The 71,813-nt window shown below is 45.5% G+C and overlaps 4 protein-coding genes and 1 long non-coding RNA gene across 5 annotated transcripts; all 5 read right to left on the reverse strand.

Annotated features, from left to right (window-relative positions):
- Nucleotides 1-35,876: 35,876 nt before the first annotated feature.
- On the reverse strand, nucleotides 35,877-36,931 carry LOC147983711 (uncharacterized). Its single transcript, XR_015615003.1, has 3 exons — nucleotides 36,751-36,931; nucleotides 36,519-36,609; nucleotides 35,877-36,314 (listed from the first exon to the last, which is right to left on the reverse strand). It is a non-coding gene; the product is annotated as an uncharacterized LOC147983711 (long non-coding RNA).
- Nucleotides 36,932-38,654: 1,723 nt separating this feature from the next.
- On the reverse strand, nucleotides 38,655-40,315 carry LOC147983712 (uncharacterized). Its single transcript, XM_087540837.1, has 3 exons — nucleotides 39,534-40,315; nucleotides 39,355-39,409; nucleotides 38,655-39,278 (listed from the first exon to the last, which is right to left on the reverse strand). Exons 1-3 carry the CDS (start codon nucleotides 40,313-40,315, stop codon nucleotides 38,655-38,657), a joined length of 1,461 nt encoding a protein of 486 aa, XP_087396963.1.
- A 1,963-nt stretch (nucleotides 40,316-42,278) lies between these two features.
- On the reverse strand, nucleotides 42,279-43,967 carry LOC147983713 (uncharacterized). The gene is made up of 3 exons (XM_087540838.1): nucleotides 43,557-43,967; nucleotides 43,100-43,284; nucleotides 42,279-42,987 (listed from the first exon to the last, which is right to left on the reverse strand). Exons 1-3 carry the CDS (start codon nucleotides 43,965-43,967, stop codon nucleotides 42,279-42,281), a joined length of 1,305 nt encoding a protein of 434 aa, XP_087396964.1.
- A 6,745-nt stretch (nucleotides 43,968-50,712) lies between these two features.
- On the reverse strand, nucleotides 50,713-51,495 carry LOC147983714 (uncharacterized). The gene has a single exon (XM_087539585.1). It carries the CDS (start codon nucleotides 51,493-51,495, stop codon nucleotides 50,713-50,715), a length of 783 nt encoding a protein of 260 aa, XP_087395711.1.
- An 11,289-nt stretch (nucleotides 51,496-62,784) lies between these two features.
- On the reverse strand, nucleotides 62,785-64,414 carry LOC125535551 (nicotianamine synthase 9). Its single transcript, XM_048698619.2, has one exon. The coding sequence runs from the start codon at nucleotides 64,269-64,271 to the stop codon at nucleotides 63,249-63,251; it is 1,023 nt and encodes a 340-aa protein (XP_048554576.1). The 5' UTR covers nucleotides 64,272-64,414; the 3' UTR covers nucleotides 62,785-63,248.
- Between the last annotated feature and the right edge of the window lie 7,399 nt (nucleotides 64,415-71,813).

The raw sequence follows: 71,813 nt of genomic DNA on the forward strand, positions 1-71,813 counted from the left end.
ATCCTTCGCTCTTTTAGACTCTTGCTGGTTAACCAGCAAGCCCCTTGCACTCCCAGCGGGTGTCTATGGGTGTTATTCACACAAATCATTTCAGCACACATCAAATTTCCTCAAGAATTATTTTGTTGACTTGTGCCATTTTTTACACAAGTTACGCGATCACTCGACGGCCCTATGCGCCAACTTCATCGCTGCTCGGACTCGGTCACCATACTGGTCCTAGCGCACAACAACACTAACCTTGTCGCTCTGTTGGCTTCAAACACATCCGGCCAACCCCTCTGTCGAATCCTCTTCGTCGATAATATAGACCTCGTCAGGCATGAGACAGATAAGTCCCTTTTATAATTAAACTTCACACGTCACTCTTTTTGCGAGTTTGCCTCTTTTGAGTATCACTCAGAAATTTCTCCTCATCCTTACCCGAGTCCGACTCGATGAATTACAAATTATCCATTCAACACTATATTTCCCATATTCCGGCATGTCCGTTGTTGAAGCCTGTAGTACGCTCGGGAGCTACGCCACACTCGGGGGCTGCAACTCATTTGGAATGACACTCTCCTGAGTGGTCGAGTGCTTCATCACCAGTTAGATCCTTCACTTCAACAAGTGCATTCGACCCACCACTTTGACAAGTTTTATAATTACCCAGACGCTCTGCGCGCCATCTTCATTCCTACTTAGACTCAGTTGTCACGCCGGTCTTGTTGAGTCGCAACCACACTACATCAACCTCGTCGCTACATTAAGTTCGAAAGCATCTGGCTAACTCCTTCGAAGACAATTTCATCCACTTGGCTGGACACGTAGTCCTTCACTCGGCCACCTCACGTATCTTCACTCGGCCGTCCCGTGCGTCGCCACTCAGTTGCGCACGTCTTCACCGCTTGGTCGCTCCGCGCGTCGCCTCTCGGTTGTGCATGCCTTCACCACACGGCCGCCCCGCGCGTCACCCGTTGGCTGGACACATAATCCTCCACTCGGCCACCTCGTGCATCCTCACTCGGCTGTCCCGCACATCGCCACTCGGTTGTGCACGTCTTCACCGCTTGGTCGCTCCGCGCGTCGCCTCTCGGTTGTGCATGCCTTCACCACACGGCCGCCCCGCGCATCACCCGTTGACTGGACACGTAATCCTTCACTCGGCCACCTCATGCATCCTCACTCGGCCGTCCCGCACGTCGCCACTCGGTTGTGCACGTCTTCACCACTTGGCCGCTCCGCGCGTCGCCTCTCGGTTGTGCATGCCTTCGCCATACGGCCGCCCCGCGCGTCACCACTTGGCTGGACACGTAGTCCTTCACTCGGACACCTCGCGCATCCTCACTTGGCCGTCCCGCACGTCGCCACTCGGTTGTGCACGTCTTCACCACTTGGCTGCTCCGCGCGCCGCCTCTCGGTTGTACATGCCTTCGCCACACGGCCGCCCCGCGTGTCACCACTTGGCTGGACACGTAGTCCTTCACTCGGACACCTCGCGCATCCTCACTCGGCCGCCCCGCGCGTCGCCACTCGGTTGTGCACATCTTCACCACTCGGCCACCCCGCGCGTTGCCACTCAGTTGTGCATGTCTTCATCATTCGACCACCTCGCACATCATGACTCGGCCACTCCGCGCGTCGCCACTCGGTTGTGCATGTCTTCACCACTCGACCGCCCCGCGCGTCGTCACTCGGTTGTACACATCATCGCCCCTTAGCCACCTCGCGCGTCACCATCAGTTGGGCATGTCTTTACCTCTACACCCCCAGCACGGGAACGACTAAGTTACTCATATGATCAAACCTCATATCACACTCTGTAGCAAGCTTACCTCTTTCGAGCATCACTCGGGGGCTACGCATAGCCGTTGGCCATGCTGCCCTCAGGGGTTACACCCATTCGATCAACCCATTGACCACATCAGGAATATCTTTCTGACCATACATGCTCGTTCTGCCGAACATCTATAAGGGTAGTACTATCCACTCGGACGATCGCCCAAATCATTTCTTGAAGTCATCTTAAGGACTGCAAAAGGGTGAAAATGGCGGTCCTCTACGGATACACTTGGCCCTTATCCTAGGCTCCAAGGCCTCAGTTTCACAAACTTGGACTCAGAGATGGCATGTGCTAGTGTTCCCCCGGAATAATGAGTGGCGTCTCTCAGGATAGTCAGCCCACACACTAGCCTCGCCACTCGGGTTTCATGGCACGTCCACGTCAGACCACTAGTCTATCTCCTTCGGGAGAAATACGAGTGCCACCAAGTTTTTCCTTGCAGTCAATATACCCCGATCAGTTGGGAAGCACGTCTACTCGGACAAACACCCCTTTCATGCAAAATCTAATGGTTATAAGAAGTATTATTGGAACGATTACTCCCTGGAGTGTCCAGCTTTTTTCTACAGTCGGCAATTTCAAAGCCGAATTCATTCACCGTGCCGAGAGCACAAAGATTCAGCCACTTGACCGAGTTCCAGACTGAATTTATTCCATGCCGAGTGCACGAAGATCAGTTCGACTGACTCAGCTCCAGGCTGAGCTTACTTTCCATGTCAAGCGCCTGAAGATGCATCTGATTGACTCAATTTCAGACTAAAAGATATTTACCGTGTCGACTGCATGGAGGTTTACCAGGAGACTTGAACCCTCTGCCCGACTCATCTAGTCCGACAGAGGCTCGGGGACTACACCCAGTGGGTGCACTCAGCGTGCCCCCACTGGAAGAGAACTCATAAAGAAACATTTTGCTCGATGCAAAACAAGCTCCAGAATTACTCAACCTCAGAGTCAGAGAAGAACTAGTTCGATCAGTACCAGCTAAGAAGATTTTTAGTTCTCTCAGACCCCCGCCGACTGCCCGCAGTCGACGGCGGTCTCGGGGACTACACCCAGTGGGTGCACTCAGTGTGCCCCCACTGGAGTAATCTCCACTCGGTACGGCCTGACCAGTCCGAGTGATGAACAACAACAAAAAAGATAGGCTCTAAGACTCCCACCGACTACCCGCAGTCGACGACAGTCTCAGGGACTACACCCGGTGGGTGCACTCAGCGTGCCCCCACTGGAATGGTATCCACTCGGAACGGTCCGCCCGGTCCGAGTGACGGCCAAACAACAAAAAAAGACACGTTCCAGGCATGAAGAAATTCCAAGTAATCAGTTACTCGATGCAGGACCAGTTCCAAACTCAGCGTGCCCCCACTGGAATGGTATCCACTCGGAATGGTCCACTCGGTCCGAGTGACGGCCAAACAACAAAAAAGACACGTTCCACGCGTGAAGAAATTCCGAGTAATCAGTTACTCGATGCAGGACCAACTCCAAATCACTCCAAAAAATTGCTATAAGGTGAGTTTAACGCTCCTCCGCGGACCCGTTTGAGCTCATTTCACTGGGACACCATGCAGTCCAAAATCCGTCAAGGCAACATGCGGAGATAAGACCGCCGGGTGACTAAAGGGAGTTCATAAGTGCCTCCGTAGCACTCGACTCATCTAAGAATTCACCTCGACTCGACCCGCTCAACCTCGACCGATTCGGGGGCTAATGACGAGGACATGTATTGGGGGTAGGGTAACAGGCCTGACCTAAATACCCTACCCATGGGCACCGTACACTTTGTACTGGGCCCCTAGGCCAGATCGCCGTCCAGATGTACCGCAACTTGAAAGTCACTCGGACGGCATCAACCACACGGAGCACGTCACTCCACTCGATGAACTCATTCCACTCGGCCGTGTAACTCACTCGGATATGCGCAGACCAGCAGTCGACAAGGCACGCGAAACATCATCTTAGTAGTAGGCTGAGTTATGGCATTAACGCCCCCACTTTGTAACATAGGAGGTGAGGGGGTGGCGCACTCTATATAAGCCACCCCCACCGCTAGACTAAGGGGCTCTGGGCTTCCACCTCTCTCTCTTTTGACCATTAGTATCAGGACTACGGGGATCCGTTCTCCTCTCATTGTAATATCTGGATACATACTAAGATAAAACAAAGCCTCTCCGGAGCACGAGACGTAGGGTTGTTATCTCCATCGCGAGAGGCCCGAACTCAATAAAACCACCGTGTCACCCATATGCATCTCGATAGATCATGCTCCTTTATCCTACCCCTCTATTACTGTCGAAATCGTTCCCACGACAGCGACTGAGCGACGCGCGCCGGGTTGGACTGCGTAAGCTCCTGCCTTGTTGAAGGAGGTAGCTAGGTCTGCTCACCAGCCGCGTAAGCAACGTGCAGGAGTTCCCGGGGAGATGGCCCATGACCCCTAGGGGCATAGGTTTAGTCCGGCGTGCTGACCTCTCTATTAAGCCTAGGCCGGGTTGCAGCGTATTGTTTGGCCGAGGCCGGGCATGACCCAGGAAAGTGTGTCCGGCCGGAGTTAATCAAGCGTGGTGGGTAAGTTGGTGCACCCCTGCAGGGAAGAAAACATCTATCGATAGCCTGTCCTACGGTAACGGACACTTGGAGTTGTATCCCGATCGATACCTAGAACTGGATACTTGAGATGAGAAATGGATATGAGACATGGTTATGATAGTATGGCTCTAGGATTGCTTTCTCGCTAGGAGTCGAGAAAGGGTCTCTGGCCGAGGTTGATAACACTCCTACTACTTTACTTTATGCTACTCTACTCCCTCCTGTGGCTGCAAGATGGTGGTTTCCAGAAGATGCTAGTCTTCGATAGGCTAGGCTTTCCCCTTCCCTTCTGGCATTCTGCAGTTTAGTCCACAGATGCAACCCATTTCTTTGATACAAATGCATACTTAGTTTAGATCTGATGTAAGTATTGCGAGTACTTTGGATGAGTACTCACGGTTGCTTTGCTACCTCTTTTCTCCCATACCCGATTGTTGCGACCAGATGACGGATCCCAGGAGCCAGACGACACCACTGATAACTACTGCTACCCCGAGGGTTCCTACTACTACGTGACGGCCGCTGACGACTTGGAGTAGTTAGGAGGCTCCCAGGCAGGAGGCCTTGCCTTTTCGATCGGTGTTGTTTTTGTGCTAGACTTCTTAAGGCAAACTTGTTTAACTCATGTATGTACTCAGATATTGTTGCTTCCGCTGACTCTTGTGTATTCGAGCTTATGTATTCGAGCCCTCGAGGCCCCTGGCTTGTAATATAAAGCTTGTATTATTTCAATTTGTGTCTAGAGTTGTGTTGTGATATTTTCCCGTGAGTCCTTGATCTTGATCGTACACATTTGCGTGTATGATTAGTGTACGATTGAATCAAGGGCATCACACCCGGACCCTGGGCCGCCGAAGTATCACCTTTGTATAGCATCTTCGTCATCCCTTGCACCACTTGTTGGTCGGGGGAGACCCTCCGCGACGACACCTCAAGATTGTCTGCCCTATTGGACGGAGAGGCCGGTGGGGGCATCTCGCTTTCCATCATCTCCGGGAGAAGGTCCCCCGAGGAAGAGGATTGTTGAAGGGGACTCCACGTTGGGCTGCAAAAAACATATATTTTAGGCATCATATGAAAAGAACGGGATATGTTTAGAACAGCCTTGTTCACTTACGATTGGGCCGGAGGCTCGTCCTCGTCATGAGACTGCGCTTCGACGTCCTCCAGGCCAGGGCCGCCTCCCAGAGGCATCTTGCCTCGCTTAGGAGCCTGCTTCTCCTAATCTTCGGAGGCATCCCTCTTCTTCTTGGGAGGGAAAGAGATACTGGCCCCCCTTTACTTTTGTCCTCGGATGAGGGGATTTTTATTCCTCTGGACACAAAGTCTGAGGTCCCTTGGGAATAGAGGCCGTCCTTGGTGCTCTTGTCCTCCGCCTCGTCCTCCTTCTCCGGCATCTGGTTTGGTGCTGGGGCCAGCATCCTTGTTAGCACAGGACTCACTGGACCCTTAGGCAGAGGGGCCGAACACATAATCAATTCCGCCTTCTTTATCCAGCCCTGGAAAAAGATAGCCTGCTCAGTATCTGTAGGATCGAAAGTATGTCTAGAGGGGGGGTGATTAGACTACTTGACCAAATAAGAATCTAGCCTTTTCCCAATTTTAGTTCTTGGCAGATTTTAGCTATCTTAGCACAAGTCAACCAATCTCCACACAATTCAAGCAAGCATGCAAAAGAGTATATGAGCAGCGGAAAGTAAAGCATGCAACTTGCAAGAATGTAAAGGGAAGGGTTTGGAGGATTCAAACGCAATTGGAGACACGGATGTTTTTGTCGTGGTTCCGATAGGTGGTGCTATCGTACATCCACGTTGATGGAGACTTCAACCCACGGAGGGTAACGGTTGCGCGAGTCCACGGAGGGCTCCACCCACGAAGGGTCCACGAAGAAGCAACCTTGTCTATTCCATCACGGTCGTTGCCCACGAAGGACTTGCCTCACTAGCGGTAGATCTTCATGAAGTAGGCGATCTCCTTGCCCTTACAAACTCCGTGATTCAACTCCACAATCTTGTCGGAGGCTCCCAAGTGACACCTAGCCAATCTAGGAGACACCACTCTCCAAGAAGTAACAAACGGTGTGTTGATGATGAACTCCTTGCTCTTGTGCTTCAAATGATAGTCTCCCCAACACTCAACTCTCTCTCACCGGATTTGGATTTGGTGGAAAGAAGATTTGAGTGGAAAGCAACTTGGGGAAGGCTAGAGATCAAGATTCATATGGTTGGAATGGAATATCTTGACCTCAACACAAGTGTAGGTGGTTCTCTCTCAGAAAATGTGTATTGGAAGTGTAGGTATGTTCTGATGGCTCTCTCCACGAATGAAGAGTGGGTGGAGGGGTATATATAGCCTCCACACAAAATCTAATCGTTACACACAATTTGCCAAACTCGGTGGGACCGAATGGTTAAACTCGGTCGAACCGATTCAACAAACCTAGTGACCGTTAGGATTTTCGGTGGGACTGAGATGCAACTCGGTAGGACCGATATGGTTAGGGTTAGGGCATAACGTAATCTCGGTGTGACCGATTACACAAACTCGGTAGGACCGATTTTGGTAATAAGCTAACCAGAGAGTTGGTCAGGTAAACTCGGTGGGAACGATTCGCTCATCTCGGTGAGACCGAAGTGTTACAAAAGGGAAACAGAGAGTTTACATTGCAATCTCAGTGGGACCGATCGCTCATCTCGGTAAGACCGAAACGTTACGAAGGGAAACAGAGAGATTACAATCCCATCTCGGTGAGATCGAGATCCCTATCGGTGAGACCGATTTGCCTAGGGTTTGTGGCAGTGGCTATGACATTTGAAACTCGGTGGCGCCGGATAGAAAGAATCGGTGGGGCCGAGTTTGACTTTTGGTTTAGGTCATATGTGGATGTGGGAAGGTAGTTGAGGATTTTGGAGCATATCACTAAGCATTTTGAGCAAGCAAGCCATTAAGCAACACCTCATCCCTCCTTGATAGTATTGGCATTTCCTATAGACTCAATGTGATCTTGGATCACTAAAAGCAAGAGTGAAAGATATTGTCGCTTTGAGAAGTATGTGAAAAGCAAGAGCTCCCCCTAAATTTGTGCATATCTTAAGATTTGCTTTGGACTGCAAATGCACAATGAGTTACGATCATGGGTTACTCTTCCATGTCACATACATCTTGGTGGAGCGCTCAAAATAATAAAGATTGAATACATGCACTCTTCACCAAGCAAAGTCAATGATCATATAAGGATAAGTAAGATAATATCATCTAACAAGCATAAGTGTAGCTTATGATCAACCACATGATCATCAATGTCTCACAGATTATAGCATAGTATCTCAAGCAATCAAAAGACAAACAAAGTTCAACCACCAAAGCAAGAGAGAATAAAAAGCAACGCTCTCTCTCGAAGCCTATGATCTATACATGTTTCTCCCCCTTTGGCAACAAGTTACCAAAAAGTTCATAGAAAATGCATAGCACTAAAAACGTGTCTCAAGCTTGGTCTTCAGGTGGTGGTGTCCGGATAACTCCAAGAACGAAGGCTTCAGTCGAAGTAGATGGAGCTGCTGGGGTAGGTGCTGGAGCTGGTGGCACCGAAGCTGTAGCTGGTGCAGATGAAGTGGCTCTAGTGTCTGGTACTGGTACTGCAGTTGATCTCTGAGCTCGAGGCACTCTGGCAAATGCATCAGTGGTTGTTCTGCCCTTCCTCTCCTGCATGTCATCCTGTAGCTACTCCACAACAGACTGGATCTCAGTTACCTTCACATCCATGTCATAGAACTTCTGCTCCATGATTTTTTCCAAGCTCTCCTGGTTTTGAGTCAGGGTGTCCAGTCATTTCTCTATCCTTAGAGTGGATGCAATCAAGTAGCCAAGCTGATCTTGCTTGCTTTTTAGAAGATACTGAGATGCCTCCTCCTGGGTTGGCATCTTTGCAGCTTTTTCTGTTTTTTGCCTTCTCTCTCTTGGCTTGTGCTTGTACTGAGGATGGTTCAAATTCATCCATAATCACTTGGTTGTCCTCAAAATCTGGATAGATGACAAAGTGTTCCTTATCCAACAGATATTTTCCTGTGCCCATCTTTGAGTTAATCAACTCCTGAATTTGTGGGGCATATCCACAACTTCTCTTTTGGTCTGCTGCTGTCCTCTTGATAGTCTCAACCATGAGGCTCATGACCTTGAATTTATGTGGCACATCAAATATGTGTAGCAAATTAATTGCATGCCCTCTGATCATGTTGTGGTCACCTGACTTGGGCAAAAGAGTGTGCCTTAGGATCCAGTTGATCGTTGGCAGTCCTGACAGAAGAAAATGGACTGACCCAAACTTGAAAGTCTCAAGAGCTTTGTCTGGGATCTCCTTGTACATCTGTGACATAGAATTGTGATCCATCTTTTTCTTGGCATAAACATCCAAGTCATCTTCACTTTCCTTTAGGGCATTGATCAGATTGGCCCATTCCTCAATAGTTGATTGGTATCTCGTTCCTTCAGACATCCAAACTATTCTGCCATCTGGATAGAAATGTGCTGTGGAGTAGAATTGCATAATGAGCTCATCATTCCAGTTTGTGAGCTTCTGCCCAACAAAGTCTGCAACTCCACATGCACTGAAGCTGTCATACACTCCAGGATAGTGTTCTTCATTCGCCTTCATGTAGGTCCAGTCGACCCACCTCATATCACACACTATAGGCTTCTTGTCCAACAAGATTGTCTCATAGAAATCTGTAGGATCGAAAGTATGTCTAAAGGGGGGGTGATTAGACTACTTGACCAAATAAAAACTTAACCTTTTGCCAATTTTAGTTCTTGGCAGATTTTAGCTATTGTAGGACAAGTCAAGCAATCATCACACAATTCAAGCAAGTATGCAAAGAGTATATTGGCAGCGGAAAGTAAAGCATGCAACTTGCAAGAATGTAAAGGGAAGGGTTTGGAGAATTCAAACGCAATTGGAGACACGGATGTTTTTCCCGTGGTTCGGATAGGTGGTGCTATCCTACATCCACGTTGATGGAGACTTCAACCCACAAAGGGTAATGGTTGCGCGAGTCCACGAAGGGCTCCACCCACAAAGGGTAACGGTTGCGCGAGTCCACGGAGGGCTCCACCCACGAAGGGTCCACGAAGAAGCAACCACCCATAAAGGGTCCACGAAGAAGCAACCTTGTCTATCCCACCATGGCCATCGCCCACACATGACTTGCCTCACTAGCGGTAGATCTTCACGAAGTAGGCGATCTCCTTGCCCTTACAAACTCCTTGGTTCAACTCCACAATCTTGTCGGAGGCTCCCAAGCGACACCTAGCCAATCTAGGAGACACCACTCTCCAAGAAGTAACAAATGGTGTGTAGGTAATGAACTCCTTGCTCTTGTGCTTCAAATGATAGTCTCCCCAACACTCAACTCTCTCTCATAGGATTTGGATTTTGTGGAAAGAAGATTTGAGTGGAAAGCAACTTGGGAAGGATAGAGATCAAGATTCATATGGTAGGAATGGAATGTCTTGATCTCAACACATGAGTAGGTGGTTCTCTCTCAAAACATATGAGTTGGAATTGTGTATGTGTTCTGATGGCTCTCTCCACGAATGAAGAGGAGGTGGAGGGGTATATATAGCCTCCACACAAAATCCAACCGTTACACACAGTTTTCCAATCTCGGTGGGACCGAATCAACAAACTCGGTCGGACCGAAAATGTAAACCTAGTAACCGTTAGAGATTTTCGGTGGGACTGACATGCAACTCGGTAGGACCGATATGGTTAGGGTTTGGGCATAACGTAATCTCGGTGAGACCGATTACACAAACTCGGTGGGACCGAGTTTGGTAATTAGCTAACCAGAGAGTTGGTCAGGCAAACTCGGTGGGACCGATTTGCTCTTTCGGTGAGACCGAAAAGTTACAAAAGGGAAACACTGAATTTACATTGCAATCTCGGTGGGACCGATTCGCTATTTCGGTGAGACCGAAAAGTTACGAAAGGGAAACAGAGAGTTTGCAATCCCATCTCGGTGAGACCGAGATCCCTATCGGTAGAACCGAATTGCTAGGGTTTGGCAGTGGCTTATGACAAGTGAAACTCGGTGGCGCCGGATAGAAAGAATCGGTATGACCGAGTTTGGCTTAGGGTTTAGGTCATATGTGGATATGGGAAAGTAGTTGAGGGTTTTGGAGCATATCACTAAGCACATGAAGCAAGAGGCTCATTAAGCAACACCTCATCCCTCCTTGATAGTATTGGCTTTTCCTAAAGACTCAATGTGATCTTGGATCACTAAAATATAAAATGAAGAGTCTTGAGCTTTTGAGCTTGAGCCAATCCTTTGTCCTTAGCATTTTGAGGGTTCCACTTTCACATCCATGCCATGCCAATCATTGAGCTTTCCTGAAATAATCATCTTGGAATAGCATTAGCTCAATGAGCTATATGTTGTTATGAATTACCAAAACCACCTAGGGATAGTTGCACTTTCAATCTCCCCCTTTTTGGTAATTGATGACAACATATAGATCAAAGCTTCGACAAATGATAATAAGCATGAAATATATCGTCGCTTTGAGAAGTATGTGATAAGTAAGAGCTCCCCCTAAATTTGTGCATATTTAAAATTTGCTTTGGACTGCAAATGCACAAGGAGTTAGAGTCATGGGTTACTCTTCCATGTCACATACATCTTGGTGGAGCGCTTAAAATGATAAGAATGAAATACATGCACTCATCACCAAGAATAGTGAATGATCACATAAGATAGATAAGATAATAACATTAAGCAAACATTATGTGTAGCTTATGATCAAACACATGATCATCAATGTCTCACAAGCATAGTATCTCAAGCACTCAAAAGCAGACAAAGTTCGAAAAACCACCAAATAAAGCAAGAGAGAATAAAAGCAACACTCTTTCTCTCGAAGCCTATGATCTATACATTTTTCTCCCCCTTTGGCAACAAGTTACCAAAAAGTTCCTAGAAAATGCATAGTGCTAGATCGACTCTCAGGCTTGATCTTCAGGTGGTGGTGGAGTCCGGATCACTCCAAGGACGAAGGCTTCCGTAGACGCTGAAGTAGACGCTGGAGTTGGAGCTGAAGTAGATGCTGGAGCTTGTGGAACTGAGGCTGTAGCTGGTGCAGAAGTGGTGGCTCTGGGGTCAGTAACTGGCACTGCAGACGACCTCGGACCTCGTGGCACTCTGGCAAAGGCATCAGTTGTAGTCTTGCCTCTCCTCTCCTGCATGTCATCCTGGAGCTGCTCCACTGCTGTCTGAATCTCTGTCACCTTGACATCCAAGTCATAGAACTTTTGTTCCATGATTCTCTCTAAGCTCGCCTGGTTCTGAGTTAGGGTGGCTAGTCCTTTCTCAATCCGCTGGGTGGATGCAATCAGGTAACCAAGCTGCTCTTGTTTGGTCTTCAAGAAATACTCAGATGCCTCCTCTTGAGTAGGCATCTTGGCAGCTTTCTCCTTCCTTGCCTTCTCCTTCTTTGCTTGTGCTTGGGCAGATGATGGTTCATTCTCAGTCATCACAACTTGATTGTCCTCAAAATCTGGACGGATGGGTAGGTGTTCCTTGTCCAATAAGTATATGCCCGTGCCCATCTTGGAGTTGATGAGCTCCTGAATTTGTGGGGCATATCCACAGCTCCTCTTCTGGTCTGCTACTGTCCTCTTGATTGTTTCCACTATGAGGCTCATCACCTTGAACTTCTGAGGCACATCAAATACATGAAGCAAATTGATTGCATGGCCTCTGATCATCTTGTGATCACCTGACTTGGGCAAGAGAGTGTGCCTCAAAATCCAATTAATAGTTGGCAGCCCTGACAGAAGATAATGCACTGAGCCAAATTTGAAAGTTTCAAGTGCCTCGTTTGGAATTTCCTTGTACATGTTGGACATGGAGTTGTGGTCCATCTTCTTCTTGGCATAGATATCCAAGTCATCTGCTTGCTCCTCTGGGGCATTGATGAGTTGTGCCCACTCAACAACAGTAGATTGGTACCTTGTACCCTCAGACATCCATGTGATCCTACCATCTGGATAGAAGTGTGTTGTGGAGTAGAATTGCATAATGAGCTCCTCGTTCCACTTTGTGAGCTTCTGCCCAACAAAGTCTGCAACCCCACAAGCACTAAAGCTGTCATACACTCCAGGGCAGTGTTCCTCATTTTCCTTCATGTAGGTCCAGTCGACCCATCTCATGTCACAAACAATGGGCTTCTTGTCAAGCAGTACTGTCTCATAGAAATCTTGCTGTTCCTTGGTGTGAAATCTGTAATCCACAGCAGTCCTCCTCCTTGAAGCATATGGATCTGCTTCTCTCCACTTCCTCAGCCCTGAGTCTCTCCTGAGCTTCATGTCCTCAGCCACAGGATGAGCATCGTTGTGGTCTGGGATCTTGGGCTTGAGTTTTCTGAGAACTTGCTCTTCATCTTCTTCTTCAACAACTTCAGGCACTGGGGCCTTGTTCTTCTCAGCAGCAGGTATGCTCCTTGTATTTCTCTTTGGTGCTGTCTTGACCTTTGATGCAGCCTTGGGCTTAGATACAGTAGCCCCTGATTTGATAGCATCACCCATTAGCTTGGGTGCCTTAGGTGCTGGTGCAGCAACCTCTTCTTCCTCTTCCTCTTCCATGATGGAAGCCTTTCCAAGCACTCTGGCTACGGTCTTCTTGACCCTTTCCTTCCTCTTCTTGCTTTCAGCAGCAACTGACTCTTTGGGTGCAGGCTTTTCAGTTGAAGCTCTAGCCTTTGACATAGGCTGCCTGCCTGCTGGCCTTTTGATCTTTAAGCCTGGCTTTATGCCCTGTGCTGGCTCAACTCTCTTTGATGTGGCTTCCTCTTCTGCCACATAGTCTTCATCCTCTGAGTCTGAGGTTCTCTTCCTCCTTTGTTTGGTGGCAGCTTTTGGTAAATTGCTAGGAGTGCTTCTGCTGCCATCATCTGAAGAGCTGGAGGGACTAGTTCCCTCACTCATCTGCACTTGCTCTTCTGACATGTTCTGGCTATCACTCTGGTCTGACATGATGAACAAGCTGACTGCTGACCCTGTGAATAGTTTATAGATGAGGTAGAGTGGATGAGCATCACAAAATGCAGAGATTTTTGCAAAAAGAATGATCCAAAAACTTAGTTTTAGTTTCCCACTGAAATCATCTCGGATCTACCAATTTTTAAACTCGGTGATACCGAAGCAGTTTTGGAACCTAAACTAGTGAACTCGGTTGGACCGAGTCACAGTTCGGTGGCATCGAGACTGCTAGGGTTTCACAGAGTTCCAAAATCGGTCACACCGATAAGTAATTCTCGGTCAGACCGAGTTTTACTTGTGCAATGGCATAAGCCAAATCGGTGGGACCGAGTTTTTCAACTCGGTGGTTCCGAGATGGTTTCGGCGGAAACCTAACCCTAAAATTTTCGAATCAAAACTAATCTATGAACGCATTGACTGGACAGGAGTGTTTCAATCGTGGCAAGAATCATGATGATCATAATGTGCTAAGAATCAGATTGGGGAATAGCACAAAGATCGAGTCCATACCCTAGTTCGGCGGAGACTCGCTACGGCGGCAACGGCGGGGCAGAATTCCCGTTGACGGCGCCGGAGACCAGCAGTAGGAGGCGGCCGGCGACGAGGAAGACGATCCGGAGACCCTGGAGGCAGAGCGGGCTAAGCGCGGGTCGAGGAGGTTCGGAAAGTTTTCCAAAATTTGACCCGTGGGTATATATAGCCCGACCCTGTCGGTGTGACCGAGTGGAACAACTCGGTGGCACCGAGATTCATAACTACAAACAGTTACTGAAACTCGGTGTGACCGAAAGGTTCAAATCGGTTGCATCGAGATTAAAAACCTAGATCGACTTAGTGATCTCGGTATGACCGAAATGGATGAATCGGTCAGACCGAAATGCACAAAGAAGTTTTGGAAGTTTAAGTCTATGACGAATCGGGGACTCCGAGTGCTCCTCACACAGAGTGGTTCGAATCTGACTTGATCAAATTTTGTGATGCAGCATGAATAGAGTTTGAGACGATAAAAGCATAGATAGCTAGAGGAGGTTCTTAGGCACTCTTGTCCATCCACTTGGCAAAAGGAAATAAAACCGAACAATCAAAACAACAAGTGGATGTCCTCGAATGAGTAAAATATGCAACCAGCATGCTCACACAATAAGATGGCAAATGAAATATGTGACAAGGCATGCACAACCAATTCTAGAATCTATCAAGCAATTTGCGATGACAAGGTCATCTATATATGAGTATATTGACTTAGGAGTCAAGTGAGAACACTTGATCATAGGTCATACTCATCGTTTAAGCTCAAGTGGGGTTACCACTTTTACATAAAGCATTGTTGTGTTCACATCTTTAGAGTTGCTTTAGCTCAAGTCTTAGAGTAAAGCTCCCCCTAGATGTGATATCCCCCCTTAGAGGGATGAACTAACCTTGGGTTTTGTCGATGATGACTTCATGTAGATGTTGAAGATGTGGATGCTCAATGTTGATGTAGATCACTTGGAGCTATCCATTTGAGTGAATTGCACTTTCAATACCTACATGGGTTATTCCCACAAGGAACAAACAAGGATATCCATAGACATAGAGTGATGCACACACAAGATGATGTCCATGAAAACTTTTAGGTTACCTTGTCCCTTGTCTTACCAACAAGAGGGTTTGTGACTCCTTGAACTAGTGCAAGATTTGGAAGTTGATTGCACTTGTTCTTGCCAAAATGATAAGAGTGAAGTATGTTGGCGGAGTCACCCTCAAGAACTCTCTAATTCTTCTTCTTTTGGATCCACACCATCTTGATGGGAATCCTTGGAGTTGTAGTCGTACTTGATGAAGTGGAACATGAAGTAGTCTTGGGAATCCACTTGACTAAGGTCTTAGGAGCTTCTTCAAATGCATCAATTTCCTCTTGAAGCTTTTCCTTGCCTTTTTGCTTGTAGTCTTGTGGTGGAAGATCATCTTGAGCTTGTGTCCCCTTGAAAGAAGTATCATACTTCTCTTGTTGAGGAACAAACTTTGTCTTGGGGTATTGATCTTCTTCCCACTCAACTCCATTGGCATTGAACTTTCGTTCAAAACCAACACCTTGATTCTTCCGGTGCATTCCTTGCTTGCGCACAATTTCCTCGAATTGCTTACTCCCGGCAAGGCTTTTGTACACTCCTTTCTCTATAATTCCCTTCAATAAGCTATTTTCTTGCTCAAGTGTAACTTGGCTAAGAGAATCATTAGTGGAATCAAGAGAACTACTAGAAGCAACAATATTGGATTTAGCATGATCATTGTTACTGCTAGAGGAAGAATCTTTCTTGTTCTTGTTACTAGACTTGACTTGAGGCATGTAAGTGGATAAGAGTAAACGCTTGGCAATGTAAGAAGAACTTTTCTTGTGGAGATCATCATTGATTGCTTTTAAGAACTCATGCTCTTGCTCAAGATTGAGCTTTTCAAAGCGTAATTTCTCATGAGCTCTTAAAAGTTCTCGATGATCTTCGAAGATAGTTTCATGAGCTAACTTAAGAGTGTTTAGTTCTTTAGTTAGAGCCTCAATCTTCTCCTTATCATTGTCATTCGTTTTATCTTGATTAGCATGATTAATTGATGTTTCATCATATCATTCATCACTAGAGTTGTCAACAAGCAAATCATCACCTAACAAGTCATCTTCATCACTATTGAAATCAACATACTCGGGGTGTGTTACCTTAGGACCTTTGGTCATGAAGCATCTTCCAATTCCTTCATTTGGTGAGTCAAATATGTCGTAGGAGTTGGTTGACACAAGTGCTAGACCGGCAACACCTTCATCTTGAGTATCTTCGGAGTCGGAGTGATAACTTCTCTCGGAGTGGCTGTCGGAGTCGGAGCCGGATACCCATTCACCAACATGAGCTTGATGTATTCGTTTTGTGTAGCTCCTTGATGATTTTTTCCTTCCTTTCTGAATCCTTGCTTCTCCGTGAGTATCTTCGTTCATAACGATCATCTCTACTCCTTCTCTCTCTTGGTGGTGATTCTTTGCTTCTTCTTTTTGGAGAATCTTCTCTTCTCTTGTAGGGAGCCGTACACTCATTGGAATAGTGTCCGGGTCTTCCACAACTGTAGCAGTTTCGCTCTCGACTAGAAGATCTTTTGTCATTGTAGGACCTTGACTTGAAGCTTCTATCTTTGCTTCTACTCTTGTAGAACTTGTTGAAGTTCTTAACCATTAAGCTCAATTCTTCATTGAAGTTTTGTTTCTCACTTGATGATGTAGGGACTTCACATGAGGCTTTGTAGGCACCACTTGATTTGTTGTGAAGTTCCTCTTTATCCTTGAGTGACATCTCATGAGCAACAATTCTTCCAATCACCTCCGTTGGCTTGAGATCTTTGTAATTGGGCATCATTTGGATCAATGTGCACACGGTATCATATTTTCCATCCAAGGCTCTTAGAATCTTCTTGATGATGAATCTATCGGTCATCTCTTCGCTTCCTAAGCCGGCAATCTCATTTGTGATGAGAGCAAGCCTAGAGTACATTTCAGCGACACCTTCACCATCCTTCATTTTGAACTTGTCAAGTTGACTTTGAAGCACATCCAACTTGGATTCCTTGACGGAGTCGGTACCTTCGTGCATATCAATCAAAGTGTACCAAATTTCCTTTGCATTCTCAAGACGGCTGATTTTGTTGAATTCTTCGGGGCACAATCCGTTGAAGAGAATATCACAAGCTTGAGCATTGTATTGCAACATCTTCAACTCATCCGCGGTAGCTTCACGGTTTGGTTCTTTCCCATCAAAGAAGTCACCTTGCAAACCAACACACACAATAGCCCAAACGGCGGGGTTATGTCCAAGAATATGCATTTTCATTTTATGCTTCCAACTAGCAAAATTAGTACCATGAAAGTAAGGGCCTCTACGGTGATAATTTCCCTCACTAGACGCCATACTCTCCTAGGTTGTGAAACCAAGGCTATGACCACCAAAAGCTATGGAGATCAAAGCAAATGGAGACCAAAGCTCTGATACCACTTGTAGGATCGAAAGTATGTCTAAAGGGGGGGTGATTAGACTACTTGACCAAATAAAAACTTAACCTTTTCCCAATTTTAGTTCTTGGCAGATTTTAGCTATTGTAGGACAAGTCAAGCAATCATCACACAATTCAAGCAAGTATGCAAAGAGTATATTGGCAGCAGAAAGTAAAGCATGCAACTTGCAAGAATGTAAAGGGAAGGGTTTGGAGAATTCAAACGCAATTGGAGACACGGATGTTTTTCCCGTGGTTCGGATAGGTGGTGCTATCCTACATCCACGTTGATGGAGACTTCAACCCACAAAGGGTAACGGTTGCGCGAGTCCACGAAGGGCTCCACCCACAAAGGGTAACGGTTGCGCGAGTCCACGGAGGGCTCCACCCACGAAGGGTCCACGAAGAAGCAACCACCCACAAAGGGTCCACGAAGAAGCAACCTTGTCTATCCCACCATGGCCATCGCCCACACATGACTTGCCTCACTAGCGGTAGATCTTCACGAAGTAGGCGATCTCCTTGCCCTTACAAACTCCTTGGTTCAACTCCACAATCTTGTCGGAGGCTCCCAAGCGACACCTAGCCAATCTAGGAGACACCACTCTCCAAGAAGTAACAAATGGTGTGTAGGTAATGAACTCCTTGCTCTTGTGCTTCAAATGATAGTATCCCCAACACTCAACTCTCTCTCATAGGATTTGGATTTTGTGGAAAGAAGATTTGAGTGGAAAGCAACTTGGGAAGGCTAGATATCAAGATTCATATGGTAGGAATAGAATGTCTTGATCTCAACACATGAGTAGGTGGTTCTCTCTCAGAACATATGAGTTGGAATTGTGTATGTGTTCTGATGGCTCTCTCCACGAATGAAGAGGAGGTGGAGGGGTATATATAGCCTCCACACAAAATCCAACCGTTACACACAGTTTTCCAATCTCGGTGGGACCGAATCAACAAACTCGGTCGGACCGAAAATGTAAACCTAGTGACTGTTAGAGATTTTCGGTGGGACTGACATGCAACTCGGTAGGACCGATATGGTTAGGGTTTGGGCATAACGTAATCTCGGTGAGACCGATTACACAAACTCGGTGGGACCGAGTTTGGTAATTAGCTAACCAGAGAGTTGGTCAGGCAAACTCGGTGGGACCGATTTGCTCTTTTGGTGAGACCGAAAAGTTACAAAAGGGAAACACTGAATTTACATTGCAATCTCGGTGGGACCGGTTCGCTCTTTCAGTGAGACCAAAAAGTTACGAAAGGGAAACAGAGAGTTTGCAATCCCATCTCGGTGAGACCGAGATCCCTATCGGTAGAACCGAATTGCTAGGGTTTGGCAGTGGCTTATGACAAGTGAAACTCGGTGGCACCGGATAGAAAGAATCGGTATGACCAAGTTTGGCTTAGGGTTTATGTCATATGTGGATATGGGAAACTAGTTGAGGGTTTTGGAGCATATCACTAAGCACATGAAGCAAGAGGCTCATTAAGCAACACCTCATCCCTCCTTGATAGTATTGGCTTTTCCTAAAGACTCAATGTGATCTTGGATCACTAAAATATAAAATGAAGAGTCTTGAGCTTTTGAGCTTGAGCCAATCCTTTGTCCTTAGCATTTTGAGGGTTCCACTTTCACATCTATGCCATGCCAATCATTGAGCTTTCCTGAAATAATCATCTTGGAATAGCATTAGCTCAATGAGCTATATGTTGTTATGAATTACCAAAACCACCTAGGGATAGTTGCACTTTCAAAATCCTGCTGTTCCTTTGTGTGGAACCTGTAATCAACAGCAGTCCTTCTCCTGGTGGCATATGGATCTGACTCTCTCCATAGCCTCAAACCCGAGTCCTTCCTTATCTTCATATTCTCAGCTACTGGATGAGCATCATTGTGATCTGGGATTTTGGGTTTGAGCTTCCTCGGGACTTGTCCTTCATCATCTTCATCAGCAGCAACTTCAGGCACTGGGGCCTTGTTCTTCTCAGCAGCTGGTATACTCCTGGTATTCCTCTTAGGTGCACTCTTGGGCTTGAAGGCTGCTTTGGGTGCTTCTTTGGGCTTTGATGTTGCAGCCCCTGACTTTATAGCATCACCCATCAGCTTTTGTGCCTTGGGTGCTGGTGCAGCAACCTCTTCTTCCTCTTCCTCTTCAGAATCTCTCATGATTGAGGATCTCCCAAGCACTCTAGTAGTGGTCTTTTTGATCCTCTCCTTCCTCTTCTTCCCTTCTGCAGCAGCCTCTTTGGGTTCAGATCCCAAAGGGACTTGAGTAGATGCTCTGGCCTTAGACATTGGAATTCTCTTTGCAGGAACCTTTTGCTTCATGACTGGCTTGGTGGCAGCAGCAGTGCTATATTCCTTCTTAACCACTTTCTTCTTGGAAGTGCCTCATCCTCAACTGCCACATAGTCTTCATCCTCAGATTCATAGGTCTTCTTCTTTCTGGCCCTGGTGGCAGCTTTGGGTAAGTTGCTTGGGGTGCTCCTGCTACCATCATCTGAACTGCTAGAGGGACTAGTGCCCTCACTCAGGTGAACCTGCTCCTCTGACCTATTCTGGCTGTCACTCTGATCAGACATATTGCAAACACTGACAGCAGACCCTGTGAATAGATATAGATGAGATAGAGTGGATGAGTATCACAAAATGCAGAGGTTTTTGCAAAAGAATGAGTCAAAAACTTAGTTTTAGTTTTCCAGAGAAAGCATTTCGGATCAACCGATTTGTAAACTCGGTGATACCGAAGCAGCTGTTGGAACCTAAACTAGTGAACTCGGTCAGACCGAGTCACAGTTCGGTGGCACCGAGACTGCTAGGGTTTCACAAAGTCCTGAACTCGGTCACACCGATTTGCAATTCTCGGTCAAACCGAGAATTACATGTGCAACGGCCTGAGCCGAATCGGTGGTACCGAGTTCCACAACTCGGTGGGTCCGAGATGGTTTCGGCGGAAACCTAACCCCAAATTTTCAATTCACGACTAAACTACAGAGTGTTTTGACTGGATAAGAATGATCTCAATCGTGGCAAGATACATGGCGAACACAATGTGCTAGGAATCAGATAGGGACAGCACAGTGATCGAGTTCATACCCTAGTTCGGCGATGAACTCGCTACGGCGGCAACGGCGGGGATGATTCCCGTTGACGGCGCCGGAGACCAGCGGTAGGAGGCGGCTGGCGACGAGGAAGACGATCCGGAGACTCTGGAGGCAGAGCGGGCTAAGCGCGGGTCGAGGAGGTTCGGAAAGTTTTCCAAAATTTGACCTGTGGGTATATATAGCCCGACCCTGTCGGTGTGACCGAGTGGAACAACTCGGTGGCACCGAGATTCATAACTACAAACAGTTACTGAAACTCGGTGTGACCGAAAGGTTCAAATCGGTTGCATCGAGATTAAAAACCTAGATCGACTTAGTGATCTCGGTATGACCGAAATGGATGAATCGGTCAGACCGAAATGCACAAAGAAGTTTTGGAAGTTTAAGTCTATGACGAATCGGGGACTCCGAGTGCTCCTCACACAGAGTGGTTCGAATCTGACTTGATCAAATTTTGTGATGCAGCATGAATAGAGTTTGAGACGAGAAAAGCATAGATAGCTAGAGGAGGTTCTTAGGCACTCTTGTCCATCCACTTGGCAAAAGGAAATAAAACCGAACAATCAAAACAACAAGTGGATGTCCTCGAATGAGTAAAATATGCAACCAGCATGCTCACACAATAAGATGGCAAATGAAATATGTGACAAGGCATGCACAACCAATTCTAGAATCTATCAAGCAATTTGCTATGACTAGGTCATCTATATATGAGTATATTGACTTAGGAGTCAAATGAGAACATTTGATCATAGGTCATACTCATCGTTTAAGCACAAGTGGGGTTACCACTTTTACATAAAGCATTTTTGTGTTCACACCATTAGAGTTGCTTTAGCTCAATTCTTAGAGTAAAGCTCCCCCTAGATGTGAGATCCACCCTAAGAGGGATGAACTAACCTTGGGTTTTGTCGATGATGACTTCATGTAGATGTTGAAGATGTGGATGCTCAATGTTGACGTAGATCATTTGAAGCTATCCATTGGAGTGAGTTGCACTTTCAATACCTACATGGGTTAGTCCCACAAGGAACAAACAAGGATATCCATAGACATAAAGTGATGCACACACAAGATGATGTCTATGAAAGCTTTTAGGTTACCTTGTCCCTTGTCTTACCAACAAGAGGGTTTGTGACTCCTTGAACTAGTGCAAGATGTGGAAGTTGATTGCACTTGTTCTTGCCAAGATGATAAGAGTGAAGTATGTTGGCGGACTCACCCTCAAGAACTCTCTAGTTCTTATTCTTCGGGATCCACACCATCTTGATGGGAATCCTCGGTGTTGTAGTTGTACTTGATGAAGTGGAACTTGAAGTAGTCTTGGGAACCCACTTGACCAAGGCCTTAGGAGCTTCTTCAAATGCATCAATTTCCTTTTGAAGCTTGTCCTTGCCTTTTTGCTTGTGGTCTTGTGGTGGAATATCATCTTGAGCTTGTGTCCCTTTGAAAGAAGTACGATCATACTTCTCTTGTTGAGGAACAAACTTCGTCTTGGGGTATTGATCTTCTTCCCACTCAACTCCATTGGCATTGAACTTTCATTCAAAACCAACACCTTGATTCTTACGGTGCCTTCCTTGCTTGCGTACAATTTCCTCGAATTGCTTACTTCCGGCAAGGCTCTTGTAAACACCTTTCTCTATAATTCCCTTCAATAAGCTACTTTCTTGATCAAGTGTAACTTGGCTAAGAGAATCATTAGTGGAATCAAGAGAACTACTAGAAGCAACAATATTGGATTTAGCATGATTATTGTTTTTACTAGAGGAAGAATCTTTCTTGTTCTTGTTACTAGACTTGACTTGAGGCATGTAAGTGGATAAGAGTAAACGCTTGGCAATGTAAGAAGAACTTTTCTGACGAAGATCATCATTGATTGCTTTTAAGAACTCATGCTCTTGCTCAAGGTTGAGCTTTTCAAAGCATAATTTCTCATGAGTCCTTAAAAGTTCCCGATGATCTCCTAAGATAGTTTCATGAGCTAACTTAAGAGTGTTTAGTTCTTTAGTTAGAGACTCAATCTTCTCCTTATCATTGTCATTCGTTTTATCTTGATTAGCATGATTAATTGACGTTTCATCACAGTATTCATCACTAGAGTTGTCAACAAGTAAATCATCATCACCTAACAAGTCATCTTCATCACTATTGAAATCAACATACTCGGGGTGTGATACCTTTGGGCCTTTAGCCATGAAGCATGTTGCAACTCCTTCATTTGGTGAGTCAAATATGTCGTAGGAGTTGGTTGTCACAAGTGCTAGACCGGCAACACCTTCATCTTGAGTATATTCGGAGTCGGAGTGATAGCTTCTCTCGGAGTGGTTGTCGGAGTCGAAGCCGGATACCCATTCACCAACATGAGCTTGATGTCTTCGTTTTGTGTAGCTCCTTGATGACTTGTCCTTTCTTTCCGAAACCTTGCTTCTCCGTGAGGGTCTTCGTTCATAACGATCATCTCTACTCCTTCTTTCTCTAGATGGTGATTCTACTCTTCTACTTCTTCTCTTGGGAGAATCTTCTCTTCTCTTGTAGGGGGCCGTACACTCATTGGAATAGTGTCCGGGCCTTCCACAATTGTAGCAGTTTCGCTCTCGACTAGAAGATCTTTTGTCACTGTAGGACCTTAACTTGGAGCTTCTCTCTTTGCTTCTACTCTTGTAGAACTTGTTGAAGTTCTTCACCATTAAGCTCAATTCTTCATTGAAGGTTTGTTTCTCACTCGATGATGTGGGGGCTTCACATGAGGCTTTGTAAGCACCACTTGATTTGTTGTGAAGTTCTTCTTTATCCTTGAGTGACATCTCATGAGCAACAATTCTTCCGATGACTTCCGTTGGCTTGAGATCTTTATAATTTGGCATCATTTGGATCAATGTGCACACGGTATCATATTTTCCATCCAAGGCTCTTAGGATCTTCTTGATGATAAATCTATCGGTCATCTCTTCACTCCCTAAGCCGGCAATCTCATTTGTGATAAGAGCAAGCCTAGAGTACATTTTAGCAACACCTTCACCATCCTTCATTTTGAACTTGTCAAGTTGACTTTGAAGCACATCCAATTTGGATTCCTTGACGGAGTCGGTACCTTCGTGCATATCAATCAAAGTATCCCAAATTTCCTTTGCATTCTCAAGACGGCTGATTTTGTTGAATTCTTCGGGGCACAATCCGTTGAAGAGGATATCACAAGCTTGAGCATTGTATTGCAGCATTTTCAACTCTTCCGCGGTGGCTTCACGGTTCGGTTCTTTCCCGTCAAAGAATTCACCTTGCAAGCCAATACACACAATAGCCCAAACGGCGGGGTTATGTCCAAGAATATGCATTTTCATCTTATGCTTCCAACTAGCAAAATTAGTGCCATCAAAGTAAGGACCTCTACGGTGATAATTTCCCTCGCTAGACGCCACTCTCCTAGGTTGTGAAACCAAGGCTATGACCGCCAAAAGCTATGGAAATCAAAGCAAACGGAGACCAAGGCTCTGATACCACTTGTAGGATCGAAAGTATGTCTAGAGGGGGGTGATTAGACTACTTGACCAAATAAGAATCTAGCCTTTTCCCAATTTTAGTTCTTGGCAGATTTTAGCTATCTTAGCACAAGTCAACCAATCTCCACACAATTCAAGCAAGCATGCAAAAGAGTATATGAGCAGCGGAAAGTAAAGCATGCAACTTGCAAGAATGTAAAGGGAAGGGTTTGGAGGATTCAAACGCAATTGGAGACACGGATGTTTTTGTCGTGGTTCTGATAGGTGGTGCTATCGTACATCCACGTTGATGGAGACTTCAACCCATGGAGGGTAACGGTTGCGCGAGTCCACGAAGGGTCCACGAAGAAGCAACCTTGTCTATTCCATCACGGTCGTTGCCCACGAAGGACTTGCCTCACTAGCGGTAGATCTTCACGAAGTAGGCGATCTCCTTGCCCTTACAAACTCCTTGGTTCAACTCCACAATCTTGTCGGAGGCTCCCAAGTGACACCTAGCCAATCTAGGAGACACCACTCTCCAAGAAGTAACAAATGGTGTGTTGATGATGAACTCCTTGCTCTTGTGATTCAAATGATAGTCTCCCCAACACTCAACTCTCTCTCACAGGATTTGGATTTGGTGGAAAGAAGATTTGAGTGGAAAGCAACTTGGGGAAGGCTAGAGATCAAGATTCATATGGTTGGAATGGAATATCTTGACCTCAACACAAGTGTAGGTGGTTCTCTCTCAGAAAATGTGTATTGGAGGTATGTTCTGATGGCTCTCTCCACGAATGAAGAGTGGGTGGAGGGGTATATATAGCCTCCACACAAAATCTAACCGTTACACACAATTTGCCAAACTCGGTGGGACCGAATGGTTAAACTCGGTCGGACCGATTCAGCAAACCTAGTGACTGTTAGGATTTTCGGGAGATGCAACTCGGTAGGACCGATACAGTTAGGGTTAGGGCATAACGTAATCTCGGTGTGACCAATTACACAAACTCAGTAGGACCGATTTTGGTAATAAGCTAACCAGAGAGTTGGTCAGGTAAACTCGGTGGGACCGATTGCTCATCTCGGTAAGACCGAAACGTTACGAAGGGAAACAGACATATTACAATCCCATCTCGGTGAGACCGAGATCCCTATCGGTGAGACCGATTTGCCTAGGGTTTGTGGCAGTGGCTATGACATTTGAAACTCGGTGGCGCCGGATAGAAAGAATCGGTGGGGCCGAGTTTGACTTTTGGTTTAGGTCATATGTGGATGTGGGAAGGTAGTTGAGGATTTTGGAGCATATCACTAAGCATTTTGAGCAAGCAAGCCATTAAGCAACACCTCATCCCTCCTTGATAGTATTGGCTTTTCCTATAGACTCAATGTGATCTTGGATCACTAAAATATAAAATTTAGAGTCTTGAGCTTCAAGCTTGAGCCAAACTTTTTGTCCTTAGAATTTTGAGGGATCCACTTTCCTCATCCATGCCATGCCATTCATTGAGTTTTTCCTGAAATATTAATCTTGGAATAATGTTAGCTCAATGAGCTATATGTTGTTAGGAATTACCAAAACCACCCAGGGATAGTTGCACTTTCAGTATCATATTACTGTATGCATGATCGCAAAGTATTCGAGAGCCAAGTGCTTACTGGGGTATCCAGACGATTACAGTTGAGGCCAGCGTCCTCGGCGATATCGGGCCAATGTTTCCTCTTCCTGGAAAATAACTTCCACACCCCTTCGTGTGTGGCGCCAAAGAAGTGTTGGAGGGTCTGTGGTCCTTCTGGATTAAACTCCCACATGCAGCGAGGCCTGCGCTGGCAGGGCAGGGTTCGGCGGACTAACATCACTTGAATCACACTGACGATATCGATATCTCTCTCGAGGAGGGTTCAGATGCGGCTTTGTAAAGTCCATACTTCATCAACCGATCCCCAGTCCAGCCCCTTGTTGACCCATGATGCAAGCTGTGACGGTGGGCCAGGACGGAAAGTGGGTGCAGTGACCCACTTAGTACTGCAGGGCTATGTAATGTAAAACCACTCCTGCTGCCAGTAATTGGAAGTCTTGGTAAAGGAACCTTTTGGCCAGGGAGTGTTGGCGAGTTGGCTGATTGTAGCACCGTCGCACTCCGCCTGTTCCCCGTCGGCTATCTTCGGTTTCACACTAAAGGTCTTGAGCCATAAGCCGAAGTGTGGGGGGATTCGAAGGAAGGCCTCGCATATAATAATAAACGCCGAGACATGGAGAATCGAGTCCGGGGCAAGGTCGTGAAAATCCAGTCCGTAATAAAACATTAGCCCCCGGACAAAGGGGTGAAGCGCAAACCCTAATCCCCAGAGGAAGTGGGGGATGAACACAACCCTCTCGCCGGATCTGGGGGTCGGAATAACTTGTCCTTGACCAGGAAGCCGGTGGTGGATCTCTGCTGTCAGATATCTGACTGCCCGAAGTTTTGCAATATCCTCCTCTATAACGGAGGAAGCCACCCATCGACCTTGAGAGCTGGATCCGGACATGATGGGAAGGCTGAAAGCATTGGAGTCGAGCCTTGGGTGCTGGAACTCGGGGTTGGGAAGGCTGAGGAGAAGTTTGGCGTAAAAAAGGACGGCCCTTGGTTCCTTTATAAAGGCCTCCGGTATTGAATGCCTCCTCTTAAAGCCTAAGAACCTGCCTGTTCCTAAGGAATCTTTCCCGCATGATGGTTGGGTTACCCGTGCTCGTATTGATGGAAATCCCGCAATAAGGGGGCACGATCCCTGCTTCGACAAGACGTGCCAGTAAAAACCACGCCCCCAAAACGTGGAACGGCGGGACAGGAAACGGTTCGGAATAAAGGCCGGGAGGGCGCGACGTCACGTTATTAAAGTTGTCAGCAGATCGGATTCATGAAAGTGCTACACCCTCTACGGATGTGTGTTGTAGATCTAGACACGTTTGTTTCATGCGAAGACTATTTTTTGGAGTTCGAAAAGAGGAACCCGCCTTGCAATGCCGAAGACAGCACTATGCGCCGGATACCTTGTCATTGAAGCCAGGTTCAGGGGCTACTGAGGGAGTCCTGGACTAAGGGGTCCTCGGGCGTCCGGCCTGTTGTCTATGGGCTAGACTGATGGGCCGTGAAGATACGAAGACCGAAGACTACACCCGTGTCCGGATGGGACTCTCCTTGGCGTGGAAGGCAAGCTTGGCAAACAACTATGAAGATTCCATCTTATGTAACCGACTCTGTGTAACCCTAGATCCCCCCGGTGTCTATATAAACCGGAGGGTTTAGTCCGAATAGGATATACTCAATACTGTAGTCATATAGGCTAGACTTCTAGGGTTTAGCTATTACGATCTCGTGGTAGATCAACTCTTGTAACACTCATATTCATCAAGATCAATCAAGCAGGAAGTAGGGTATTACCTTCATAGAGAGGGCCCGAACCTGGGTAAACATCGTGTCCCCTGTCTCCTGTTACCATCAACCTTAGACACACAGTTCGGGACCCCCTACCCGAAATCCATCGGTTTTGACACCGACAGTGGGTAAACAAATTACTGTTGGGCAATTGATAGAACTTCAAATAATCATGACAATATCCATGCAATGATCATTATATATGCATCACGTCCAAGATTAGTAGACCGACTCCTGCCTGCATCAACTACTATTACTCCACACATCGACCGCTATCCAGCATGCATCTAGTGTGTTAAGTTCATGGAGAAATGGAGTAATGCAATAAGAACAGTGACATGATGTAGACAAGATCTATTTATGTAGAAATAGACCCCATCTTGTTATCCTTAATAGCAACGATATATACGTGTTGGTTCCCCTTCTGTCACTGGGATCAAGCACCGTAAGCTCGAACCCATCACAAAGCACCTTTTCCCATTGCAAGATAAATAGATCAAGTTGGCCAAACAAAACCCAAATATCGGAGAAGAAATACGAGGCTATATAAGCAATCATGGATATAAGAGATCAAAGAAGACTCAAATAACTTTCATGCATAAAAAGATAGATCTGATCATAAACTCAAAGTTCATCCGATCCCAACAAACACACCGCAAAAAGAGTTACAACATATGAACCTCCAAGAGACCATTGTTTTGAGAATCAAATGAAAGAGAGGAAGCCATCTAGCTACTAACTACGGACCCGTAGGTCTACAAAGAACTACTCGCGCATCATCGGAGAGGCACCAATGGACATGATGAATCCCTCCGTGATGGTGTCTAGATTGGATCTGGTGGTTCTGGAACTTGCGGCGGCTGGAATTGATTTTTGTTGACTCCCCTAGGGTTTCTGGAATATTGGGGTATTTATAGAGTAAAGAGGCGGTCCGGGGGGCACCCGAGGTGGGCACAACCCACCAGGGCGCGTCTGGGCCTCCGGGCGCGCCCTGGTAGGTTGTGCTCCCCTCGGAGCAGCCCCCAGGTGCTTCTTCGGCCCACTGGATGTCTTCAGGTAAAAAAAATCCACAAAAAGTTTCGCTGCATTTAGACTCCGTTTGGTATTGATTTCCTGCGATGTAAAAAACATGCAAAAAACAGCAACTGACACTTGGCACTATGTCAATAGGTTAGTACCAAAAAATGATATAAAATGACTATAAAATGATTATAAAACATCCAAGAATGATAATATAACAACATGGAACAATCACAAATTATAGATACGTTGGACACGTCTCACCACCTCCAACATATGGTGAGGTGTCACACAATAAATGAGGAGAGAGTAATGCTGTAGAATTACTACCTCCATCCGGGTTTATTAGACCACCTTTTATTTTGTGCCCATGAATTTATAACTTATAAAATACAAACTATAGGTCATTTATAACTTATAAAATGCAAAGTATAGGTCACAAAATTATACAGTTGAGACCATCTTTGAAATAAAAATCCTACAACATATGTTTTATAGCACATACTATAGATTTTGTTAGTCAAGTAGATGGTTCAAAGTTGGATCCAAAATACAAGGTGACATAATAAACCCTGACAGAGGGAGTATAAATCAAGCAATATCCCTTTGCACAAGCTCTGAGGTGAGCAAAGTGCACACTTGATATATGCTCTCACCTTATAATTCACTATTACTCACAATCTACTGGAGATAGTTGTATGACGATTTTTTGTGGATGACATGGCCAATGTTACCAACAAGACAATATACAAGTTGTGAGGTACCATTTTGCTCCCGGATGCATATGCACTCGGATGAGCATTAAAATGCAAAAAGTAGAAAAAGAAATAAAAAGATCTGAATATTTTCTTGTCAGATATTGTTGAATGTTTCGTGAAGAAAACAAAACACAATTCTCTGACAAAAAACGATGCTCTAAGAACACTGTTTTTGAAAGCATCTTAGTTTTCTACCTGCTTTATCTTTATAGAAAAATGTGTGCCTGTTTCTCTGCAATGGAATCTAGAAGTTGTACGTCCTTTGCTAACTGTTCATGAACACTGCAAGGGAGCACTTTTCAGATAATTTATGTTTCAGATGCCCTGATACTAAGGTTAAAACATCATCTAATACTTTCTGTATAATGAACATTTTGTATCAAATAATTCTTTCTGCTTACAGTGCTAGAAAATGTTCAACTGAAAATGCAAGGAGGAACATATCGATCAGGTTGATGACAGTATACTTAAACACGGTCTCCTACTTCCCCTGAAGTTTTACTAATTCCCTCCCCAGATTCAGAAATCACAACCCACCTCAGTTTTCTGTTTATAAACAACCGGTGGAACTGCACGTACATGGCCAAAACCAAGTTTTCAAGTAATCTAATTCAACATGGTTCTCATTGCGAAAAATGACATACACAGGAGCTCCACATTCTGGGCCCCCGACACGAAAAAAACATTGCATGTCGATGAGCATCTGCGGTGCACGAAGAAGCAACGGCGGCGATGCTTCAGACTTTGGCACACCTCTAGGTACACTCGGATCAAACCTGAAAATGCTAAATTGCTAACATAAAACTGAGCACACCTCCAGATCACATCGACTCAATCAAATAAATATACTACCCAAATAAAGCTTGTATTGTAGATGTAGTCATACATAAAGCAAAACTATTTAGAGTTGCGTCTTCTATGAACATCATTAGCCTAAACAGGGAAAACAACAACTCAGAGTACCTAAAGTAGCCTACCTTGATGAACATAATAACCTGAGGTGGTGAGACATCCCGATCATGGCTGGAGTCCACGCTATGAGTACATCATCAAGTGGATGGAGATGGTGTTAAGGTTGGCGCATCCACGCGTGGAGTGGACCGGCGGTGGTCGCTTCCAGGCAGTGGACGCCATGCGAGTAGTGGGGCATGGCGGAGGCGGATTACACGCAGTCCAGTTCCCTTGAGGGATGTGGTAACGGCTTGTCCAAATCGAGTGGATCCAGTCGGTGAGGCAGCTTGCGGCGACAGAGTGAGGGAGGCGGAGGACGCGGTGAAGGGCGACGGGGGCTCCTGCTCCCTCGGCGGCGCGGCGCACGGCACGACAGGATGCCGAGGTCACGGCGGCTCCTGCTCCCTCGTCACGCGGCGGCGCGGCATGCTGCGGGCAGCACGAGGCCGGGGTGCGGCGGCTCCTGCACCCTGGGTGGCACGGCGGCGGCAGGGGGGGACCGCGGGGATGAGTAATTTTCTTTTTGAAGTTTATCTAAGGGTTCGTGGTTATAGGAGATGGTTGCGTGATTATGTGAGGGCTAGTGATTTCGTTTTTCGTGCCTCGCGTGATTATGGGGATGCCTGTGCAGAAGCGGGACATGAACGGTGGTGGAGTACGATCAGCCATCGAAAATTGCTAAGCGCACACCGTAGTGGTATTAGATTAATTATGACTGTTAGATTAAAATTATGGGCCTAATTATGTGGTGCTGATTGGTTTCGCGGTGTTGTGGGACTAATTATGGGATGCATTTAAGAAAATTCTTGTTTGATTATTTAATACTCCCTCCGTTCCCAAATATAAGTCTTTTTAGAGATTCCAACAAATGACTACATACGGAGCAAAATGACTGAATCTACACTTTAAAATATGTCTACATACATCCATATGTTATGGTCCATTTGAAATGTCTAAAAACACTTATATTTAGGAACGGAGGAAGTAGTAAGTAGAGATGTGGTTCCTTTAGCCTTTTGGTGTCAAGTCTTTCTGACTATTATAGCTGCACAATTCACAAAAATGGGTAGTTGTGTCCCTATAATTATATTTATTACTTATTTCCTCCGTCCGCGAATAAGTATACTTCTATCATTTGTTCTAAACCAAAGTTTTATAATTTTGACCAACTTTTTTTTAAAAGAGTAGTAGCATATATGACATCAAATTGGTATAGTATGAAAATACATTTTAAAATGAATCTAGTGATACTAATTTACCGCCATAAATGTTGCTACTTTTTTCTATAAAGTTGATCAAAGTTTTAAAATTTTAACTTATAACAAAAGTTAGATGTACACTTATTCGTGGACGGAGGAAGGGCAAGGCTTTTTGACAGAAGCACCGGAGGCGAGGGACGGCATGTCTGAACTGGAGGTTGTCCCAAGGTGAGGGTAGGACAGGGCAGAGGCATGCAACGGCGAGGGTTGCAACCGTAATCAATGCTGAGTATCTCAACGTTGAATCAGTTCCTATAGCCTTCCTGATTGGGTCATTGCTAATTCTCATTCAGATGATAATTAGCAAATCCATTCAAATATACTATTTGTGTAAACTCGTATATGACATTTTAGAGATTTGGCACAAGTCTCTAAAACATGTTATATTAGTTTACAGAGGGAGTATAATAGAACACCGGCTAAACATAATACCTGAACTGAACATCACCCCATTGGTCCCTATAATGATAACCCAGTCATCGGTACATGGAGCAAAAGGACATCTCATAGCCCAGGGAGTACTAGGAGCAAGAAAGCACTTGTTGAATTTGCAATGGTCTCTTTTGTGTATACTTGTCATTATAAACTACTTTGGGGACTTAATTATTACATTTTTTTGTATTTTATACTGAAATATACATCTACATCTACATCTTAATGTGGCCAGAAGATAAATGTTGGCATGTTGATTCATTTCTTGGTGAAGTTGGTACCAAACATGCCTATTCTGAATTTTGTCTCCGTGCAGTGGCGAGTCCAGTAGAGAGGCTTCAACAGGCTCTAGCCTACCCTTCAAAAATATTTATTTTTTTGTTATAGTACTACACTTCGTCCAACCCAGCAACCCAATCTCTCGATCTGAGGCTTCAGCAAACAACACCAACAGTACACAGGCAAGTAGCGGAAAACACATCGAGTAGGCACACATGAGTGCGAGATGACGCACACTCACACATCGGGCATCGCTATACCAAATTTTTTCTGTTTAAATGGGCAATACCAATATAAAGTTCAATTTGATTTTCAAAAAATTCAGAACAATTACAGTAAATACTACGTACATGTTTTCAGTAGCAATCTGATTTTTTTAGCTTATTTGAAGAAAAGGTATTCAGAGATAGTGGTTGTATTTTGCTAAACAATTTCAGAATTTGGTTCAAATTTTCATATTAAAAAAAACATCCAGCAAATACTACATGTTTCCAATAATAATCTAGGAAAGTCTGAGCTTGTTTGAAAAAAGGGGAATGCGAGATAACAACTATTTGGCTAGACAGATTTAAATTTCGATTCGAAATTTGATATTTTCAGAAAATGCCTGTAAACAATCCATATTTTTAGTAGTATTGTGGCAAAATCTTAGTTTATTCAACAAAGGACTAGGAGATAATGTTTTTTTCTCTTCAAAATGACGTTTCGTTTCTCGCCCTTAAATTTGAGCCCACCCTTTATTTTATTTTCTGGATTATCGAAAATGAGGTTCCCCGCTTTGTATTCCAAAGCAACCAACACCGAGTACAGATAACGCTGTGGCGAGCAGCACAACACACCAAGAGAACAAGAAGAAGAAACAAATGCAAACCACGGCAGCTTGGCAAAACACGGATGACCCGCCACCGCGGCGCCCACCGGAAACAAAACACCACAGACTGAGGCTCCGATCCGTCGCGTACCAAGCAGCACCTCCAACAAAGGATGCGACGCCGACGACGCTGCTGCCCGGACGAGTCGTCGGGTTTCCCCGGGCATGTGGAGGGAGGTGGGGGGGTGGATACCACCGACACCCTCCAGGGAGGAATGGTGGCACCTGCAGGTGTCACCGCGTCGGGGCCGAAGCCGGCAAGGATTTCTCCCGCATTCCAACCCCAACCGCCCAACCGAACGGAACCGACCGCCAAACCGTCGCCCAACACCATGCGCCAACGCAGTAGCGCCGCCACCCACGCCGCCTCACTACGAGCACCACCACGAGGCCAAGAGGACCGGAGAGAAGCTCACCATGACGGGAGCAGCAACATCGACGCCGAGCGGGAGGGAACCATCTCCACCGCCGTCGTGCGGGAGGCCCGTGCCTCCGGCACTGTCGCGGTAGCCGTTCGGACGCGGCAGCGGGGCATGCCGGGCCATCCCTGGCCCAACCAGGCCCGAAGCAGGCCCGTTAAGCCCCGCCGGCCGCGATGCAGCAGGCCGGCGTCGTCGCCGCCGGTACCCAGCCTCGCGTCGCATCTCCCCGCCTCCCAGAAGCCACACCGGAGCCATCCCCGCCACCGGCCCGCCCAGGCCCAGATGGGGCCCGAAGGGCCCAGGTCTGGGCCGAGCGGACGACGCCAGATCCCGCCACCGCGCCGCCCCGCCGCCAACGGCGACGCCGCCGCTCAGTTGCTCGCCTGCATGCGCCACGGAGCCCCGCCGCCACGCCAGACCGCCGCCGCCTAGATGCACCCCCCGGAGCCGCTCCACCCGCGCAGGAGAGCGACTGGGAGAGGAAGGGCCAAGAGGCCGCCGCCAGCAGCAGCCCCAGGGCCAAGCCGGCCGCGGGCACAGGCGCCGGCGGCGAGAAGGAAGAAGGGAGGGGGGAGCCTGGAGGGAGGAGGCGCGACGTGCGGCCGGTCGCCCGCGGGAGGGCGACGCGGGCACGAGAGAGAAGAAGGAATAATCGACGTGTGACCTTTTTTCCTGGATTCGCCATTGTCTCTGTGTGATGTTCGTCTTTGTAGAACAGGGAATGCCAAGGTGTCTCTAGCTGATACGTAAGGTGTTTGACATGGCGCGTGGCGTGGTACAGGTGGTTCGATTAAAGGCATGACTGGTAGTGCTCTTTTGGGTATTAAGTTCTGTTCTTAAAGTTTTTTTTCCGCATGCAAACATCTCTGCTACTCCAATAGTGTTCTTTTTTTGGGGGAAATGGTTATATATTACTCCTTCCGTCCTAAAATATAAAAACGTTTTTAACACTAGCTAGTGTAGTGTCAAAAACGTTCTTATATTCTGGGACGGAGGAAGTACTAATTAACCTGGATCTCAGTAATCCAGTTCACACAAGTTTACAACCCTCTTAGCGTCCGATTACTTCACATCTACGGATCTACCCATCCGAGCCAAATGGTGGCTAACATGGTACTCTAATGGTGTTTAGGCTCATATTTATAATGAACAGGAAACGGTTTTTGATTTGTCATTCTTTTAGACAAACTGTGTCTAAAACACTTATTTTATATGCGCTATATTATAGAACGGAGGGAGTACTAGAATGTACTTCTATGTGCACATGCATGGGTAAGGGCATTTCCAACCGACTCCCTATCCGGCGTTAGAGGAGTACAAAAGTCGGTTTTACTCCTCTAATTCACACCTAACCGATCCCTAATCCGCCGTAAGGGAGAAAAAGTTATACTCCGGCCCCAACCATTTCCCTAAATATACTTCATCAAAACGGTCCGGAGTAAAATTTCTGCTCTCTCTCTCTCATCTCCCCCTCTGCTCCAAGGACGGCCCCGATAGACACGTCGCGCGAGGAGGAAGGACGACTTCGATGGATGCGTCAGGTGACCTGCAGTGCGTGGGGCGGCTGGAGATCATCGCGCTACCTCTGCGTGGGCTCCTTCTGCACGTGGACGTTGAGGAACTGTGGGTGCCCGGCCACACCACCTGGTGCACACACAGTAACTCTTAGGTCTCTTAGATGGATGAAATTGGCAGGAAGGTTGTTTTTCCAAATTGACTTGTCATGTGCTCGTAGATAAAACTTTTTTTGTTTTGCCATTGCATGTTACCTCGTGTCCATAGCTGAAGCTCAATGATATGAGAATACTAGACCAAAGATGACGCGCGTTGTTGCGCCCGTCTATTTTTACAATAGAATGGCAATAATTTTCGAAAGGAGTGAATATGACCTCTTAATAATCTAACACTATGCAAAATGATATTTGTTGTAAAAATATACTTGTAGATAAATAAAGAAAGAATTTAGCTCTATGCAGAATGACATCAGCGAACAATTTAAGAAATATGGCATCTTAATATAAACTTACATTTGAGAAAATACATTAGCAAACCAAAAAAATAGACCTTAACAAATTCCTTAAAAGTGAATTAATACTACATATGAACAGTCATTCCACAAGATTGCTTATTGTATTTTTAGCAAATTCTGATGGATGTTTGGTTTAATCAATTTCTCAACCTCGGCTGTGTAAAATAGGGGTAGGTGAGTAAATATAAGAACATGGCATATCATCACAAACTCTTAATGCAGGCACTGAATCTAGGATTTGATCAATGCATGCCATTGGTAGTTACCGAACAAAGGAACAGAGGTTAAACTAAGATTTCTTCCAAAATAGAATACCAAAACTGGATAACAGTAACTTATTTTCGACCACAGAGACACCCAAGATTATGTCGTACGCAGTAGCAACATACAGAGCATAATAATCTGCAGAAACTTTGCCATCTTGTGGCCAGTAGTATACATCAAAAAAGCTTAGCTCACATCAGAACCTTTTAACTATAAGCCTACACCTCATATCAACACCAACATCTCATGCACCGTCCTCCCAGAATTTACTTGTATGAATTGCTAAAGCTGAACTAATATTTTCAGAACCAAAATCCAGTAATGGAGAATTAGATGGACCTACACTACTTTATTTCTGCAATACATATATTTTAATTGTTGCAGTGGCCTTCAATTCCAGCTCCAGGTTATTCCAAATGGCTTCATCCATGAAAGAACATGCCTTAGACTCTTCGGAAGTCCTCCAGCTTCTCTAAATCCCCAACTCCGTCTCCTCACTCATGTATGCAGCTTCTCGCAGGAATCTTGTTCCGTTCGGCACGCTACCTGTGATTTCTATAGCCTTCGTTCCTACAACACATATAATTATTATGAACCAGTAAATTATATATGTTGCTTAAAATTTATCCTCAGCAGCAACACACCACAGTAGCATTGTTTGAGATTCTGAATTATAAACACAGCCAGTAGCATCAAATTTTATAAATCATGAGCACACATATGTACATTGATAATAACGTGAGACATGTGGGTACATGTATACAGTATGCTAACCTGGTAATCGTGAGCTTTATTAGAAAAATTGCCCCAAGCAACCCAGCAGAACCGGTTCCACTACATATAATATGAATGCATCTGCACGAAACTAAAGGAGCCGAGCAAGTGTTAGAGGAAAAGGTTTGCAAATCGGCTTGAGGATTCCCCGAGCCAGCCCAATGTTCTGCGGCGAATTAGGAACCAACAAAAAGCAGTATCATCAACCAAAAAGGATCTGACTTAGTAGTACCTGGATAGAAAATGTGAGGAAGGAAAGACGATAAAGCTGCAGCGGAAACATGGCAAGAAGCATGCATGACTAACGGAGGAGAGGAGCAGTGGAGATGATATACACACCCGTCGAATAAATGGAGAAGACTAATAGATGCATCAGCACTGTAACTGATATGCGATAATCGATCCTTAATGAGTGGCGTACATCGATTGCCATTAATTAAGGCCTCCAGAAACGTCCTCAATCACCGGTGGTTTATTTCCTTCGGTCTGGGGCGAGTTGGCTGCGTTTTCCATCTCAGGCCCGTAGGCCCAAACAATAGAAAAGCTGCGAATTTGTTCTGGGAGCAGCGGCCCAATCGGTAGCGCTCTGTTTTCGCGAGCGAAGCCTATGCGGGATTGAAACCACATCAAACGGCCACAAACGGTCAGAAGTGCAGATCGGACGATCAAAAATACAACTGGCGTGAGAGGGCTCAAAAGGTGCACAGTTATAATGTCTCTAAATGGCCTTTTTGTCCCAGTCCATAGTCAGATGAAGGTTTTTATGAAACTAATATTTATGAGGCAGTAAAGCCAAGGAGTGATAAATGGTGCATCAAGTTCTTGTTATCACTAAATCATTTACTCAAATTTCTTCTACATTGTTGTTATTGTTTGACAATTCTGAAGGAGAGATAACTGTGAAATAACTTTTCGAGAAATACAAACATTAGTATCATTAATATTATATGCCCTTGTTCAATGCACATGCAATTAACTACTCCCTCCGTTTCTAAATATTTGTCTTTCTAGAGATTTCAAATGGTCACCACATACGGATGTATACAGACATATTTTAGAGTGTAGATTCACTCATTTTGTCCCGTATATAGTCACCATTTGAAACCTCTAGAAAGACAAATATTTAGGAACGGAGGGAGTAGTTATAATTAAATCAAACATTTGTTCGTATTCATGCCAAAATTCTGGAATAGAAACTGCAGAAACATCATTTCACTAAATCATCAAAACTTACACCAATATCATTTGGTTAAATCATCGCAAGGTATGACCAAGGGCAAAATCCTCTTTTCAACTGCCGCTTGATGGTCTGTACAGCTGTACCTGGTGCATATATGCAGGAGAGGGATTTTGAGTGTCATGTGTGTATGCGGCCAATATCTGAAAAAGGCATATATAAAAGTAAGTCCAATTTTAAGCATCCGAAGATGCCAGAATCCATAACTCTACTTTGTAGTTGTTTCAGGATAAAAATGTTTAGGCCCTATACAGTGCATCTTCCATAGGTGCTTATGTTATGGAGTTTCCAAGAACTCTTGGCTAGGATATCGATCAACAAAGGAAATAACATGCACTACTGTCAGTCATCGTAAGTACGTCCAGGTCTGGCTGGAACCATATAGCGATCATGGGCTCCTTGGCATAAAAGGAAGGGTAGTAGTATTGCTCTTGGAATGAGTAGAACGCCTGCTTCCTGCCACCACCGTTGGTCTCATTATAGTTTGGTAGGAACACCTTGTTACATAAATCTTCTCCGACGGGTGGCACAGCAATTAAAGCATTCTTCCTATCCCAAAACACGGCCGCGCCCTCCAACCCTTCCAACTCTGACTAAAACATCCGAGACCGATCCAGCTTGAACATTTTGATGGACCCATCATCGCCATTTTCTCTGACAATGATGATCAGCTCCCGCTTCCACTCCACCAGATAGCTATAGTCCCATTCCCCAGAATGCACCTCATCGCTTCCACGTATTGGTTGATCTGGCTTTTCCATGAGGTTCCATTCCATTTCGTCCTTGTTCGGGTCCACGACTCCAAGCCTGCCATTGATGTCCAGAAAATAGAAGAGTCCGTCCACGAAAACGGGGTTGTGAGATGCCATGAAGAAGGGCACGTCATAATCGCCAAAGCATTATTTCTTCCAATTTTCATCTCCCATTCGCCATGTTCGTATGATGGTAACTTGGCCGCTTGGGTTAGTTCCTGCGGCGAGGACCACGAAGTCCGGAGAACCCGGCACTGAAGAAAACGACAATCCTTTGAGGACAGGGACTTTCAGAGGTGGAATAGCGATCACATGGCCGCCATCAGGATAATTCTTGAATGGATTCACTAGGAAGAGCATGTGGTCGCCGGCTCTCGACACGATGACCCAGCCGTTCTTTGTGAAATGTAGTAACTGTGATCCTTGAGATTCCAGACCTGAAACAGGGATGTTTACCCTGATGCTATACTTCTTCTCGCTCACCGGATCAAAGATCTCGAGAAGATCCTCCTTGTTCCTTCCTGCTGGTCGAGTTGTCATGAGCAATGGAGAGACTTTTGCATGCTGGATCGGGCTTTTAATGGAGTTCCACTGCTTGCACACAGCTTTCTGGTGTAGGAAATCGATGAATGAAATCTTGTGTGCTAGTAACTGCAACAAGTCGGTATGGATGTCACACCAATGCCTCTCCTCTGGAGAGGCCGCGGTACTCATCATCATGTCCTCTGTTTCTTGCTCTCCGCAGCAATGTTCGATTCTTGTATGCATCACCTGCCAAGGTATACATGTTAAACTAGCGTACTCAACCCAGTAAATTTATCAGTAATATAATCATGTACAGACTTACTTCACTGGAGACATTATCAGAAGTGTTGATAATTCGTGCTGCTTCCAGACAAAAGCTGCAAATAACATATACATATATAGAGAGAGAGAGACATTAAATCATCGCATTCATCAACAGCACACATACTAGTATTCCTACAGTAATACTTGTTCAAATCGAGCGAGTGGAATTGAACTTACCTAGTGGGAAGAGCCCAGAAAACTTGATCCTCACCGTCATCATTATCATCATCACATCCCTCGACAATGCTAAGACAAATGGTCATATCATCAAGCGAAACGGTATAGATACCAAATACACCGCAAACTTTGCGCAGCACATGGATGCAGTTGGGTTGGGTTCCCGCTTCAGTGGCCGACGGGACCGCAAAAGTAAACCTGCCTACAAAGAACGTTTTGTCCCCAATAGTTTCGACCGTCTCCCACGAATCATCTTCATTGTTCCATCGGAAAACCTTCACATCCACCACCTCTTCCGGGTACCCAAAAAGGCAGCAGCGCACCAAGAATAGCTCGCCATCAGGACACGGCACCGGGTAACACTTGTACTCAGCGTGCACTGGGCACCGCGGCGGGGGTGTCATGTCCATCCTCTCGACCACCGGCGCCGGGCCGGACACGTCAAGGGCCACGAAGGATAGCATGGACGTCGCGTACAACTTCCCCTGGTGGCCACGGGTTATGGGGCCGTCGAACTGGTCGTTCACCTCAACGAGCTCCACAGGGAGACGGGACCACTCGGGGTCGCCGGGGCGGCAGTGGAGAAGGTACCTCTCCCTGACGAAGTCGAGCACGACCGTACAGTCAGGCGGCGTTTGCGCCGAGAGCGCGCAGCCGAACCATAGGTACAACTCTGGCGCGTCCTCGGGGAGCGGCGGGAGAGCGATTACGCCGGGGGCCGACAGCAACGGAGTATCAGCAAAGCTCACGAGGAAGCACTCCTTGCTTTGCTCGTCGACCATGAGCGACCAGTCTCCGTCGAGGCCGAGGCATCGTTTCCCTTGCAGAAACGGCACGTCCGGCGTCTCGTCCCAGCGGACGCATCCGTCGAACGGCGCGAAGAGGGCGGGTTTGCTTGTCCCGTTGAATTGTACCACCCACGGCGGCTGCTGCGTCTTGGCCATCGACTAGGTTTTTTTTCGATCTCAATCGATCTGAAATCTTCAGAGGGCTTTCATCTATATATCTCGATCTCAAGCGATATGTAGTCCGTGTCAGACAGACTCTCGCCAAACAGATCGTTGGGCCAGCCCAATGCCCACAGGGTGCACGTACTGGCCCCGCCCTTGCGTTCGATCGTTGGGCCTAGCTAGGTTTAGTTTACCAGGTTTTTATTTGACTTTTTTCTATCAGTGAAAATCAGACCAACGAATGCTATCATCATCAGTTGTATTGCTAAATCGCAAGCGTTAGCAGCCACAAAAGAATGGGTGGTCAATTATTGGGCGCAAACGTTAACAGCGTGTAGGGCAAGTAAACTATGCTAGTTTGTATACCTGTTAGCAGCATCCAGGACAACTAACCGCCGTCAGCTTGTAAGACCCACATCAGTCGCTTAGACATCCAAGTAGCAACTTTCCTCCAAGCACCACACGCTGCTATAGCGGGTAACTTCATGTACCAACCTTGCAATGTTCCTTTTGTACGAACGCCGCTACTTCTTTCACGTCTGCAGTGTTCTTTTTTTTTCTTGGACGTACGCTGTTGGTAGTTAGTAAAATTAGCGGCAACATCCTGTTTTCTGGGGCTGCTAGTAGTAAAATTTTATATGGGTTTTTTGCACAAGGGTTTCTTTCTTTACTCGCCCCATATAACATACCTTTATTATTTTATAAAATGATACCGTAGAACTATTGTTCTACAGTTTGCGGTTTAAAAAAATATTAATGCTCCCCAGTTGAGCTGAAGCTACGCCTAAGATATTTGTATTGTTATACTCCCCTCCATCCCAAAATAAATGACTCAACTTTATACTAATTTTAGTAGAAAGTTAGTACAACCTTGAGTCATTTGTTTTGAGAGGGAGAGAGTAAAAAAAAACTAGCATAATGAGGTCGTACCGAACAGGGAGATTAATATATTAATGATCTAAAGTTTTTAAAATTTTGGACCTCTAAAACTTTGGGGCTATGCTGTCCCACACCACAGTCGCAGAGGAGCTCACCAGAGGTGATTGCCATGGACAGCTGACCAAATGGACCTCCGAAATCAATCTGCGGTGGTGCGGAAGGACCACCCATGCATACAATATATGCCGAACGCAGTTGACATAAATACACCCCACAAAACAAAATTATCAAAAATGATCCGGCGAAAGCTTGTTGTGTCGATACGTGTACCTTTCCCCATACAGTGTGGCGGAAGCCACTTCCAACAATAAAAGGTGGTTGAAGCACCCTGCTGCGACGGGCCTGAGGTCATTTGCGGTGCCACGTACACCAAGATGGTGGAAAGTACACGTGACGTGACGACAGCCATCCAGCAGGGCAATTTTGGCAATTTTATTCAGAGATGTGTATTTTCTGTCAATTTTGTTCGACGAAGGGTTAGATAAGTAAAAAAAAAAATCTTGCGCATGTACTCTATGCTCTCCGTCCTCTCAGCCAAAACCATTATCCAAATCATACAGAAATTGAAAACCACCATTCACTAGTACGGAAGTGATCATAGAAGACATCCCATCAGAGTAAGATCTCTCAGGGTAGGACTCGCCATGATACAAAATATTGAAGATAAAAGAACATATAAATTTAACAATTAAGGCACCCGTAACCGAACAAAAACATACCACACACGGTGGTCTTTTTTTTTTATGTAGGAACCAATCCTTGTAAATCCATGTATAAACTAAAAATGACTAAGCAATCATGTGCTCAGATACATTCCAACCAACAAGTTTGTCAACTTTTCAGATGAGCTTCTAAACTAAATGTTTCTAGCCAACTCTTCAAGCCAACACGGCGTGTAGGTAAAAGAATATCCGATGATGGGCGGTTGGCTAGAGAATCCATTGAACTGGGTATAGTTTGTTGGGCATATGTTGCCTATGCCTTCAACCTTGGAGGTACTCAAATGATAGGCCACTCCCTTCTCCCTGGATCCACTAGTCAGGAAGACGATCTCTCTATATGGGTGAAATCCGAGTATTATAATATCAGGATTGTAAACATAAGACACTTCATCTTCCATTTGAAGATCTTCGACAGGGTTAGTATCAATGAGTTTCCATGTATTTTTTCCTTTCTTGTTCTCCGCTAGGTAACACCCTTCAGTCTTTACTTCATCGTCATCGCTATCGGAGTTCCATTCAAAGTTATCTCCAACTGTACCTTTCTTTTTGTATCCTGGAAGATGGGAGCAAAATGAGTTGTAGTTAACATCTTTTAACACCCAAGGTCCATGGAATTGTCCGCGGTGATGTGATACAGCGTGCTCAAGGTCATTGTCATGCTTGAATACCCACTCGATTTGGCCAGATGATTCGCTAAGGACCCAAACCCGAAGACGATACTTATCAACAGCTGCAAAGTACACCCCTTGTTCTGACCTTTCTAGATAACGATTTGGATGTACGCTCAATCCCATGCCCATGGGTGGCTCAATTAGGCAGTACTTGTTGTTGGACAGGGACATTCTGCAAAACCAAAGTATTATTGTTTGAAATATGTGAACATAAAAACTTACCAAAGTAAAGAAATCCTTCCACCAAGGGAAGGCAGATGAAAAAGGATATATACACAACAAACCTTAAAACGAAATTAGCCTGGCGTTGCAGGTAAAGTGCTCCTCGCCAGTAGACCGCGCGTTCTCGCCATTCCACCGGAGAGTATGTGATGTTGGTCCCTGGAGCACCCCCTTGTCGAACAAAGGACCTCTCCTCCCATTGACCTGTCTTCGAGGAGAAGACACGGAAGATCCACGAATGAACTTGCTACCTGATTTCACCTTATGATATTATTGCTGATAATTGTGTTCTATGTCAATATATATTATTGTGTGTTTTTTTTGAAAATACAAATGAAATGCTGCCGAATTTTTGAATTTCTGTTATTCAATTTTTCATTCCATTCTTCCAAACCAAACACTGGAACGGAACCAACCCGTTCTACTTTTTTCCACCTACTAAACATAGGAACGGAACCGACCCATTCTTCTGGAATGGAACCATTCCATTCCGTGACAGTTGGTTCCTCAACCAAACACATCCTTGATGGACGTGTTGGCGTCGGGAAGGAAGTCGAGCCCGCCCGTGATGGCGAGGCCGCCCGTGGAGGAGGAGGGGCGGGCGAACAACTCAGGGAACGTGTGCGCGTCGAAGTGGAGGAAGATGCCATGGAACGAGAGCGGGAGCAGGTCCGCGCGCAGGAGGCGGCGGGCGTCGACGGTGGCGCGCCAGTCCCTGCAGACGCAGCGGGACGCCGCGAGCCAGCGCGGCGCGAGGTGGCGCAAGACGTTGGCTAGCATGTCCTCGGGCAGGATGCGCGTCAGATCCTGCTGCGCAGCGAGCTCCTTGCCGTGGTCAGCGGAACCAGTCTCCACATCGGCCTCCTGCTCGGAGGAGCCCGTGGACGGCGCCCAAGGTCGGGGCTCGAGCAGCTCACCGTCCATGGCCATCACCGTCGAGCTTCGTTAGCGTTCGATCCCTATTTATCGGGTGCGGGAGCGCCGTAGACGTTTTAAGACCCGAGTCTACTAGGTCTGTCCACCCTGTTTCAGGGTTGCAATTCCTCCGGATCCGTTGTAAATACGATTTGTCGTTCCTTTTTCACATGGACTCATATAACTATGTCACATCTAAGTCTACTTCAGTACTTCACCACATATTTTTTTATCTCAGCACTTATTTTCTTTCTTTGTTTTTTTAGGGTTGTACGTCTGGTCGACCGGCAGCCCACGTACGTAGACAAGCAATCTGGAACCGCCACAGAATCTGCGAGCGTGCATGGTCTGCTCGTCCCAGTCGCTAACAAACCTAAAAGAGCTGCCATTATCACTGATTTAAGTTAGTTTAGTACAGTACCACTGTCGCGTCAGTCGCATGCTTAAGCGGCAGTGTATACTAGCAATATCAGTACACGTACGTGCTTCAAAAATTAATTAAATAGGTAGCATAATGCAGGGATTTGCAGGTAGAAAGCTAGGGCTTCTGCCTCTCGCCGGCGCCGCAGGTCCGCCTCGTCTTCGGTGGCCCTAGGGCCATGGGGGCGCAGTGGATCCCGCCAAGGGCCGGCTCATATTGGCTCCCACATATTCTACGAAGATCTTTATCGGTCAGACCGCATAACAACATACGTTGTTCCCTTTGTCATCGGTATGTTACTTGCCCGAGATTCGATCGTCGGTATTTCAATACCTAGTTCAATCTCGTTACCGGCAAGTCTCTTTGCTCGTTCAGTAATACATCATCCCGCAACTAACTCATTAGTTGCAATGCTTGCAAGGCTTAAGTGATGTGCATTACCGAGAGGGCCCAGAGATACCTCTCCGACAATCGGAGTGACAAATCCTAATCCCGAAATACGCCAACCCAACAAGTACCTTCGGAGACACCTGTAGAGCACCTTTATAATCACCCAGTTACGTTGTGACGTTTGGTAGCACACAAAGTGTTCCTCCGGCAAACGGGAGTTGCATAATCTCATAGTCATAGGAACATGTATAAGTCATGAAGAAAGCAATAGCAACAAACTAAATGATCAAGTGCTATGCTAATGGAATGGGTCAAGTCAATCACATCATTCTTCCAATGATGTGATCCTGTTAATCAAATGACAACTCATGTCTATGGTTAGGAAACATAACCATCTTTAATCAACAAGCTAGTCAAGTAGAGGCATACTAGTGACACTCTGTTTGTCTATGTATTCACACATGTATTATGTTTCCGGTTAATACAATTTTAGCATTAATAATAAACATTTATCATGATATAAGGAAATAAATAATAACTTTATTATTGCCTCTAGGGCATATTTCCTTCAGTCTCCCACTTGCACTAGAGTCAATAATCTAGTTCACATCGCCATGTGATTTAATACCAATAGTTCACATCACCATGTGATTAACACCCATAGTTCACATCGACATGTGACCAACACCCAAAGGGTTTACTAGAGTCAATAATCTAGTTCACATCGCTATGTGATTAACACCCAAAGAGTACTAAGGTGTGATCATGTTTTGCTTGTGAGAGAAGTTTAGTCAACGGGTCTGCCATATTCAGATCCGTAAGTATTTTGCAAATTTCTATGTCAACAATGCTCTGCACAGAGCTACTCTAGCTAATTGCTCCCACTTTCAATATGTATCCAGATTGAGATTTAGAGTCATCTGGATCAGTGTCAAAATTTGCATCGACGTAACCCTTTACGACGAACCTTTTGTTACTTCCATAATCGAGAAACATATCCTTATTCCACTAAGGATAATTTTGACCAATGTCCAGTAATCTACTCCTAGATCACTATTGTACTCCTTTGCCAAACTCAGGGCAGGGTATACAATAGGTCTGGTACACAGCATGGCATACTTTATAGAACCTATGGCTGAGGCATAGGGAATGACTTGCATTCTCTCTCTATCTTCTGCCGTGGTCGGGTTTTGAGTCTTACTCAACTTCACACCTTGTAACACAGGCAATAATTCCTTCTTTGACTGTTCTATTTTGAACTACTTCAAAATCTTGTCAAGGTATGTACTCATTGAAAAACTTATTAAGCGTCTTGATCTATCTCTATAGATCTTGATGCTCAATATGTAAGCAGCTTCACCGAGGTCTTTCTTTGAAAAACTCCTTTCAAACACTCCTTTATGATTTGCAGAATAATTCTACATTATCTCCGATCAACAATATGTCATTCACATATACTTATGAGAAATGTTGTAGTGCTCCCACTCACTTTTTTGTAAATACAGGCTTCACTGCAAGTCTGTATAAAACTATATGCTTTGATCAACTTATCAAAGCGTATATTCCAACTCCGAGATGCTTGCACCAGTCCATAGATGGATCGCTGGAGCTTGCATATTTTGTTAGTACCTTTAGGATCGACAAAACCTTCTGCTTGCATCATATCCAACTCTTCTTCAATAAATCCTATTAAGGAATGCAGTTTTGTTTATCCATTTGCCAGATTTCATAAAATGCGGCAATAGCTAACATGATTCGGACAGACTTAAGCATAGATACGAGTGAGAAACTCTCATCGTAGTCAACACCTTGAACTTGTCGAAAACCTTTTGCGACAATTCTAGCTTTGTAGATAGTAACACTACTATCAGCGTCTGTCTTCCTCTTGAAGATCCATTTAATCTCAATGGCTCGCCGATCAATGGGCAAGTCAATCAAAGTCTGTACTTTGTTCTCATACATGGATCTCATCTCAGATTTCATGGCCTCAAGCCATTTCGTGGAATTTGGGCTCATCATCGCTTCCTCATAGTTCGTAGGTTCGTCATGTTCAAGTAACATGACCTCCAGAACATGATTACCGTACCACTCTGGTGTGGATCTCACTCTGGTTTACCTACGAGGTTCGGTAGTAACTTGATCTGAAGTTACATGATCATCATCATTAGCTTCCTCACTAATTGGTGTAGGAGTCACAGAAACAGATTTCTGTGATGAACTACTTCCCAATAAGGGAGCAGGTACAATTACCTCATCAAGTTCTACTTTCCTCCCACTCACTTCTTTCGAGAGAAACTCCTTCTCTAGAAAGGATCCATTCTCAACAACGAATATCTTGCCTTCGGATCTGTGATAGAAGGTGTACCCAACATTTTCTTTTTGGGTATCCTATGAAGACACACTACTTCGATTTGGGTTTGAGCTTATCAGGTTGAAACTTTTTTCACATAAGCATTGCAACCTCAAACTTTAAGAAATGACAGCTTAGGTTTCTTGCCAAACCATAGTTCATACGGTGTCGTCTCAACGGATTTAGATGGTGCCCTATTTAACGTGAATGCAGTTGTCTCTAATGCATAACCCCAAAACGATAGTGGTAGATCGGTAAGAGACATCATAGATCGCACCATATCTAATAAAGTACGGTTATGACGTTCGGACACACCATTACACTGTGGTGTTCCAGGTGGCGTGAGTAGTGAAACTATTTCACATTGTTTTAACTGAAGGCCAAACTCTTAACTCAAATATTTTACCTCTGCGATCATATCATAGAAACTTTTATTTTCTTGTTACGATGATTCTCCACTTCACTCTAAAATTTTTTGAACTTTTCAAATGTTTCAGACTTGTGTTTCATTAAGTAGATATACCCATATCTGCTCAAATCGTCTGTGAAGGTCAGAAAATAACGATACTTGTCGTGAGCCTTAACATTCATCGGACCGCATACATCAGTTATGTATTATTTCCAATGAGTCAGTTGCTCGCTCCATTGTTCTGGAGAACAGAGTCTTAGTCATCTTGCCCATGAGGCATGGTTCGCAAGCATCAAGTGATTCCAAAAGTCCATCAGTATGGAGTTTCTTCATGCGCTTTACACCAATATGACCTAAACGGCAATGCCACAAATAAGTTGCACTATCATTATTAACTTTGCATCTTTTGGCTTCAATATTATGAATATGTGTATCACTATGATCGAGATCCAACGAAACATTTTCATTGGGTGTGTAACCATATAATGTTTTATTCATGTAAACAGAACAACAATTTATTCTCTTACTTAAATGAATAACCGTATTGCAATAAACATGATCAAATCATATTCATGCTCAACGCAAACACCAAATAACACTTATTTATGTTCAACACTAATCCCGAAAGTATAGCGAGTGTGCGATGGTGATCATATTAATCTTGGAACCACTTCCAACACACATCGTCACTTCACCCTTAACTAGTCTCTGTTCATTCTGCAACTCCCGTTTCGAGTTACTACTCTTAGCAACTGAACCAGTATCAAATACCGAGGGGTTGCTACGAACACTAGTAAAATACACATCAATAATCTTTATATCAAATATACCTTTGTTCACTTTGTCATCCTTCTTATCCGCCAAATACTTGGGGCAGTTCCGCTTCTAGTGACCAGTCCCTCTGCAGTAGAAGCACTCAGTCTCAGGCTTAGGTCCAGACTTGGGGTTCTTCACTTGAGCAGCAACTTGCTTGCCGTTCTTCTTGAAGTTCCCTTTCTTCCCTTTGCCCTTTTTGAAACTAGTGGTCTTTGTCAACCATCAACACTTGATGCTTTTCTTGATTTCTACCTTCGTTGATTTCAGCATCACGAAGAGCTTGGGAATTACTTTTGCCATCCCTTGCATATTATAGTTCATCACTAAGTTCTAGTAACTCGGTGATAGTGACTAGAGAACTTTGTCAATTACTCTCTTATCTGGAAGATTAACTCCCACTTTATTCAAGCAATTGTAGTACTCAGACAATCTGAGCACATGCTCACTGGTTGAGCTATTCTCCTCCATCTTGTAGGCAAAGTACTGTCAGAGGTCTCATACCTCTCGACACGGGCATGAGTATGAAATACCAATTTCAACTCTTGGAACATCTTATATGCTCCATGGCGTTCAAAACGTCTTTGAAGCCCCGATTCTAAGTCATTAAGCATGGTGCACTAAACTATCAAGTAGTCATCATATTGAGCTAGCCAAACGTTCATGACGTCTGCATCTGCTCCTGCAATAGGTCTGTCACCTAGAGGTGCATTAAGGACATAATTGTTTTGTGCAGCAATGAGGATAAACCTCAGATCACGGATCCAATCCGCATCATTTCTACTAACATTTTTCAACTTAGTTTTCTCTAGGAACATATCAAAAATAAAACAGGGGAGCTAAACGCGAGCTATTGATCTACAACATAGATATGCTAATACTACCAGGACTAAGTTCATGATAAATTTAAGTTCAATTAATCATATTACTTAAGAACTCCCACTTAGAAAGACATCCCTCTAATCTTCTAAGTGATCACGTGATCCAAATCAACTAAATCATAACCGATCATCACGTGAAATGAAGTTGTTGCGCTTGGGTGCTGAATTGCTTCCATTGTTGTTCGGTTTTGGGGCCGAGTTTCTTGGCTTTGGGCACTGTTTAGCATAGTGCCCTTCCTCTCCACAAGCGTAGCAAGTGATGCCTGGGCGATACGTAAAATCCTTGTCCCTTGCGTGAAAATTTTTGATTGGCCGCGGAACATTGGTTGTGGGTCGGTTTGCTCCAATCTTCTGAGGTTCAGTCTTGTGCCGGCTGTTGCAAGCATGTGTGACCTGGTCCCTTTTCCGCTTGCGAAATTCCTCCAAGCTATGGCGCTCATTTTCCAATGTAATGGCCTTGTCCACAAGCGTTTTGAAGTCTGGAAAGGTGTGTACGACCAGCTGGCATTTAAGTGCTGGTGCCAGACCATCCAGAAACTTCTCCATCTTTTTGTCCTCCGTCATGCGTTCTTCGTTGGCATAACGAGATAATAGGGTAAACTGACTATTTTAGTTAGTCACTGTCATACTCCTCTGCTTGAGGTCGTCAAATTCCCTTTTCTTGATCTTCATTATGCTCCTGGGAATGTGCGCCCCACGAAATCCTTCTTTAAAATCTTCCCATGTGATACTGTTTTCATCGGGGTGCATGTGCAGGAAATTCTCCCACCATGACGCGGCTGCTCCCGTGAGATAGTGAGGTGCATAAAGTACCTTCTCACGGTCTGAGCTCTGTGCAATAATCAGCTTCCTCTTAATGTCTCGAAGCCAATCATCGGCCTCAAGAGGTTTATTAGTATGAGAGAATGTTGGGGGACGCGTCTTCTGTAATTCAGACAATTTAGAGTGCTGCTGATAAGGCTCACGGTGATTCCCCATATTGATAACCTGGTTCATCATTTCCTGGTGCTGCTGCTGGCTTTGCTCATAAAGTCGGCATACTTGAGTAAATGATGTCTCACTGCCTTGCTGACTTGACTGTCCCTGTGTGAAGTTGTTGCTAGTCTGGGTACCATAATTTTCTTCCAGCGGGTTTGGCATGGAACGCGTCCAGGGACGAGGCATTTTTCACTCTGGGGTAATTTTGCAAACTCATGAGAAAATTGAGTCATAAAATAAATAATTTTTTGTAAAGGCGGAAATTTCAAGAACTTCAACATTTTTCAAGAAAACACTTAATCGCGCGTGGAGAAGGATTGCTCAGTACATATCTTACATGCAAGCCATAATTATACAATACATCACTCAGGATGTGCGTACACATTCCTGACATGTTATTTAGGCTAGTGCACTTCTCCGAGACCCTACATGATGCGCAAACAAGCTACTACTCACCAAACCTATGTACATATAAACATATCATACAAGCTGGCACATCACACTGCTGCTAGGTGTGCTCAGTCGGAGATGGTGAAGACCTCCTTTGGCCTGCCGAGGGTAAGACCCAGTGGTGCTGGAGACTCAACCTCTTCCTCAATGATAGGCTCCAGGCGCGAAGTACTGGGTTGTGGAGCTGGCGCGGGTGTGGCAGGTGGTGCGGCTCTGACGGGAGTAGGAGCAATGACCTGGTCAAACTCCTCAGTGGTAGGCAGGCAGCGAGCAGTGGCTAAGATGGCTGGTGTGTATGATGCTGAGGACGAGACGAACGTCAGTGGTGGTGCCATGTGGAGGAGCTCCCTCCTGTTGGCGGAGCAGCCATGGATGGAATCCATACGAGCAGCTATGAGGCCGTCCACGAGGTTGTCGAAAGCTGCCTCGAGAGCCTTGAGGTACTCAACAACCATCTCAATAGCCTCATCTCTTTCTCCCTGGGCACAAGCGAATGCATAGTGGCAGGTGTATGGCACGTGGCATGGAAGGTAGCGGTAACGACGAGTCTTCATTGAAGGAAGAACATCCCGGAGGCGAGCTATTGCCTCACGTGCAGCCATATGCATGGCATGCCTCTCCGTAGGCATGGCCCTCCCGACGAATCGGAAGCGGCGGAACTCGGCGCGTCCTCCCTTGAACTGGACTGAGGCCTGGTACATAGACAAACTGTCGCTGAGCTTGTGCCGGTAGAGTGTGAACTCCGGACGGACTGATGGCCCAATCGCGATCTTGGTGATGGAGATGAGGAGTTTGACAAACCCCTCAGGAACATTGGCGAACACCTGTGACTCATAAACGTTGCCCGCCATCTACAAAAGTAGACAAAATCCCGAATAGTCAAATCATAAATTTATGATGACCAACAGAAAATTGCTACTATATGCAGAATAATAAAATAAGCTAATAACCGATTAGCTGTCGCACCTAGTGGCTTCCTACAGTCAGCCTGGCTCTGATACCAAGTTTGTCACGACCACCTTTTCAATAAAACATTTATTGAAAAGCCGACCTTTTTATTAACCAGTACAGAAGAACTCTTCTTACTGGCAGACAAAACCTTGATACAGAATCCAGCAGTACTAATATTATACAAGGTTGAGCTGAGGATGCTCAACAATTTATTACAAGCATGCCTATATTATACATAAAGGCGAATATGGCATAAGGGTAGGGTGGCATAACTACTGACTCGCAAAAAAGGTGGTGGTGGATATATCACCGTGAAGTGGGTGACATGACTCTGAAATCTTACAGCTCATCAAGCGACGGAGTGTGGCTTGATGATTTTATTTGGGTGGCGGAAGCGTGTATGATACAAGTGAACAACTCCAGGGTCGAACGTGACTGACTGGGACTCCTCTAGGCGTCGGACTCGCTATCGAACTCTTCATCCATAAGATCGCCTTCATCAACATCTGGCCAAATCAACAAGCCAGGTGAGTACTTTGAATGTACTCGCAAGACAGTTCGGACATAAGATATAACAAATGTAAACATGATGCACATGAGCAGGTTAGTATGCACAATCAAATAACATATTTGCACTGCATGATAAATAAGAGGAAAATCAGGCAGTAGTCCTCCCGAAATCCCAATAACAATAACTGAAGACCGATCGGGTGTCTGAAGCGACGCCTCGAAAGATGAAAACAAATTTAACATGCCGCAGTCGGGCGTCAAGGCGACACCACATAAAGGGCTTATATTGAAAAGTAAATAACAGGACATGCCACAGTCGGGCGTCTAAGTGACACCTCGGAAAGGGCTTATAATGAAAATAAATAACAATAATGTCACAGTCAGACGTTTGAGCGACATCGCATAAAGGGCTTATATCAAAAGTAAATAACAATAATGCCACAGTCAGACGTCTGAGCGACGTCACATAAAGGGCTTATATCAAAAGTAAATAACCATAACGCCACAGTCGGACGTCTGAGCGACATCACATAAAGGGCTTATATCAAAAGTAAATAATAATAACGCCACAGTCGGACGTTTGAGCGACATCACGAAAAGGGCTTATAGTTTATCATTCGAATTTAAGTAGCTCATGAATTCAAACCATCACAAGGAAATACTCAGCATATAATAATAAACTGGTTAGTCCATTCACGTGAATAACCTTCAACCGAGTTTACCACTCTCGGTTGTATGTTTATACTCCGGAGACTATTACCGGGATTGACACTGAGATTTAACACTGAGACTGATAATGAGATGATGTCTAAGTCCTTGATATGGTTATGGATACTCGAATGGTTTTGACTTTGAAGAGTTTGTACTTTTAACCACAGCCAACGGATTTCGGTAGTCACAAGGACTAGTTCCGTTTACGGTGTTTTAGAAGAAACACGTCTATCCAGTACACACCCATTCCACCTTTCGTTGCCAGGAATCACCCTCGGCAACGTTCAAGAAAAACCTAAAGACGGGGAGGCTACAACCTCGAATAGCATGGGATCAAATTTATATCGCGCGCTCTAAGGGGTGCCCCCCTCTCGGTCCCAACCGGAAACACCCATGCCCCCTGACCGGATGACTGGCTTTAATCCAGGGCCATGGAACCCTCATCGCGGTCCCTCTGTTTGGTGTGTACCAGGAAAGAGGGTTGCAACTTACTAAACCGCACTCTTTGCAAAAAACATGTGGCAGCACGAAGGGAAAACGAACGGGATCGAGACTTGACCCACGTTGAAACTAGAGTTCACGGTTGACATAGAACTGGCATGCTTCAACAATACCAGCCTGCAACCCATCATGTCACCACATGATCGTGTTATCTTATCATCATAAGAACACATCAACTTCGAAGCTCACCGGTAGCTTGCCTTGCATGCACATAACATTCACAAATGCTCATATAAACATGCCATGAGAAAACTACTCGAGCAAACATGCAAAACACTCATCATATCAAAGGTTCAAACGTGTTTGCCTGGTTTGGAGAAGTCGGAGCCTAGCTCGGCGAAGTACGCGTCTCCTTTACTCCTCCCGGTATCTACGTATTAAAGAAAAATCAGATACTACATAAATACCGTGGGTGCACAAAAAGTGTTCCAAATATTTTTCAAATAAATATGATAAAAAAACTAGACAGAAAAATAAAGATGACAAAAAAATAATCAAATCAAAATCATTTTCTGTTTAAAAGTTATTAGGGTTTTAGTCCAGGGACCTTTCTGTAATGAAACAGAAAGTTTCCAGGGTTCATTTTATAAAAACAGAAAACGATTCGGTTAAGAACACGCCAGCCCAGAGGGGAAGGCGTATTTTGCCTAAAGGCGTTTTTCAGAAAACGATTCGAAAAAGAGAAAAAGCTGACGGGGAGGTCCCACCCGTCAGGTTTGAAAATTTGAAAGGGGGAAACAGAGCGCGCCGGCGCCCGAAGCTTGCGGTGGTCGCCGGCGGCGATCCACGGCGAGGCAGGGGGAGGTGAAGGTACCTACGTGATCAGCGTGCCCTCCCGCGTCTGTGGGTGGTGGAGGTGGTCGTCGGCGAGCACCACGTCGACGGTGGCCTCTACTCCGGCGGACAGCGGCTCGGGTGATGTTGGATCTCGTCCGGGAAGGCTGCAAGGACCAAATTGAGGCGCGGGTTAGGTGACTGGGTGCCCTAGGAGGTTACGGGCAGGGTTAGGGAGGTGGGGGAGCCCTCCCTGGCGTGGATCGTGCCGGAGCCCGAAGCGAACCGGGGCGGCCGGAGACGGAGAAGGAGACCTCCTCGGGGTCCTTCTGTCGGCTTGGAGAGGCTCTGGTGAAGTGGAGTGACTGGCGCTGGTCGAAGGCGAGCTCGGGGTGGCTATTTATAGCCAGCCCGAGGCGGTTCCCGCGGACGGGATAACGCCGACGACAATTACGACGAGTCGGTGACCGGACGGGTGGATTAGGTGGCTGGGCATCAACGTGGAGGTCTACTGGTTCCATTCACACGCTAACCTCGCTGGGATTAGGCCTGCTCCGCGGTTTCGTCATAACGGTGCTCCGCGGGCCAGTCGGCGGCAGAGGGCGCGCCCTGTGCTCGCTAGGCCACGACGACGGTGCTGCGGTGCGTGCAGGAGAGCAGAAGGCCACGCGGAGGCCTTGGGTGGTTTGGGCGGTGCCGGACGGCGCCGAAAGCTGCTGCTGCACCCTGTCGTCCGCCACGGGTGGCTCTGCAACCGCAGAAGTAGCCGGCGCTGGCGAGCCACGTCGCCACCGACGTCCGCGCCCAGCCAAGTGAGTGTGCGGCGCTTTGGATAAGGAGGGGGTGCAGTGCGCAAGGTGCCAAGTGTGCACTGGTGAGATCGATGCCAAGTCTCTGAAGAAAACGACACTGACGACCGACTGAACACTGAAGAAAATCTGAATTTACTGAAACTGAACAGCGACAGTGCCTGCCAGGTGTTCGATGAAATGATTTTGGCTTGTGGGAAATTTTCCTTGAGCTTATCTTTGGTGGGATGGCCTCTCAGTGCACCTGGGGGCTGCCTGATTTTTGGTAGAATTTTTGGAGAAGGAAAAATATGAACTTCACCAAAAAGGATGAATCTGGTCCAAACTTGCAGTGGGAAAATTTTGAAAATTTTGAACTGAAGCAGAGTGGATCAAGATGGATCTTGGTTGGGGTGCTAAGGACTAGCCAGAGGAGTTGGTTTGGGATCAAAACTCAAATTAAAAAATGGTACTTCCTTTGAAAAGCACCTAGGTCCATAAATAATGGCAGAAATAGTTTTGGAGCAAAATAAATGGAATAAAAATTCAAAAATGGGTTGGACTTGTTGGGAATGAATACTAGACTTGACCCAAAGTGGAGGGAAAGGTTATGGAGGGCAGATGTCAAAATGAGACATGGTAAAAAAGGGTAAAATTTTGAAATGAGAGGAGGATAAACCCAAAATCCTTAGGGTTTTCCCTTTTAGTAGAAAAGATTTAAAAATAAAAATTTTGCAGAAACTTGACAAAGTGAAGAGCTCTCAAGACCAAAAGTCCAAGTTGAGAAGAGTATCAAAATATTTGCCATGAAAGTTTTGAGAGGGAGAGGTTTAAGAAAAAATTTAAATGGCTTCCAAAAATTTTAAATAGTCTCCTCCAAATCAAATAAAGTTTTTGATAAAAACCAAATAAAATTTTTTGGAGTGTCACACCACCCCACACACATTCGCCAACAGACTGGCCACACACATGCACGCACACACGCTCAACGCGTCTCGCGTGGCTTATGCCCAACACACACACCCTAAGCCACGGCTCAAAGGAGGCCGGCGTCCTCGACGTCGACGTCCGCCAGCAGTGTCCGCTCCGTTGCCGGTGCCTTCCTCAGCTTTGGGCATTCACGCTTGAAGTGGCTGCGCTCGCCGCAGCTGTAGCAGCGTCCGCGCCGCTTGCCTCCGCCGCCCGATGCCGTGCTGCCCGCGCCGTTGTCGTCGTAGTCGAAGCCGCCTCCGTCCTGTAGTCGCTGCCGAGCTGCCCACTGTGCCGCGGTCAGCAACAACTCCTCGTTGTCACGCCTGCCGCCATACTACCCGCGACGCCTTGTCCATTCCTCGAACGCCTTGAGCCGCCCCAAAGCGTCCTCAAACGCCATCGTTTCCACATCGCAGAACTGTTCAATTCCGGCGACGGCGGGGTACAAGCGTTCTAGCACCGTGTCCAACATCTTCTTCACGAGCGTCGCGTCATCGAGCACCGCCCCCAGACCTGCATAGCGTGCTGTCATGGCCCCGAGCTTCCCGACGTAGCTGTCCAGATCATCGCCGTCCGTCATCCGCAACCGCTCGTACTCGCCGCGTAGCGACGCGAGCCGGGCCGCGCCCACCCGATCGGCAACGACGAAGCGCTTCTTGAGGGAGTCCCATACCTCCTTTGCGGTGGGCTTCGTCAACACCGGCAGCAGCACCTCCTCCGACAGCGCCATGAGGAGCATCGTCTGCGCCTTCTTGCACTTGCCAGCGTCGATTGCCGCACCCTTCGCCGGAGCAACCACCCCCACAGCCCCTGGGCATCAAGGAGAGCCTCCACCTTGATCGCCCGTGAGATGTAGTTCGTCGTGGTCAGCGGCGGGACCGGCAGCGAGTACGAGCCGCCGCCGCCATCTACGGTACGAGCGCCATGGCCGCCGGCGCCCACCTCCAAAACCGAGCTCTGATACCAATTGTTGGAACCGAAGATCCTGCCCTAGCTCTCTCTCACTGTTGGGTAACACAGTAATTTCAAAAAAATTCCTACGCACACGCAAGATCTATCATGGTGATGCATAGCAACAAGAGGGGAAGAGTGGTGTCCATGTACCCTCGTAGATCGTAAGCGGAAGCGTTATGACAACGTGGTTGATGTAGTCGTACGTCTTCACGATCCGACCGATCCTAGTACCGAAAGTACGGCACCTCCGTGATCTGCACACGTTCGGCTCGGTGAAGTCCCACGAACTCTCGATCCAGCTGAGTGTCGATGGAGAGCTTCGTCAGCTCGACGGCGTGATGACGGTGATGATGAAGCTACCGGCGCAGTGCTTCGCCTAAGCACTACGACACCGAGGTGGATTATGGTGGAGGGGGGCACCGCACACGGCTAAGAGATCAATGATCAACTTGTGTCAATGGGGTGCCCCCCGGTATATAAAGGAGCGGAGGAGGGGGAGAGAGCCGGCCTCCTAGGCGCGCCTAAGGGGGGAGTCCTACTCCTGGTGGGAGTAGGATTCCCCCTTCCCTAGTTGGAGTAGGAGAGGGAAGGAAGGGGAGGAGAAGAGAAGGAAAGGGGGGCCGGCCCCCTCCCAATTCGGATTGGGCTTGGGGGGCGCCCCCACCTTGGCCGCCTCCTCCTCCTTTCCACTATGGCACATTAAGGCCCACTGACTCCCCGGGGGTTCCGGTAAACCCCGGTACTCCGATATATGCCCGAACTCTCTCGAAACCGCGTTTTCTTTTTTTCCCTTTCATGAGAGTGACGGTTTTGCTTCCGCGAGAGGCACGGTTTTGCTTTCGCGAGAGTCACGGTCGTGCCTCTCAAAAACGAAAAAAACGTGTTTTCAATTTTTTTTCTTTCGTGAGAGTCACGGTTTTGCTTCCGCGGGAGACACGGGTGTGCTTTCGCGAGACTCACGGTTTTGCTTCCGCGAGAAGCATGGTTGTGCTTTCGCGAGAGTCACGGCCGTGCCTCTTGGAAAGGAAAAAAAATCGTGTTTTCTGTTGTTTTTTCTTTCGCGAGAGTCACGGTTTTTTTCCGCAAGAGTCATGGTTGTGCTTTCACGAGAGTCACGGCCGTGCCTCCTCGGAAACGGAAAAAAACACGTTTTCTCTTTTTTTCGCGAGAGGCACGGTTGTGATTTCGTGAGAGGCACGGACGTGCCCCTTTCGAAAAGGGAAAAAACCCGTGCTCCCGGTTCAGTTTTTTCATCCGTTTTAATGAAAAAAAGTTCATCAAAATTTACCAACATGGGATCTAGTTTTAAATATCTCGACGCGAGGAATCCAACGGTGAAAGCGGTTCGCGATTTGGACGAACGGTTTAAGAGATAAAACGTTTTGAATAAACAGATCTATGAAAAAAAAGAAAACTCCCAAGTTGCGACAAATGGCGTGCTGCATGTGCATCACTTGTCACAACTAGAGAAATTGAAGTGATCTTTGCAATGAGTACTCCTTAATTAGTGATTTCATGGAGTCGATCGTCCTTCTTCAAAAGTGAGAGCGGCAGATCTGCTGGACCGGGCTGACACCAGTTTTTTTCTCGCAAACGCGCTTAAGCGGCGCGTATACAGATGCTCGTTCTGGGCCGGCCTTTACGTCACGTTCTCTCTTCGTAGTTGTCAGCAGTAGTTTTGCTAAATTTCCTCAAAAAAATAGTTTTGCTAAAAAAATTACTAACAGTACTTTTTTTAATAAATACTGGGTCGACTTCTTTTTTCTTTGTTTATTATTGTTTTTTATTAATTTATTCCCTCTTCCGTTTGCTTATTTTTATTATTTCTTTTCTCTAGCAGTCGTTTCCTTTTATTTTATCTTTCTTGCCTTGATGTTAGTACATATTCTTTTCTTTAGCAGTGGTTCTTTTCTGCTTTCATTTACTTGCGAATGGTCTAGAGCCTTACCAGCTAGCAGCATAAGTTGGTGCACTGGTCTGTCTAGGTTAGAGCCTCACATCTGCCTATTAAATTTAAGCATACTTCTTCCTATGCTTAAATCATGTTTTATGTTTTCATTTGCCTATATAAGCGTCACAATAATTTGGTTCACTCTTGGTTAGAAACTCATTCTATATATAAAAACAAATGTCCACTAAAAAATGTTGTTTTCAAATTTTTTCAATGCATCTCTAAAATGTTCCTCCTTTTTTTATTATTTTAGCAAAAAAGTGTTCATGGTATAAAATTTTAATTTTGCATACACAAAAAAATCGTTCGAAGCTGGTTATGAACTTAAGATTTATTGTTCTGATCCATTCATCAACTGTCAAGGTAGTACAAAGAACATAGTAGTTTATCGTTGCACTCGTATAAAATCTTTTGCGAAGAAATGCCTTCATGTTGTTATGGGCAGAAACAAATATTTTTTTCACTACATAAGAGCTACTATTCACACTGTAAGTCTTGTTTTTTTGCCAGAATTTCGTTGGAGAAGATTTCGTTGACAACCTTTTTATACAGCTATAATGATAGCTCAAGTTTGTTCCCAAAAAGTTTCGGAAAGTTTTGATTTTTTTTGTATTTTTTAAAAAGAAATTTATTATCAGGTGCACCTACCACCATGTTCGAAGGGGTATTTCCCCCCAAAGTGGCATGTTTCTTCTGCATGAGAAAAAAAAACTGATATCGACCTGATAGTAGTACCCTGCTTTCGTTGTGTTTTCTGTTTCTTTTTTGAGAGGATTATTTTCGACCCCGGCGGTGGAAACTAGCAAAATACCCGTGCGTCCTCTTGTCATTGGGCTGTTCGATTTTTGGGCCAATTGGAACCTAGTCTCTAGTTGGAGCAACAAGGATCTAATGGCCCAAAAGCGGCCTTTTTCTTCTGCAGGTGAAAATAGAATCTGGACACCGAGCAGCCTGGTAGATCACACAAGTAGCAAAAGAGTTCAATACACCAGAGGTGCCTCAACTTGTCATGCACGCTCAGTTTAATGTCTAAAGTTACAAAATACGTGAAATTAATGCTCAAACTTGTCTGACCGTGCAAATATGGTGCCTCCCTTCGTATCTGGACGTCCAATCCGCGTGGCATACAAACGTGAAGGTGACCTGCCTATCAGTGGCTAAGAGGCATTGGGTGACTCGCACGTGAGGATTCCATGTCTTATTTAATCAATAGAAAAGCCATAAAAAACACTGTATGCTAGTCAGAAATAACATGACAGAAAAAAAAACTCCACGGAGGGGTATCAAACCTGGCACATCATGTTCACCAACGGCACGGTCTGGCCAGCCGGCCGGACTATGCTTCTAATTCAACTATTAGCTACAAAGCTGTGTAAATACAATCCACGTATCACTCTGCAATTTTCTTATTTTTATTTTTTCGAAGTTGCTGTTTAGTTTCATAATACATAAATCTTTTCATATGAAAAATACAATTAACAATATGAAATTTTTTTATCTTTTTCCATTTTCACTATTGTGTACTTCGAAGAGGTAGACATGAACTTAATTATGTTGATTTAAATATTTCAACCGATACTAGAAATGTCTAAATTTATGAATCTTCATTGAGGACCACAAGCACACACAATTATTGTTTATCTTCATTGTCTTTCTAAAATACCCAATTAGTAACAAATTAGCAACATTGTGTTTTGTAAACTATTCAACTCTATTAAAAAATTATAGTGGAATAATATTATATTCTAGAAATGTATCAAACATGTAAACCGTGTTTGCAGAAATGTAATGATAATTTACACTATAATTTTTAACACACGTTGAACTATTTTAAAAATACATGTTGTAACTTTTTTAACGCACACCGAGCATTTTTCAAAAATGCATTATAATTTTTAATACATGCGAAACATTTTCCAAAAACATGTTGAACATTTTTCAAATGCACTAACACTTTCTTTAAGTTTATGGCAGTTGTATTTTGTTCTTACATTTCTTTTCTCAAATGGTAAAAATATTATGAAAAAAAAACAACATGTTGAACCGTGCAGACCCATAGGGGAGCCATATATATAGCAACTGAGCACGCCTGAGAGGTACATAGCAACCGAAGCGGAATTTTAGTGCATGGTGCCACTAAGCACTTTTTTCTTGAAAGTTTAAAAATTGGCTAAAAGTTTCATACAATGCTCTAAGTGATTTTCAAGCTTTGTTTGCAATTTTTCTATATTATACCATGCAAAAAAAAGGACAAAATCCGGCCAAAAAAATTAGCTCAATTTTGCATGTATTTGTCTTTTTTGTATCTCTCACATACAAATACAGATTTTGAAAAAAACAATCACGTGGATGTATTACACTTCTATGTGTGCATGTAAAAAATTGTCATAAGTTTTTTAGCTATAAAAATCTGTTTCTATGACCTTTGAAAAAATGGGCACAATGTGCCAGTGCTCTAAAATTACATTTTGCATAGCAAGGCAATATAGAAAGGTCAACCTAATCTATATCTACCAAGAATAGTATGGCCTTTGGACAACCTGTGCGTGCAACACACAATCCATAAATTTGTGGGGTTTTCCTACGTGATTAAATAAAATATTAGGGGGATTTCTAAAAACATCCTCATGTCTGGATCATCCAGCGACTTCCCTGCTCCCAGCCACCGCCACGTTGGAAGCCATACGGGCTGGACGTACCTCTGGATAGAGCATGGTTAATAGTATAGCCAACTACGAGGGCGGCGTTGTAGCACCCGAGCACCAGTGCTCTCTATATTTGACTTTTTCAAATTCATATTTTTAAAGTTTCAAAAAAATGTGAAATTATTTCCCGAAATGCATATACACATTCCGAATACCCGTTGCAAGTTTCGGTACAAATCTCGTTTTGTTTTGGACTATAGAAAAAAACAAATTTCTGACAGTATATAGGAGAAAAAAGGTGCCATTCCTGTCAGAAATTTCTCTTTTTTGTATTTCCCAAAATACAAAGTATTTCATCTCTAGATTTCTACCAGTCCTTAGGAATATGTGTACGTATTCACATATTTGTTTTAAGATTTTTTTGAGCATCAAAAGTGTGTTTTTCAAAAAAATTCAAATATCAAGAGCAATGAAGCTCGGTAGCTGCAGGCACTTTTCGAGCCAACTACTAGCTACATGAAGTTGCCATGTCACATATAGTCGACCTAATAGCCAACACGTATTCCCTCTGTGAATAAGTGTGCATCTAGCTTTTGTCCTCAGTCAAAATTTTAAAATTTTGACCAACTTTATAGAGAGATAGATCAGTATTTATTGCACTAAATTAGTATCACTCTAGATTCGTTTTGAAATGTAGTGTCATAATATATCAAAATATATCAATCTGATGTCATATATGCTACTACTCTCTTTTATCATATTGATCAAAATTTCAAAACTTTAACTTAGGACAAAAGATAGATGTACATTTATTGACGGACGGAGGGAGTATAGTAGTAGTAAATTGCTAAGAAGTAGTACTTTATTAATACATGGTCCATCTTACATCCTCACATTGTTTCTAGGAGCCCTTGCTACAGCCGGCTGTTAATCTGCAGCCCGCTTCTCTTTTCTCTCACATTCTCTCTCATCTAACTCAACAAAAATATAATAGTTTAATCTTACAGCCTGTGACTGTACCTTATTATATTTGCTCATACGAATGAAGGAACCATATTTGCAGAGCTGGACAAGTTCGAGCACGTGTTTTATGTATTTTACAACTTGAGGCACTAGACTGAGCGTGCAGGACAGGTTGACACCTTCGGCGTATCTAACTCTTAGCAAAAAAAAAAAGCAATTTCCATTCATTAAAATGGCTGGCACACATTTCGAACAGCACGGTCGTTTTGGCACCACATAAAAAATCCTGCACTCCAATCATTTGGCAACCGCTGCTGGCAGTTGACCGTACTATATGAACTGCAACGATCGGGTAATTCGCAGGGCAAATCGAGACGATTATTATTTTCTTAAAAAAGAAGAAGAAATCAAGACAAGTCGTCGAAACAAGGGAATCAATTAGGAAAGCACAGGTACGGTGTTACACTGCTTCTTGGTGATGATGGATCACTTGAGTCATATAGAGTGTCAAAAACACTTATTACAACAGCTAGCAGGCAGGCAACTCGACTCGACTCGATCTCACCACAACACGACACGACACATATCATCCTCCTCCTCTATGTTAAACCCGGCCGGAGGCATGCAGCAGCTGTCAGACGATTGCTAAAACAAACACGGCACAATTACGGTAGAAAATAAATAATCCAGCCAGCCATACGCAGGCAAGGATTAATAATTATGGTAAATAAGTAGCCACATCCATCCATGCATGAGGACAAACCAATTATTACCATGCATGTATGTATCGGTCGCGGATTAATCGGGCAAATATTAATCGGTCGGTGAGTTCATCACCGTGCTCTGGCGATGGCGATGACGGTGTCTGCCGGCGATGCCGATGCCTACGCCTCCATCTCCTCCATGGCCATCTCCTTCATCTTCTGGTGCGCCCTCGTCCCCAGCTCGCAGGCGCAGCCGAGGCACGGTCTGCTCACCGCCACCGCGCACTGGGCCGGCATGCCGCCGTTGTTCACCGGCACGTCGCCGTCTGCGGCAACTGCTGCTGGCGCCGCCGCCTTGCGCGCGATGATGACGGAGTTGATCACCTCGTCCTCCGGGTGGTGCACGGTGAGCACCTCGAACCCGCCTCGCCGGATCTCCTCGGGGTCCACCACCGGGTACAGGAAGCCGCGCGCGCCGTGCGCGCTCCGCACCACGAGCGCCGCGCCGGGGGCCATGTGCCTCCCGAGGTGCTCCACCAGGCGCGCCTTCTCCTCGGCCGCCATGCCCACCAGCGCCGCCAGGAACACCACGTCGTACCCCGCCAGCTCCGTCGTCACGTCGGCCACGTCCGCGGTGCGGAACGCCATGCGCGCGCCGGCGTCGGCGTCGTTGCGGACCAGCCGGCTGGCGCGCTCGTTGGCCTCGCCGGAGATGTCGTAGTTGTCGAAGGAGGCGTCGGGGAGGTGGCGCGCGGCGAGCACGAGGGAGCTGAGCGGCAGCGGGCCGGAGCCGAGGAAGGCGACGCGGGCCGGGGCGGGGCCCGGGACGTGGCGGGCGAGGAGGCCGTGCTCCAGCTGGCTGAGCTTGATGTAGTTGTTGAAGTAGGGGAAGAGGGTGAGGTGGTCGAGCGGGTTGTCGTGCGCGGCGAGGAGGTCGGAGTAGTGCGCCTCCAGGTGGCCCTCGGCGTCGGCGCAGAGGCGGATGAGGCGGGCGCGCATCTCCTGCGCCTCCGGGCCCAGCGCGTCCACGTCGACGGTGCTCGCCGGGATGCAGGACGTCACCAGCTCGGTGAAGAGCGCGTTCACCGCCGGCGAGGGGCTCAGCGAGGGCAGCTCGCCGATGGCCGCGGCGAGGCCGGTGATCTTCTTCACCAGGGCCTCCTCCTCCATCACCTTCTTGTTGCAGCAGCCCTCCACGCCCATGATCTGCCGATCAGCTGCTGATCGACCCTCGCTCTGTGCTGATCTAAGTTCTCGGAGCACGAGATGCAGAGGGCACTAGCTAGCTGGGAGGGAGGCTGTGAGAGTGAGTGATGGGGGCGAGGGGCACGATCTGCTGTGGAGTGAGCGATGGGTGTTTATATAGGAGACGGCGGAGTCGAGGGAGTGCTGGGGCCCGCGTGGCAGTGGCTAGGGGCGCGTGTTGCTCGGCTGATGATGAGCGGCCGTGGGGCCCCTCAGCTGCTTCATCCAGAGCCGTTGGTTCTGCGGGTAACGGTTGTGTATTTATGTACTTCCCAGCTGATTATTTGGGAGTTTACACATCAACGTTTTCTGGCTGCTCTGACCAACAACCACCTACTCCGTTCATAAATATAAGTCTTTTATAAAGATTTTAATATAAACTACATACCGATGTATGTAGACATATTTTATAGTGTAGATTCGTTCAGTTTGCTTCGTAGGTAAGTATAAGTCTTTTTAAAGATTTTAATGTGAACTACATATGGATATATATAGACATATTTTAAGCGTAAATTCACTCATTTTGCTTCGTAGGATAAGTCTTTTTTAAAGACTTTATTATGAACTACGTACGGATGTATATATACATAGTTTAGAGCGTAGATTCATTTATTTTGCTTCGTATGTAGTTTACATTAAAATCTCTAAAAAAACTTATATTTAGGAATAAAGGGAGTAGTTCATATTGAAATCTCTAAAAACATTATATTTTAGGAATCAAGGGAGTATGTGTCATCACAAGTAGCTAGCTTAATTTTTACGAGTATCCAACGTTCAAGAAAGGCGCGAGAGCATCCAAATACTATCGTATCAGCTTCGAGTTCACCCGGCGGCAGGAAAGAAAGTGAAGTCGCATCTTGTGTGTGGTGTGTGGTGTTGTATCTTCCGGCAAAGTAGGAGTCAAAAGCGGCAAAACACATTCTCGGGCAAATTGCTAAATGCAAGATCTATATTATTTTTAAATGGACTCTCATACCTGCTCAGGTCCGCTTAATCTAGCCACCGAATGAATCCAGTTATCATTCAAAAGCTCGATGTGCACCGTCATTTTTTTAAATGCAATGGCGAAAAGCTCCAGGCAACACAGACACATGGACCCCAACACGAATCCAGTTTGTCGTGCCAGTTGTGGATGCCATGAAAAGCACTATATTCATCACATTGCAAGGCCCGGGTCCGTCCAGTGCAGCTAGGGCCACCTTAGCCCAAGGGCCCTTCCAAATCTTTCGAGGTCTACAATGCCAAGGTCGCCAAGTATTTTGGGCCGACAGACTGTCTTCCAGTTGACCAACAAGTGTCCACCACCAGCGGTCTCACTATCTCCACCATACGACACGAAGTCATGTGTAATCTGGTCCACCTTGGCACTCGCCCACTTAAGCAACGACGTGTCCAGCATGTGGAAAATGGCCATAGCGGTTAGGACCGCCTTAGCAAGAGAGACCCTCCCAACTTCTCACGATGTTTTTTCAACAACGAATCTTATCACTGAGCGACTGGAGGTGAACCTTTTGCGAAGGCATCGTTAATACAGAGGGGAGCCCAAATAGCGGCACAAGAAGGTTTCCAATCGTAGCGGAGAAAACGGTGAGAAGGCCGTGCATGTCGATGCCCTCAGAAATGGATGGGGAAGACCTCGGTCTTCAGAAGGTTTATGACTAGGATGTTGGCATTAGCGAAGCAGCCGGGGATGGAATTGGTCGGAATTAACTCTTCTTTGATAGGATTGGCAAAGATCCCAACATCATCAACATACAAGGAGATTCTACAGTGGACAGCTCTGGCCCTGACCGGCAGGAGCACGCCTGACTCTGCCGCTAGGTGTAGGTGGTGGTGTAGTGGGTCAATGGCCAGATGAAGAGCATTGGTGAGAGGGGCCCCCCTGCCTAATACCCCTCCTACGGGGAAAGGGAGGCCCTGGGATGCCATTGAGGAGCATTGGAGGTGTCCAAGAGTTGAGCGACAAATAGATCCAATCATGCCATCACTGACCGAACCGACGATGTTATCCATAACCTCGAGATGACAGCCTAGTTCACCGAATCAAAATCCTTTGAAATGTCAAGCTTGAGGAACAGACTCATAGTTTTGGTTTGGTGAAGTTCCTTGATGAGGTTCTGCACGAAGAGGAAGTTATCATGGATGCATCTCTTTTTAATGAAGATGCTATGGCTTCTAGAAACGATGTCATCGAGGATGGATGCAAATCTGTTAGCCAGAAGCTTCGAGAAGATCTTTGAAAGGATCTGAATCAGACTAGTGGGCGAGTAGTCATAAATGCAAGCGACACCAACCTTCTTGGACAACATGATAATGTTGGCGGAGTTTATCAGACCCGCACAATCCCCACAAAGAGATGCCACCTGTTGAATTGCCGCAACGATGTCCACTTCGATGATGTCCCAACATGACCTGAAGAAAGCCTCGATGAAGTCGTCAGGGCCAAGTGCTTTATTAGATGGTTGTGAGAAAATGGCCTCCTTAATCTTCTCCTCATCAAAATCTGCGTCGAATTCTAAGAGATCTCGCCTCTGGTATCCAGGGGCAGCCCAATTCAGCTCGATAGAGCGATGAGAAGTCCTGAGATGGCCACTGAAATGGTCTACGACTTCTGCTCTTTGTCCTCTTTATGTTATGGAAATACCAATACCGCAGGTAGTCCGAAGAGTCTGATGTAATTTTTCGTCATGTGCCCATTCGCGGGGATGTGGAACAACTTAGTGTTCGCATCCACTGCCCAGATCAAGGTGAGCCTGGAGCGCTGCCGCATAAAAACTTTCTGGATCACAAGGAATCCAAGATAATTGATCTTTAAAGATTGCGACGAAGGGTGGCCCTTGACCCTCAAAGGCCATACTCCATTTCCTAGAACTGGCAGGTCAGTTGGGATTATTTGGCTAGATCCGCCTACACGTCACAATTCATTGGCTCTCATACACGATTCTCAACTGACAAGATTTGGCGGGCCTATGCAGAGCCGGAGTGCAAACTTTTCTCTTGCCTCGTCCTCCACAATATGATCCTCACGATCGACCGCCTAGAGGTGAGATGTTAGCCGCATGACCCCGTTTTCATCTCGGCCTTAGGGCCCCGGAGAGTGCCCCCACCTCTTTTTGACCATGCCCATTCGCTTCTGTGGGTCTGCCTATTTGTGCCCTCATGGGTATATGGCTATATTTATAACTTTTCTCTTGCCTCATCCTCCACAATATGATCCTCACGATCGACCGCCTAGAGGTGAGATGTTAGCCGCATGACCCCGTTTTCATCTCGGCCTTAGCGCCCCGGAGACTGCCCCCACCTCTTTTTGGCCATGCCCATTCGCTTCTGTGGGTCTGCCTATTTGTGCCCTCATGGGTACATGGCTATATTTATTCAGAAATGGCACCCCCTCACTCTCGGTGGATGCATGGTGTGACAGATGTTTGCAACATTTGGATGCCCACCAAAAGAGGTGCCTCAGTGGCTACCTCATCTATATCATATGGAATGCATGGAAGGAGCGGAGCCGCTGCATCTTTAACGGCACACGTATGACTTACATTAAGGTGGCCATCTCACCTTCTAGGACAACAGGCAGAGGGACTTGGCCTTCCAACTAAGAGTATACCAGAACCAAGAGTAGTCTGCATGCGATGTTAGGGGGTGCTTTGTTTAGGATTCCAGCATGTGCCCGGTTTAAAACATGCCAACACGTGCATACTTCCCTCTTAATGAAAGGGCGACACTCATATTTGTTGCTCAATTTAAAAAAAACACATGTAACTTATTGATACTCACAACTATTATAGTTACAATGTTTCAGATTAAAATTCAATATCCAAGAGACAACGACGTAACTCCTATGAGTTTGAATTAAATCTCTTATAGACATCTTCTTCACGATGTCAATCTTTGCACAACTAAATACTAACAATACTTCTATAAAGAGACTACAATTGCGTCGGCATGGCGATATTGTCACTTACTCACCTGCCTGGCTTAATTGCCAAGGTTTTTTGAAAGTCCATTGAGTTGTCCATCCTAAAGTATGGTAAGTCATGAATGCAACAACTTAGGTCGAGGGTGGTGCCATATAAGTACATGCCATCGGACCACACGATTTCCGTCGTTGTTGAGGAAATATTTTAACTTCACCGAGAATCAAACCAACAAAAATAACATTACACAAGGACATAAACTCGGCAAATTCAAATAATCACATATATGGAGACATAAACCTCTCAGGCTCCATAGCACCGCCAAAAAAAGAGTAATTGTATTCACGAAAGGCACCACCACCACCACCACCACTGCTACACTTGGTGAAGATCACAGAACTATTTAGAACGAGTTCTCCTAGCTCTCAAGGCTAGGATGACAATGAGAGTTGAGAGGGCCCAAGGATGCCCGCGACGACTATTGTCCTCTGGAATGCTCCCTCACTAAAATTTGATAAATGGTCACTTACACAAAATGTGTTTTGCAAGTGTTCATCCATTTACATGAGAAGGATTCTGCCTCACGAGAAATGAGATCTCTTCCTCACTTCGTATGCCTCAATCTCACGACGTATATATAGGGAGAGGAGGATTTGTGGCACGCATGTGCGTGAGGAAAACACCTTTTTGGGGCATTGTGAACTTCACGATTGCCTCGTGATCTGGAAACTTGCTTGGTCTTGGCATGTGTTTTACACTTAATTACTTTAGATGAGGTCCATGCATGCAGCTTCTGGCAGAGACTGCATGCTACACCCCCCACCTCCCATGCCTTTTCTTTTGGCTTCCAATTCTGAATCTATTATATCTTTTAAACCAAATGTACAATTTATGTTTTGTTTGCATATTTGTGTTTTGTGATGGGGGCTTCGAAACAAGACCACTCCTGAATATGTTTTTACAAGTTTTAAAAACTTTAGGAAGTTAAAGCTATTAAAACTTGATAAAAATAAAAGGGTAATTTCGCCAAGTTGCAAATACTAAAAGCTAAACCCTAAAACCTAAAAGGAAATGAAACTTGGTGCAACTTGGTAAAAACTTAATATTATGATATCAAGTTTTGATAAATGAAACTTGTTGAAGTTTTAAGAACTTGTCAAAATATATGCAAGAGTGGAATTTTTTCAAAGCCCTCATCACAGGGAACATGAATATGAAAACAAACAATAAATTTGACTTTTAGTTCAAAAGATACAATAGATTCAAATTTTAAAGTCAAAAGGAAAAGGCATGGGAGGGTAGGTGGAGCATGCAACTATGCTAAAAGCTACATGCATGGAACCCCATACAGTAATCAAGGGATAAAACACATGCAAACCCCAGCTGACTTTTCAAATTTTGAAGCAATTGTGTGCCTGCATGCATGCGTGCCCCTACGAGTGCGTGCTCCAATGAATTTCACCATATATTGTTCGTTTACATGGGAATCACTTCCTCACTGCAGATAATATCACAATTAGAGAATATCCCCATAGTCCAATCTGCCACATATGCCTCTCAAGCAACAAGGCCGTCATGCGTGTTTGTCAAGACTGCCCTTTCTCACATGAGGTGTGGAAGGCAATTAATGTTGCGGCTAGGATGCTTATTCCGGCCTTGCGCGGTTCTGAGAAATATATTAAACCAATGGTGGGAGGACATCCTATATGTCCTCTTAAATTGGAAGGTGCATGTTCGCAACAACATGGAACATTCTGAAGGAGAGAAATCGCGGTGTGTTTTCATTGGCCAATGAATTGTGAGTTATTGTGAGGTGGTTGAGGATACCCACATGCATAATTCTGGTAGTATTTTTCTCCGTATATATTCCACGTGTAATTTTGAGGGTTCTTTTTAGCTTTACCTAAAAAAAGGGGCAATTATAACCGGTAAATATACATATAAGAACACTCTGTTATTCCAATAAAAGGCGGCGCTCCTGCCACTTAATAACAACAAGAACAAATAATAATATCATTATTATTGTTTGGCATGCATTGGGGCATCAAAAACTGAGGTATGGCAGAGTTAGTGTAGTCCATTCACTTCATCTAGAGTTAACAACAAAATATCTTAAATGATAAAGTATGTGCTTGAGCACTGCGTTGGATTTCGCCGAAGAGGAAAGGATGATGCAGCAAAGTAGCGCAAGTATTTCCCACAGTTTTTGAGAACCAAGGTATCAATCCAGCAGGAGGTTGCGCGCACGTCCCCTAGTACCTGCACAAAGCAAATAATTCCTCGCAACCAACACGATAAGGGGTTGTCAATCCCTTCACAGTCACTTACGAGAGTGAAATATGATAAGATAATATTTTTGGTATTTTTATGATAAAGATGCAAAGTAAAATAAAAGCCAAGTAAAAAAGCAAAGGAAATAACTAAGTATTGGAAGATTAATATGATGAAGATAGACCCGGGGGCCATAGGTTTCACTAGTGGCTTCTCTCAAGAGCATAATTATTTTACGGTGGGTGAACGAATTACTGTTGAGCAATTGACAGAATTGAGCATATTTATGAGAATATCTAGGTATGATCATGTATATAGGCATCACGTCCGAGACAAGTAGACCGACTCCTGCCTGCATCTACTATTATTACTCCACTCATCGACCGCTATCTAGCATGCATCTAGAGTATTAAGTTCATGAAAACAGAGTAACGCCTTAAGCAAGATGACATGATGTAGATGGATAAATTCATGCAATATGATAAAAACCCCATCTTGTTATCCTCGATGGCAACAATACAATACGTGCCTTGCTGCCCCTACTGTCACTAGGAAAGGACACCGCAAGATTGAACCCAAAGCTAAGCACTTCTCCCATTGCAAGAAAGATCAATCTAGTAGGCCAAACCAAACTGATAATTCGAAGATACTTGCAAAGATAACCAATCATACATAAAAGAATTCAGAGAAGATTCAAATATTGTTCATAGATAATCTTGATCATAAACCCACAATTCATCGGTCTCAACAAACACACCGCAAAAAAGAAGATTACATCGAATAGATCTCCACAAGAGAGGGGGAGAACATTGTATTGGGATCCAAAAAGAGAGAAGAAGCCATCTAGCTAATAACTATGGACCCGAAGGTCTGAATTAAACTACTCACACTTCATCGGAGAGGCTATGGTGTTGATGTAGAAGCCCTCCGTGATGGATACCCCCTCCGGCGGAGCTCCGGAATAGGCCCCAAGATGGGATCTCGTGGATACAGAAAGTTACGGCGGTGGAATTAGGGTTTTGGCTCCGTATCTGATCATTTGGGGGTACATAGGTATATATAAGTGTTGGAAATATGCCCTAGAGGCAATAATAAAATGGTTATTATTATATTTCTTTGTTCATGATAATTGTCTATTGTTCATGCTATAATTGTGTTATCCGGAAATCGTAATACATGTGTGAATACATAGACCACAACACGTCCCTAGTGAGCCTCTAGTTGACTAGCTCGTTGATCAAAAGATAGTCATGGTTTCCTGACTATAGACATTGGATGTCATTGATAACGGGATCACATCATTAGGAGA

The sequence above is a fragment of the Triticum urartu genome, chromosome 2A (genome assembly GCF_056163025.1).
Source record: "Triticum urartu cultivar PI428250 chromosome 2A, HENAU_Tu73, whole genome shotgun sequence".
Lineage (NCBI taxonomy): Eukaryota > Viridiplantae > Streptophyta > Magnoliopsida > Poales > Poaceae > Triticum > Triticum urartu.

What these genes read in the sequence shown, in the direction of transcription:
- LOC147983712 (XM_087540837.1), bottom strand. Translation starts at nt 40,315, where the DNA reads ATGGTCGACGAGCAAAGCAAGGAGTGCTTCCTCGTGAGCTTTGCTGAT. An exon ending in TTCTGGGCTCTTCCCACTAG is followed by an intron (nt 39,410 to 39,533) that starts GTAAGTTCAATT and finishes TGTTATTTGCAG; the next exon opens with CTTTTGTCTGGAAGCAGCAC. An exon ending in CTGATAATGTCTCCAGTGAA is followed by an intron (nt 39,279 to 39,354) that starts GTAAGTCTGTAC and finishes ATACCTTGGCAG; the next exon opens with GTGATGCATACAAGAATCGA.
- LOC147983713 (XM_087540838.1), bottom strand. Translation starts at nt 43,967, where the DNA reads ATGGCCATGGACGGTGAGCTGCTCGAGCCCCGACCTTGGGCGCCGTCC. An exon ending in CCAACACGTCCATCAAGGAT is followed by an intron (nt 43,285 to 43,556) that starts GTGTTTGGTTGA and finishes GAAATCAGGTAG; the next exon opens with CAAGTTCATTCGTGGATCTT. An exon ending in CAGGCTAATTTCGTTTTAAG is followed by an intron (nt 42,988 to 43,099) that starts GTTTGTTGTGTA and finishes TTGGTTTTGCAG; the next exon opens with AATGTCCCTGTCCAACAACA.
- LOC147983714 (XM_087539585.1), bottom strand. Translation starts at nt 51,495, where the DNA reads ATGGCGGGCAACGTTTATGAGTCACAGGTGTTCGCCAATGTTCCTGAG.
- LOC125535551 (XM_048698619.2), bottom strand. Translation starts at nt 64,271, where the DNA reads ATGGGCGTGGAGGGCTGCTGCAACAAGAAGGTGATGGAGGAGGAGGCC.